At 42.7% G+C, this 62110-nt stretch overlaps 1 protein-coding gene across 1 annotated transcript; it reads right to left on the bottom strand.

Moving 5' to 3' along the window:
- Nucleotides 1-42907: 42907 nt before the first annotated feature.
- On the bottom strand, nucleotides 42908-60351 carry OGFRL1 (opioid growth factor receptor like 1). The gene is made up of 7 exons (XM_040262166.1): nucleotides 60259-60351; nucleotides 58030-58116; nucleotides 57797-57875; nucleotides 54885-54963; nucleotides 54723-54789; nucleotides 54470-54615; nucleotides 42908-49889 (listed from the first exon to the last, which is right to left on the bottom strand). The coding sequence occupies exons 1-7, from the start codon at nucleotides 60349-60351 to the stop codon at nucleotides 49223-49225; spliced, it is 1218 nt and encodes a 405-aa protein (XP_040118100.1). The 3' UTR covers nucleotides 42908-49222.
- Nucleotides 60352-62110: the final 1759 nt, after the last annotated feature.

Consider the following 62110-nt stretch of genomic DNA (forward strand, 5'->3'; position numbering starts at 1 on the left):
AAGTAGTGTTTCTATCACAGGAAATTAGGGGCTACTGGACTTATATGCATACCAGAGCAAATGATCAAACAAGCCATTATAATACTGTATGTGTAACAGTGAACATAACTTTTTGGAGAACATCACGCTATGATTATGTAGGGATTTTTTTAAGATGGTATAAACAAAGCAGTTTTAATACCAGTAAGGTTTCTGGATCCATCATGTTGAACAGGCAATGTGGAAACATGGTTCTATCACTGTCCCTTGCACAGACTCTCCATGATACCTTGAGAAAGTCACTCACCCTTTTTTTCTCAGTTTCTCCTCCATTAAAATCAGAGAATACTTCCTACTTGTCAATTACGCCAGGAGAGCCCTTGAGAAGCTTAGGATCAGGTTCTAAAACCCCGAGTAAATTAGTATCACTTAAGGATGCTGCCTGGCATATCTGTCTGGCTCACAGGATGCCCAGACTAGCCCCTGAGATGCGGGCAGTTTGTGATGGAAAATGGTCGTGTCTGGCCCACAGGAGGCTAGTGCTTATCCACAGCTGATTGGTACAGGCATCGGCACTTCATTCAAGTTCTTATCCCAGGACATCAGATGGAAAGACAGAAAGGCACACAAAAGTTAGAAACTGTCCATCTAGAGACATTTTTAAAAACTGTGAAATAATAGAATAGATCTTAGGGCAACACTCTCAGCCCTTCCCCACACACATTGGAGGGGATCCCTCACTGAGCCTGTAGTCATTACAGCTGGGGCTGCTGTACACAACAGGGGCCCAGCCCTCCATCCCTTTGGCATGCTCCATTCTACAACACGCCACCCCGCCTAAGGTCGACCAGAGGCCCCCAAGAATCCTGCCTACTGATAACCTAGGAGCCCCATGGTTGGACCCTGTTATGGTAGGTGGCCTGCTGTGGGAATCACCCTTGCCTGCTGGCACAGCATTTCTTCTGTGGAACTGTAGGTGCCTGGACTGCCAGGGCGGGGCTGACACACTGATGTGGGAGCTCTACACACGCCATGTCAGAGTGCATCTCTAGTGGGAAGAAGGAAGTTCATTTTATGAGACTTCTGCTTTATACGTATGTTTATGTAATTTACATATAATTTACATAATATAAATGTTTATATAATATGCAGAGATGTCATGTGAATGTTTGTTATAAGTTTGTATTTATATATAGGTATATAATACATTGGGCTTCCCTTGTAGCTCAGCTGGTAAAGAAACCACCTGCAATGCAGGAGACCTGGGTTCGATCCCTGGGTTGCAAAGATCCCCTGGAGAAGGGAAAGACTACTCACTCCAGTATTCTGGCCCAGAGAATTCCATGGACTGAATAATCCATGGGGTCGCAAAGAGTCGGACACAACTGAGTGACTTTCACTTTCACTTTTCATATAACACACTGGGCTTTTCAGGTGGCACAATGGTACACAATTAGCCTGCCAAAGCAGGAGACACAGGTTCAACCCCTGTGTCAGGAAGTTCCCCTGGAGGAGGAAATGGCAACCCACTCCAGCATTCTCGCCTGGGAAATTCCACGGACAGAGGAGCCTGGCGGTCCATGGGGTTGCAAAGAGTCAGACACGACTGAGCACACAAACACACATGTAATACATTTTTTTCTGTGGGTCAGAGTAAAAGCTATGGCTGTGGCCTTTGCTGAACTACTGCCTTCATCTAAAAATAGATTAATATCTATAAGACCAGTGTTGGTGAGTGACAGTAGCAACCCATGATATAATGTAAACCTTATCTCCATGGAAACAATTTAGAAAAGGTAGAAACAAAGCAAAAACATGTCTAGCAAGATGTTTATTTATAATTCCACTGACATCATTTCATTCACAATCCATTCATCAGGAGTCTAATGAAATAGACACATCCTCTCTTTTGAAACCGGGCAGAGGTGGACACTCTAAGTTCAAAACAGACAAACAGTAAACGCAGGCAGATCACCCAGGTTTCAGCTCACAACTTCATCTCTTACCCAAATTCAGTGTCATCTCAGGCCCCCTTCAGACATCCGAGTCCATCACTGATGCAAAGATCTCAAAGTCTGACCTTCACATGTCACCACCTCTACCACAGCTACCATTTTGCCTGACTTTTTATTATTATTATTCAGCTTTATTTTATTTTTTAATATAAATTTATTTTTTTAATTGGAGGTTAATTACTTTGAAATATTGTATTGGTTTTGCCATACATCAACATGAATCTGACTTTTAAAAATTTCTATCATTTTATTGATCAATGATTCACATGAAAAACTGAATCATTTCTATTAGATCTTTTCACTCCTATGGGAAAAAAATTCATCAAGATGGGTAGAAAACATCAAAATTCAAAATAATTTTACATTTATGTGACTCCTAGAAATACCCAGTCTATTTTTAAGTCTTCCTTAATCCATTGAGTCAGTCGTGTTGAGAGTCAGCTTGTTAGTGCTGTCAGTGCCTGCTCAGGCCTAAAAGAAGCAAACTCTGTGACTCGGGCCTAAGAGGGAAGTTTTCATGCATGAAAGGCTGTCAAGTACCTCGTGATTCCTTTCAGTGTACGGCTGCTCATTATAAGAGCGTCCGTCCCTCTTAAAAATCCACCTACGACTTACTGTCAGATACTCTGCCTTCAATTAAAGGTTATTCTCTCTGATGATGTTTCCAAACGGGTGCTGCTCTTTTTCAAAAGTGCAGACTTATCAACAAGAACGAGGAAACAGACTTGATCATCACATTCTTTGACAAGTCGCACCACTCAGCCCTTTGTTTTTTTCTTTGAGACACCACCACCTTTTGACGCCGGTGCTCTGTTTGTGTTTATGATATCTATCACCATGTACCTGTTAGGGTAAAGACACGGCCCTGCAGGGGGAGCGTCAGCAGTCAGATCCCTGGTAGGTTATGTCAGTATGAGGAATGTCTGGGGAGTCCTGGAGAGCAGTGGAAACTGGGAGACTCTAGGATGCTTTATCAAGGTCAGAATCTGTGCAAAGCTCCAGTGCCGAGTGTTTTCCTGAACATTCTTTATATTCAACCTAAGCCAGAATTTTATCTTTAAGGCTAGAGCATTTCACAAACCAAGTGACTCAATGAAGGGTATTTTTCACTGTTTTGCTCTCAAATCTGATGCATCCACAATGATTCAGTATTTAATTCTGAACTCACTAGGTATGTTTAGGAGAGGATCACAGTCTTACAAAGAAAATGATATAAAGAATGGAAAGATGCAAGGATTGGCTTGTGACTGCCAAGAGCTTTTTTTAAGAGAGGGCAACTATTGGGTTGTCTGTTGACTTTGTTTCAAACTTTTGAGCACAGCCACAAGGTCTTTTCATGATTTGTCTCTTATCTCCCATTGTTGCTTAGTTAAAACATACACAGGAACTTCCCTTGTAGTCCATGGCTAAGAAGCCACCTGCCAAAGCAGGGGACATGGGCTTGATTCCCGGTCTGGGAAGATTCCACATGCCATGGGGCAACTAAGCCCATGCACCACAACTACTGAGCCTGCTCCCTAGAGCCTGTTCTCTGGCACAAGAGTCATTGTTCAGTTGCTCAGTTGTGTCCGACTCTTTGTGACCCCATGGACTGCAGCATGCCAGGCCTCCCTGTCCTTCACCATCTCCCAGAGTTTGCTCAAACTCATGTCCATTGAGTTAGTGATGCCATCCAATCATCTCATCGTCTGTCATCCCCTTCTCCTCCTGCCTTATATCTTTCCCAGCATCAGGGGAGCCACTGCAATAAGAAGCCATGCTCCTCAAGTCAGCACAAATAGTCCCCACTCAGCACAATTAGAAAACGACATTGCGCAACAACAAAGACCCAACACAGCCAATAAATAAATAACATGCTTTGCATCTCATCATCTAGCCAGTCATTTCCAGTCTGCAGCCACCTTCAAGTGCCACGCTCCGGGGGTGAGTGAGTAAGGAGGCATGCCTCGGGGAGTCCCATGAACTGTGGTGGAACATCCATAACCGCATCAAAGCTGGGCTTTGGGAACTATCTCCAAACAACACTACACACAGCGTCACATAAATACACCAACAGCATGCTCATGATTCAACTCGGCCATGCAATTTTAAACTTGCCCCACTGCTGGCCCATTGTGCCTGGGTGGCTCTTAAAAATCAGTCCTGTGATCTCTTGGGAATAGCACCTTCTGTGTAAGTTATTGGTCTTCATTTGTTAAACGTCAACATTCAAAATAGATCAGAATTTTCACAAATTCGTTTTGGTATTTCTTCAGTTTTCAATGATCCAGGACCTCCGATAGCTGGACTCGGCCACAAGCTCTCCACTCTCCTTTCATTACACCCCTAACCCTAACCCTGGTATGGTTCTCAACATTCCCTTCTTCCTTTGCTGTTCCTAAAATGCAGGTTCTCTGACCTCTGGCTCTGAGGCAGAAATAGCTACCCCCTCCTCTTTGTTCTTCATTAAGATGCTGTTACACACAGCCTATGTTCCATGTTTCATATGCTCATGTCTCTCCCTCCATTCACTGTGGGGACCCAGAGGCAGTGTGATGTGACCTTTGTTAAGCTCAGCAGTGTTTAATCCTGCTCCTCAGACCTGCTGGTGCCCAGGGCTTGCCGAGCAAGGTGGTTGGTTGCTGTCATTCAGTGTTTACGCACTTTTCGCCCCTTTTAAGGTGTGTACTAACCAAGAGCCAGGTTCATTTATGCCCACCAGTTTTACAGTTCTGGTAAGTATGCAATTTCATTAAATACTGAGCAAATATAAAATGAGTGCCACAGAAATGAAATTTTTATTCTTGTGAAATATATCCTGAAAGTTTTGGGGAAAACAGATAAAGGCGAATCACACACACACACAGACACACACACACACACACAGACACACACACACAGATCTGTCAAATAAATAATGAGAAATACCACTGTTCACAGCTGAGGGGATTCAAACATTTGGAGGGATGCTGCACTCTGACTGTAACTATCTCTGAGTCTTTGTTCCATCTTAAAGAAATCACAGTTGGAAAGGATAATGCATGAAGATCTGATTGTTTTCAAGAACAGGATGGATATCCAAACAATATTTCCAGACTGGGAAAAAAAAAAAGTCTTGGCTTTACATTGAAAGATTGGCAACTTAACTCAAGTTAGTATGAAATGTTTAAGAAATATACACTAAAGTTTTCTGTTCTTTAACCTGTTTTTAAACATGGACTAATAGATTCTTGATAAAAAGTCTTCCACTGAAGTTTTCCCTGCCGTTATGAGTTTGGGTAAAATCTGAGGCAGGAGGTAAAATCTAAGGAGGTGCTCCCTCCCTGACAGTAAACCTGAAACATGATTCAAGGTGTTGCCTGCGGCCCTGAGTCACTCGTGGAGCACGTTGAACAAACCAGGGCTGAGAGGTGGACACAGAAAGCCTGTTGATTTGGGTCCTTGAGAGTTTATCCCAAGACTGGGCCCCACCCTCCATCTGGGACAGCATCTTTTCTTCTGATTAAGTTCACTCAAGGCAAGTTTTTTTTTTTTTTTTCCCACATGTAAACAAAGAGTTTGATACACCATCACTTTATACAAGCTGGAATCAAGATTGCCGGGAGAAATATCAATAACCTCAGATATGCAGATGACACCACCCTTATGGCAGAAAGTGAAGAGGAGCTAAAAAGCCTCTTGATGAAAGTAAAAGAGGAGAGTGAAAAAGTTGGCCTAAAGCTCAACATTCAGAAAACTAAGATCATGGCATTTGGTCCCATCACTTCATGGGAAATAGATGGGGAAACAGTGGAAACAGTGTCAGACTTTATTTTGGGGGGGCTCCAAAATCACTGCAGATGGTGACTGCAGCCATGAAACTAAAAGACGCTTACTCCTTGGAAGAAAAGTTATGACCAACCTAGATAGTGTATTCAAAAGCAGAGACATTACTTTGCCAACTAAGGTCCGTCTAGTCAAGGCTATGGTTTTTCCAGTAGTCATGCATGGATGTGAGAGTTGGACTGTGAAGAAGGCTGAGTGCCAAAGAATTGATGCTTTTGAACTGTGGTGTTGGAGAAGACTCTTGAGAGTCCGTTGGACTGCAAGGAGATCCAACCAGTCCATTCTGAAGGAGATCAACCCTAGGATTTCTTTGGAAGGAATGATGCTAAAGCTGAAGTTCCAGTACTTTGGCCACCTCATGGGAAGAGTTGACTCATTGGAAAAGACTCTGATGCTGGGAGAGATTGGGGGCAGGAGAAAAGGGGATGACCCAGGATGAGATGGCTGGATGGCATCATGGACTTGCTGGACGTGAGTCTGAGTGAACTCCGGGAGATGGTGATGGACAGGGAGGCCTGGCGTGCTGTGATTCATGGGGTCACAAAGAGTCGGACATGACTGCGTGACTGAACTGAACTGAACTGAACTGACTGATTACTGTAGTAGTTGCTAGCTGACTCAACACATACTACTGGACTTCCCCTCTGAGCCAGGCCATAAGGGTGTGAACAAAGGCCAGGCTCTCGTGGAACTCGTAGGCTAGTGCCTGGACAGCTGGCATGCACTGTAACTGTACCTTTTTATCTAAGCCATGCTAATGTTTACATCATAACACAGTTGTGTTCATTACGTATTAACAACTGGTAGAATCAACATGGACACTACGGAAAACTAGAACATTTTCAAGGGAACAGGCATACCCCTAGAGTTGATTACCAGACAGAATAACTACAGGCTCTACATCAGATTTCAGGGCCACTGTCAAATTCAAAGTCTGGTATGGGAGGAACTTCGGAGACTTAATAAGTGTGGTGACTCCTTATGTCAGCCTGATATAAATACAGAGGCCTCGTTTGGCTTGCTAGACCACCATTGTTGGCTCAGTGGACATGAGTTTGAGCAAACTCCGAGAGACAGTGAAGGACAGGGAAGCCTGGAGTGCCGCGCTCCATGGTGTCACGAAGAGTCAGACATCACTTAGCAACTGAACAACAGGCCACCCAGAGGAGCAGACCCCTGCCGGGTGAAGGCACCGGGTGGATTTCCGTCAGTTGGAGCTGTGTCACCTCGTGTGTCAGCACTAAAGAGTAGTAAGGTTTGGTTCCCGGGAGGTGAGCCAGGAATGGCCCCATCCTAGGCACCCCCTGGGGTAGGAGTGCACACGTCAAGGTCACATGCCAGATGTTTCTGTTGCTGGGGACGCAAGGCTGACAGTCACCTGAGCTGGTGGAAAACCAGGATTAACACCAATGTCCTGAGTCTTTTCAGAGAGTTTCATCTTTTAATCAACTAATAAAAAAAAGATAAGTCAGACTCTTGATCTTTGAACATCAATAAAAGGAGAAAATTGAATTCCTAGTTATGAATGGCCCTAGGGCGATACACCCATATCAAACCTAGCTCAGTCTGTGGTATCAGCAGACCCTGTTCTGCCTCTGTTCCTCAAAGAGTAATCACTCTGGTCTGGAGGGAATTTTATTTTTCTTCTTCCTAACTTAATTTCTGCTGTTGCTAAGGAGGTTAGTTGTTGTTCAGTCGCTCAGTCGTGTCCAACTCTTTGTAACCCCATGAACTACAGCACACCAGGCTTTCCTGTCCTTCACTATCTCCCAGAGCTCGCTCAAACTCATGGCCATTGAGTCAATGATGCCATCCAACCATCCCATCCTCTGTTGCCTCCTTCTCTTGCCTTCAATCTTTCCCAGCATCAGGGTCCTTTCCAATGAGTCAGCTCTTTGCATCAAAGAGGCAGCCAAAGTATTGGAGCTTCAGCTTCAACATCAGTCCTTCCAATGAATATTCAGGGTTGATTCCCTTTTGGATTAACTGGTTTGATCTCCTTGTAGTCCAAGGGACTCTCAAGAGTCTTCTCCAGCACCACAATTTGAAAGCATCAATTCTTCAGTTCTCAACCTTCTTTAAGGCCCAACTCTCACATCTGTACATGACTACTGGAAAAACCATAGCTTTGACCAGATGGACTTTTGCTGGCAAAGTATATGTCTCTGCTTTTTAATACACTGTCTAGGTATGTTATAGCTTTCCTTCCAAGGAGTGAATGCCTTTTAATTTCATGGCTGCAGTCACTGTCTGCAGTGATTTTGGAGCCCATGAAAATAAAATCTGTCACTGTTTCCACTGTTTCCCCACCTATTGCCATGAAGTGACGGGACCAGTTGCCATGATCTTAGTTTTTTGAATGTTGAGTTTAGTATCTTAGCTAAACCTGTGCTTTATAACATGATACTAGAACATGTCTTATTCAAAAACCTCAGATGAAACAAACATCACCAACTTGTGTCTGCTCCTGTAAACTTCAATTTTCAAAAGCTTTCAGAGTCAATTACCTCCAACAACAAGGCCTCCACCAGCCTCCTGATAATGCTCAGAGAGTCGGATCATCAGTCGTGGGCCTGTTTATGCTTCATAGCAAAATCTAATTTCTTGTAGTTACCACTGAGAGTTAGGCTGCTGTGATCAATTGAATTCCAAAAGAAAATGAGCTTCTCAGAAGTAAACATGGACTTATTAAAACAAACTTCCAATCAAAATTCCAACAGCAAAGGGACTCCCTAATTCAGTTCATGCAAGACATGCTAGTCAGCAGTTTTAAAGATATGTTTTCCAGGATATAGTGAGATCTCTCGATTAGAGAAAAAAATGGAATAGAATACAAATCATACAATATTAATAACTTGCTCTACTTTACAGCTTAGTAATAAAGTTATTTATCCTGCCAGAGGCACTTTGTGGCATTAGCAGTGGAAAGAGAGTGGGAGACAGGCGGCCAGGTGTGTGCTGTTTTTACAAATGGCCAGCCTGTGGCCACCCCTGCAAGGCTCAGAAGAGGCTGTGGCCCAGGCAGAGACCTGGGCTGACACCTGTACCCAGCACACAGGAGAAGAGGCAATCATACACCAATCTCTTCCCTAGCTTCTGGAAAAAAATCCATAGCAAAAATTACACTTTAGATTAATTAATCTGGACATAGATCATCTAGTTGCCACACTACAAATTTCTCTCTCTCCCAGATCAAATATACTCTTTCAAGATTAGTTTATTTTTTATTGAATTATAGTTAATTTTCCATCTTCTGTTAGCTTCAAGCATACAGCAAAATGATTTAGCTTATATTTATATCTATATGTATATGTGTGTGTGTGTGTATATATATATATATATATATATATATATAAGCCCAACCAGGGCTTCCGTAGTGGCTCACTGGTAAAGAAGACTGATCCCTGCATTGGGAAGATCCCTGGAGATGGAAATGGCAACCCTCTCTATTATTCTTGCCTGGAAAATCCCATGGACAGAGGAGCCTAGCAACCTACAGTCCATGGGGTCGCAAAAGAGTTGGATACAACTTAGCAACTAAACAACAACATAATATATATATATTTAAAATCAGGTTCTTTTCCATTATAGAGTATTACAAGATAATGAGTGTAGTTCCCTGTAATGTACAGTTGGACCTTGTTGCCTATCTATTTTAACTGTATTTTATATACAGTTGTGTTAAATATATTCTTCAAGAGTTACATTACACATTACATCTCACTCCTCTTACATTAATACAAATTATGCTCTCAACCCTGCTACCGCCATAGACATATACTTTTTTCTTTCATTATGCACTGTTTTATATTATATACTTATTTGTATTATGTTTCCCATACCCTGTTCTAAGTTCAAAGATCAACACTGATGAGGTGTTTGTAAACAAAGAAATCCAGTGCCAAAGAGTCATCTGATATCAGTGGTCATAACACAGTCACTTTCCATGACCAGATCTAGGATGTGCAAACTGAAGGAAGTGGTGGCATAAATAATTCAAAATAGCAGATAATCGAGTCATTTACATTTTACTCTGAAACATACTCTGAGGCTGGCCACAACTTTACACCACCACCCACTGCAGACCACCCAGCAGATGAGGAGCGTGTGCTGCAATGAGAGAAAGGGTGAGCCGGGCATGGGAAACCCTTATCATACTTTGTCTACCTGACTTTCACCCCCTGCTTCCTTTACAGCATCCTAACACCCTCCTGGGAAATCACCGTTGGTCATCATCTGCAATCCTGTGGGGAGCGCAAATCCAGGAATCACCAGAAGCTCCTTCAACTAACTTCCTGGTAAAACTTCCTGGCACAGCTGAGGGCTGGTACATCAAGAACACTTGGCCAACCAGATCCTCTTTGTGAGAACTTTGAATTTCAGGCCACGCCATACCAAGGCAGAAAAGAAAAAGAATATTCCAAAGATGCCACATACAAGGAGTGTCCTTCAGAGCTGCCTTCTGAGACCCTCTAGAGATTCGTAGGTCCCATAAATTCCAAACAGCACTGTTGTGATCTACTTGTGAAGTGAAGTAAAAGTGTTAGTAGCTCAGTCACGTCTGACTCTTTGCTACCCAAGGACTGTAGCCTGCCAGGCGCCTCTGGACATGGGATTCTCTAGCCAAGAGACACTGGAGTGGGTAGCCATACTCTTCTCCAGGGATCTTTCTGACCCAAGGGTAGAACCTGGGTCTCCCATATTGCGGGCAGATTCTTTACCATCCGAGCCACCAGGGAAGTTTCTGAAGAATTCACTTAAAAGAGAACTTAATAATCTGTTGCTTACAGCCAACACACTCTAACAACTATGTCAGGCCAATGCTTCCTGGAGAAACACAGAAATGGAAAACCAAGACACAGAAACAGTATACCCCAAGGGGAGAGTTTGAGAGGATGCCAGGACTCGGGGCCTGGAGAAGGCTCCGAAGTGAGGGGAAGGTGGCTGTGATGCAAAACTGGAGACAAGGAGGGGCAGAGGAAGATGACTCGAGGAATGAATAAAAGGACAGGAATCATAGACAGGAGCAGGTGTGCCAGAAAGGTCCCTGACTCTGAAACCTCTGAGATGGCCTGGCTCCCAGGGGGGTCCAATTCCCAAGAGCAGTTATTCCCAAGAGCGCCCACTGTCTATTCCCATGGAATATCACTGCTTTAACAGGCCCCTCTGTGCTGTTCCAGAGCTTTCAGAAGGGTAGCACAGTGGTTAAGGTGTGAACTCTCAGGCCCACCTTCCTACGCGAAAAGTCCAGTTCCACCACTTACCCTTACATTTTTCTAACTATAAGTCAAGTGCAAATTACCTCAGAGGGTTTTGATGAGGTTTCAACAGGATCATCCAAACATAGTACTCAGCCCAGCGCTATTCAGACGTGTCAGTCACAAGTCTTGGGTACCATGTCAGAGCCTCCCAACGCCCACCTCCCAACAGCGCACATTGCAGGGTGAGCAGTGCCCACTCCCCAGCTCACCATCCCAGGTGCTGTACCAAACTCCCCACCAGTCACTGCAGGGGCCTCCTGACAACCTGCAAGTGAGAGGGAGTCGAAGCCCCTGGGACAGACTCTTATCAGGGCGAGAGGCTGAGCAGGAGCCAGGCAGGCAAACCCCTCCTTCCTGCATCCTGGACCCTCCAAGGTCCAACTTATCCTTCGGACCTGTCAGTGGGTTGGGGAGGTTCCTGGAAGACCTGTTGTGTCTGTCAGGCTCCCACAGAGCAGAAGCCATGGTACGGTGTATCACAACCCATCATACATCATTTTCTGCAGAGCCTCCTTCTTCCCAAGACTCTGACACCCCTGGACTTGCTCCTCCCAAGTCAACTTCCAGTGTTAAAATTCCTGCTTGCTTCAGTATCTAAGCCACCAGGGAAGCCCGAGAATACTGTAGTCAGTAGCTTATCCCTTCTGCAGCGGATCTTCCTGACCCAGGAATCAAACCGGGTTCTCCTGCATTGCAGGCAGATTTTTACCAGGCGAGCTAATCTACCTGCAAAGCAGGAGAACCTGGTTTGATTCCTGGGTTGGAAAGATCCCCTGGAGAAGGGAACAGCTACCCACTCCAGTATTCTGGCCTGGGGAATTCCAAGGACAGAGGAGCCTGGCAGGCTACAGTCCATAGCATCACAGAGTCAGACATGACTGATCGATTTTCACTTTCAGTCTCTGTAGCTAACTCAATCTAAGGTAACCACCATCTATTGTTACTTGAACTAGCTTGATTGGGTCTCCACTACTTGAAACCCCAGGAGCCAGAATCAAGCAATGAGGCAGAGTACATGCTGTCATTTCAAACTGGATACCAAGAAATAAGCGAATTACTCTGGCTCAGAGCTCAGACCTAAAGATTTATTTTGAAGTTTGAAGATGATTTTTAAGAATAAAAGAAAATAATTTTTAATCAGTTTACTAATACATAATGTACAGTAAGATGCTTTATATAATGCAATGATTTTTCAAATGTATGTTTATATATTGGGTTTCCCAAGTGGTTCAGTGGTTAAAAAAAAAAAAATCCGCCTGCCAATACAGGAGATGCAAGTTCGATCCCTGAGTCAGGAAGATCCCCTGGAGGAGAAAATGGCAACCCAGTCCAATATTCTTGCCTGGGAAATCTCATGGACAGAGGGGCCTGGTGGGATACAGTCCATGAGGTGGTGAAAGAAACAGACACAACTTAGCAAGTAAAACGTTTCACATCCAGGTGAGAATCTTAGAGAAACATACCTTTAATAAGGAAAACATTTATTTGTTCTTCGCTCCCCATCTCCTGCCCTTGAGGAAACTTTCTTAGGACATTTACCTGTTTTTTTTTCCCCCAAAACTGTTGCTCAGAGTCTTATTCTATTGAAAAGAAACATTTGAAAGATGCTAGTTTCATGGAAGATGTTATAAAGTGTGTTTACTAATGCTCTAATATTATAATGGTTTATGGGATAGTTTATAAGGTTATATGTCACAGGTCTGTTTTAAAAAACAGAAATACATGTTAAGGCCAAAAGGAAATAAAGATGCTGACAATGGTGGTTTGTGGTTGGTAAGTGAAGAGTAATCTTACAGTGGAGAAAGGTGTGGACGCTGGATCTAGTCAGAACAGGCTCAAACCCTAGCTCACTGCTTCCTAATCGCAGGTCCTGAGCCAAGTTACCTTCCAGCCATTGGGTTTAATCTTCCTGTGTGATATAACAGCTATAGGAATAATTTAGGAGAGATATAGTTTCAGTGTAAAGGTACACGGAGGTTTAGGGTGGGATAAGTATACTGGAGTGGGTTGCCATGCCAGTATTTTTGCCCAGAGAATCCCACGGACAGAGGAGCCTGGCTGACTACAGTCCATGGGGTCGCAAAAAGTTGGACGCAGCTGAGCAACAAACACAGGGATAGGATTAGGAAGCATAATAGAACCCACCTCAGAGGACCGCTGTGAGGAACACATGAGGCTTTTCTCGTCTCGGGAACCCTTCATGTTCTTCACCTAGCTGCTCACCCTGAGTTTCACTGTCCACACCTTTCCCTCACCCCACATCCAGCCCATCACAGTTCCCACGAGCGTGTCCTCCACCATGCATGCCTCTCTCCTCCGCCTCCAGCACCAGGTCTCTTTAAATGCTGCCTCCTCAGGCTTACCGCCTCTCCTCACTAGACCCCACACCATCACTCTTTATTTCTTGTGTGCTAAGTCGCCTCAGTCGGGTCCAACTCTTTGGGATCCTGTGGACTGTAGTCCACCAGGCTCCTCTGTCCATGGGATTCTCCAGGCAACAACCCTGGACTGGTTGCCATTTCTCCTCCAGGGATCTTCCAGACACAGGGATCAAACCCGTGGCCCCTGTGTCTTCTGTATTGACAGGTGGGTTCTTTACCACTAATACCACCTCAGAAGCCCAACCAGTCCATTCTAAAGGAGATCAGCCCTGGGATTTCTTTGGAGGGAATGATGCTAAAGCTGAAAGTCCAGTACTTTGGCCACCTTATGCGAAGAGTTGACTCATTGGAAAAGACTCTGATGCTGGGAGGGATTGGGGGCAGGAGGAGAAGGGGACGACAGAGGATGAGATGGCTGGATGGTATCACCGACTCGATGGACGTGAGTTTGAGTGAACTCCGGGAGTTGGTGATGGACAGGGAGGCCTGGCATGCTGCGATTCAAGGGGTTGCAATGAGTTGGACATGACTGAGTGACTAAACTGAACGGAATGATATATAATTTCGTGAGCTGACTGAACAGTCTACAACCCTCTGTTTCTTTGTTGCCTGTTTACTTCATTGGAATACAAGACCCATGGGAGCAGAGACGTTGTCCATTTGTTTACCACTCTCCTCCCTGTGCTGAATCAAAGAATGAGGGAGTGAGGGAGTGACCATGTGCAGTGCTTAGCACAGTATCTTTCTCCCTCAGCATTTCCTGGAGTCTTCTTCAGAGATCTTGAATCACTTTTATAATGGGAACAAAGGAAGCTATTTTTTCTCTGATGAAGCCATGTTGCACCTTTAAAAATATTCATCTGTCCTAAAACTAAGTCTTTGGAAAATTCCTTTCTCTATTGTTCTCTCATGCAATGTTTGGATTTCAAAATGAGACCTAGTTTCTACAATACAGTAATAGGAGCAGGACACAGTTAAGTGTGCCCAGAGTCTAAGCAGAGTGCACAGAATGTCAGCTGGCTGGGGTGGACAGCATCAGGGCGGGTGGCCAGAGGGGCACAGTCACAGAGACCAGATGTCCACAGACAAGGAGCTGGCTTCCAGACTGAGAGCTGTGGACAAGGGAAAGAGCCTTATGCTGACGACGCAGATAAAGGATTTTGTAAATGAGGGCAGCGCTCTTCAAACTCAATGTAGCAGGAAGGCACCTGAGTCAGCATGGTGGGCTGCACGCCAGCTCTGGGCAGGCAAGTCTTCCCCAACATGAGGCAAGCAAGTCAGCTCCTCCAAAAGCAACAGGGAGTGACCTAGCCCTTCTTCAGAAGGTAGTCTGGCCTTGTCTGGGCTGCAATGTACCATGTTGAAATTGTTCCTATCAATTCTTCAAGTGACACTCAACTAAGGATATTAGGCGATGCTATGGCTGGTGAGTCCAGACTTTCTCAGGGTCATTACTCAGATCCTCGTTGGCTCACTGGGGGAGCCCTGGACAGGCTTCTGGTTTCCCTTCATTAGTGCTGCCTTTGCCAGCCACCAGGGCCCCTTGACTTGGATTTAGGGTCAGGATTGGGAGAAAAGACTAAACTGGAGATTTCCATGAGGCCCAGCTTCAGCACTCACGGTCAGGGAACCGTGCCTCTTGGCTAGGACTCCACCAGAGAATGAGGCCAATGGGGGCCTGCAGCCAGGCTCTCAGTCACTGATATAACTCCCCACCCAAGCCTGAGTGATCTATAAAAGCCCACAGGAGCCCCAGAAGCAAAGAGAGAGCTGGTTGTCTGCCAGGGAACACTAAGCTTCACTCCCAGGCACCATGCACACCATCTCCTGCCAGCCCCCAGTGGAGTGAGTGCTGGTCCCAGTTGTGCAAACCCCAGCAGGACCCAAATCCTGCCAAAGCAATTAACTTACATCAAAGAAGCAGACTCGAAATGAAAACAAAGGGATTTAAAAAGTTCAACTGTGAGTTAAAAAGTGCACAGCTGCTGGTACAAGTGGGTAAGCTGCTTTGAAATTGGTGTTGGGTTCATAATGGGACTTGATTACTTCCACACGGTACTTAACAGGCTCATGAAATTCGACTAATAGGAAAGAAATGCATTTTAAGTATTGCTTGACAGAAAAAAATAATACTTTACTAAGAAATGCAAAAAGAAATTTTTGGCAACTTAAGTGTATTATCTCAGAATATTGATTTAAAACTGTTCTAATAATATAGAAGAGCTTAAATGACCATTTACTATTAATATGTATCCAGTTGATTATGTTGGAGCCTTTTCTTGTTTGTAAGAAACTATTTTAGACTTTTAAATAAATTTCGATTATGTTTGAAACTTGCATGTATGGATGTGTGTGCAGTCAGTAGTGTCTGACTCTTTTGCGACCCTATGGACCATAGCCCGCCAGGCTCCTCTGTCCATGGAATTTTCCCAGCTAGAATACTGGAGTAGGTTGCCATTTCCTTCTCCAGGGGAGGAAACTCTTGACCTGAAACAAATAGACTGCCAGGTATTTCTCCAGTGAACACGGGTTTAATCGGGATCAGCCGAGAATTGCAATTCAAGGTCTGAAACTATGATGAGCAGCATGAAGGCCCCTCCTCTAATTCCCAGTAAGGGAAGATGAAACCTTTAATAGAATCGAAAGGAAGGTATGAGAGCTTAAGCAATGAGTCCTCTCTAGGAAAGAGGAGTCTTTCTCCTACCTGTTGTGCTGTGATCCTCACAGGGTGTGAGAGCTCCCCCTGCTGGTCTCCCCACTCTGTTTAATTGAGGTTCCTCTTTATTAATTTGTTACAAAACCTTCCAGCAAAATATTTAAGAGATTACCAAGACTCCTCCAGCTAGACATCGCCTACTGTCTGGATTAATCTCTAACATCTGGACCCTTCTATCTTTGAATTGTGGCTGAGCCATTCTGTTCTGTCTGGAGTCGGTGACATAAACATGAACCATTACTCAACAGCCTTGGTTCAGATCCTGATCACCCTTGTGACAACAAGCAAATTACTTAACCTTTCTATGACTTTTCCTCCTCTGTGAAATACAATACTACCTAAGGTTGGGAACCCAAACAAACAAAGACCCCATCAACAGGGTCATCCAACTTAAAATATGTATCTAAGACTTGCATTTATAACATCTGCACGCCCTAGGCCATCTTTCCAGACCACTAGCTCCTAGTGATTTGTACCACTTCCCCTCCTTCCAATCAGCTCTGCTCTGAGCAACAGCTGGCACAAAACACTCCATAAGTGTGAACCAACACTAGGTGCTCATCTAGAGTCCTTAAGAAAAAACTCTTTGCAACAGACCACACTGGGGCCCCAAGTCACACTGAAATTAGAGACAGGTCCAAGGTGGGCAACATCAGTAGCCTCCCTGGGAGGCGTTATCTTGATCAATGTGTGCCTCACTGCTTGGACCACACAGCTAAAGCCCTTAGAAACAGAGATGGCTCTGCTTTCTCAGTGCTACTGTATGCAACCCTGGAGGAGGAAATGGCAACCCACTTCAGTACTCTTGCCTGCAGAATCCCACAGACAGAGGAGCCTGGAGGGCTACAGTCCATGGGGTCACAAAGAGTCGAACATAACTGAAGCGACTTAGCATGCACACTGCATGTGAGGCTTTGTTTGTCATCTACAACATGATATCATTTAAATTTTGTCTTTATCTTTGCATTGCTGTGGGAGAAACAAAAATGTCAGCCAATTTCTGATGCTGACTCTCTTTGAGAATAGATAATCCCACTCCGCAATTCCTCCACTAATGATATTTTCCAGTTCTTTGTATCTCCACTGATGATATTTTCCAGTTCTTTGTATGAGGGGCTGGTGGATACAAAATGATTTCATATTCAATTCTATTCCTATTCAATATTTTTATCAGAACTACAGTCTTGATAAAAAGTCAGTATCTAAAATGCAGCCAAGTTTAAATTCATTTTTTTGGTTTTACCTTTTTATTGAAGTATGAGAAACATAAGGAAAAATACACACATAATAACTATACAGATTGCTATATTTTCACAAACTGCAAATAGCACCCAGATAAAGAAATAGAAAATGGGTAACATTTTGCACTTCCTTCCTGTCACCATCCGCTCCACAATGATAATAGCCACCCCAACTTGCAACCCCACTGACATGGTTTTGCCTGTATTTGTCTCTATAGGATAGAGTCACAGAGGATATAATCTATCATATCTGACTTATGTCATTTAATATTCTGCTTGTGAGAATCAGCTCTATTGCTATGTGTAGTTATAAATGGTTCCTGATCATTGCTACATAGAAGCCCATTTTATAAACATACTACCACTTACTTATGACTTTTAGTAGCACTTTGATGGGCAATTTGATGCTGTTATGAATAGTCTATGTCCTTTGGTGCACATGTGTGCACTTCTATTGGGCATCCATGTAAGAATTCAAGTGCTGGGCCACAGGATATACATGTGTTCTCTTTAACAGCTACTGACAACTGGCTTTCCAAAGTGTTTACACCAACTTACATCCTGTTGTTAGTGAAGAGGCATTCCAGTTCCTCCACAACTCAACCAACATTTGGTACTTTACATTTTTTAATTGCAGCCATTCTCACAGGGGATTTTAGCTCATCTCTGACTTACTCTCTAACCTAGAATTTCCTGTGGCAGTGAGGTATAGCACACTGTTTGGCAACAGTACAGAATCACCCTGGAGGACAGTCTCAGCACAGTGATATGACCTCAGTTCAGTTCGGTTCAGTCGCTCAGTCGTGTCTGACTCTTTGTGACCCCATGAATCACAGCACACCAGGCCTCCCTGTCCATCACCAATTCCCAGAGTTCACTCAGACTCACATCCATTGAGTCAGTGATGCCATCCAGCCATCTCATCCTCTGTCGTCCTCTTCTCCTCCTGCCCTCTATCCCTCCCAGCATCAGAGTCTTTTCCAATGAGTCAACTCTTCGCATGAGGTGGCCAAAGTACTGGAGCTTCAGCTTTAGCATAATTCCTTCCAAAAATATCCCAGGGCTGATCTCCTTCAGAATGGACTGGTTGGATCCCTTGCAGTCCAAGGGACTCTCAAGAGTCTTCTCCAACACCACAGTTCAAAAGCATCAATTCTTCGGTGCTCAGAACTGAGAATTGGTGGATGGACAGAGAGGCCTGGCGTGCTGCGATTTATGGGGTCGCAAAGAGTCAGACACGACTGAGCGACTGAACTGAACTGAACAGCCTTATTCACACACCAACTCTCACATCCATACGTGACCACAGGAAAAACCATAGGCTTGACTAGATGGACATTAGTCGACAAAGTAATGTCTCTGCTTTTGAATATGCTATCTAGGTTGGTCATAACTTTTCTTCCAAGGAGTAAGCGTCTTTTAAGTTCATGGCTGCAAAAACCATAGGCTTGACTAGATGGACCTTAGTCAGCAAAGTAATGATTCTGCTTTTGAATATGCTATCTAGGTTGGTCATAACTTTTCTTCCAAGGAGTAAGCGCCTTTTAAGTTCATGGCTGCAATCACCATCTGCAGTGATTTTGGAGCCCAAAAAGATAAAGTCTGACACTGTTTCCACTGTTTCCCCATCTATTTCCCATGAAGTGATGGGTACAAATAATAAATCTCACCCCCAAAGCCTGGAAAATCTCTTGAGGAGGAGATAAAGAATTAGGACACACACTGCACAGCAGGACGTCCTGCAGGACACTCGGGGCAGCCTCTCCCAACCCCATCATCAGGCCAGCCTCCCCTTCTTCCTCAGGGCTCCCCTTCTTCTGTCCTCGTCACTGGACTCTTCCTGCCTTTCTTCTAGCCTTTATGACTTTGGTGCTCTCTCCCCATCCTTCAGAGAAGGCAGTGGCATCCCACTCCAGTACTCTTGCCTGGAAAATCCCATGAATGGAGGAGCCTGGTGGGCTGCAGCCCATGGGGTCGCTAAGGGTCGGGCACGACTGAGCAACTTCACTTTCACTTTTCACTTTCATGCACTGGAGAAGGAAATGGTAGCCCACTCCAGTGTTCTTGCCTGGAGAATCCCAGGAACGAGGGAGCCTGGTGGGCTGACATCTATGCGGTTGCACAGAGTCAGACATGACTGAAGTGACTTAGCAGCAGCAGCAGCAGCCCCATCCTTCTTACCCTGGATAGCACCTCATGTTCAAGACGAAAAACCTGGTGTGACAAAAACCCAGGTCCTCCTCCTTTAAAGTGAGAGGAACAGCAGATCATGAACATTATCCCTGGGCACTGCCCCATGATACCTGTGTGGTGGGAATTTGACATGGCACCTGTCCCACGCTGGCAGTCAGGCCTGGCAACCCCTTTCCATGAGGGCTTCCATGCTTAGACGGGCAGAGAGCCAAAGCCAGTATCCAAAGGCCTTCTCACTCTTTTGCAAAGTCCTAGATCCTCAAAATAGATTGTGCTGGGGGTCCCTGAGGAGAATGAGAGGAACGCTGCTTGTGAAAAGTGGCCGCTTAGAGAAGAGACTGCCTTCCTGGGTGTGGGAAGAGGACCTGACCGAGGGCTGTGAAGGGCAGCCCCTGGGTCTGGGCTCCCTGGCCATGAGGGAAGGAGGAAGGCAGGGAGGAGGAAGTGCCAGGAGAGGCAGTGCATAGGAGGAAGCGCTGGAGGGTAAGTGTGGGGAGGAGGAAGGGCTGAAGGGAAGTGCTGGGGGAGGAACTGTGGGGAGGAGGAAGGGCCAAAGGAGGAAGTGTGGGAAAGAGGAAGTTCACAGGAGGAAGTGCTGGACAGGAAGTGTGGGAGAGGAAGTGCTGGACAGGAAGTAGGGGGTAGAGGAAGGGCTGAAGGGAGAAGTGCTGGGGGGAGGAACTGTGGGGAGGAGGAAGGGCCAAAGGAGGAAGTGTAGGGAAGAGGAAGTGCATAGGAGGAAGTGCTGGACAGAAAGTGTGGGGTGGAGGAAGGGCTGAAGGAAGAAGTGCTGGGGGGAGCAATTGTGGGGAGGAAGAAGGGCCAAAGGAAGAAGTGTGGAAGAGGAAGTGCTGGCGAGGAAGCTTGAGAGAGGAAGTGTGGAAGAGGAAGTGCTGAAGGAGGAAGTGCTGGAGAGGAAGAGGAAAGGCCAAAATGAAGACATGCAGGAGAGGAAGTGCAAGAGAAAGAAATGTGGGAAGGGGGAAGCACCAGAGGAGGAAGTTCAGGAGGAGGACGTACAGGAAGGAAGAAGTGTAGGGAGGTGGAAGTGCTGGAGAAAGAAGGCCTGCTAGTCCACAGGAGAAGCTTTTGTTCAGGCAGGAAGAGGCATGTCCCCCTCCACCAGATACAGGCAAGAAGCAACAGGCTTCCATGTAGATGGGGCCTCTGCCCAGCCTGTGCCAATCAGGGCCCATGAGCATGCAGGCCTTCAATCCCTTGTGGCCCATCCAGCCCTCTGTGCAGATGGACATGGAGCACACCATGACCTGGAGACCCTGGAGGACGCGATGAGGCTCAGGATGATGTGTGGCCACTGGCCACCAGGAGCCCGAGGTGCTGGCTGCCGGCTCACCTGCTGTGGAGCAGGGCCCAGAAAGCTCTTCAGAAGGACCCAAAGGGAGTCTGGGGCCTCCGCACTGTTCCTGGAAATCTGAAAATATTGGAGTCAGTCTTTCCTATTTGATTTAAATGCCATAAGAACTGAGAAGTTTCCTGTATGCTTGAGTTTATTTCCACACCTGTCACACCTGAATTATATATAGTTCATTTTCAAAATAAATCTATTTTTGATTAATGAAACTATAAAATTGAAACTGCAAAATAAAAGTGAGATTACTCCCATGTGGGTCTAAACAAGTAGATTTTTATTTAACCCATGTGAACTTTAGAATAAAATATAAAGTTTGGATATAATCCTGTATAATTTTATATGACTTTTCATGTAAGCTATAATGCCTCTCACATAAAACATGGGGAATTCAAGATTATAATGAGTAAATATCTGACATTTCCAAGTATTCATGTGCACATTTAAGATTACTTTTCTCTTTGTTACCCTGCTTTTTAGATGCTATTTTTTTCACAAGGTAAGCAGAAATACCTGAAATATTACTACTGTTGTATTAACGCATACCCTGAACTATTGGCAAGTGTCTGCAACTGAAATGTTTATTTTTGAACACACAGCAGTGCTCTGTTTTCATGACACTGAAAAATGGTACTTGAATAATACACAGCCTGATTTTGAGAGAGCCAAATTAAGCATGATTAAAATAGAAAATTAACTGTAAATGTTATTCTGAGACACTACAATCAAAGTCAGAAACACCCAGAAAAAAAAATTGTAATATTATTCTCATTTAACCTAGAGTAGGTATGGTTTTCTAATAGATTTTCCTTATGAATAAAAGCCTGGATAATAAAACAAGTATTTATTAAAAACTTGCAATACTCTTTTATTGCAATAATAATAATAGTAAGAATCATAAAAATCTGATACCTCAACTATGCTGTAGATTTTTAGATGCCTTTCCTTTGAAGTGTTTGAAGTACTTGAAAATGGATTATCTTAACACATTCCATTTTCTAGGATGATAAAAAGGCAAATATGACTATCCCCAATGCATAAACAAACTGGAGCACAAAATTTAATAGATTTCTCAAGACCACGGTTGGCCATTAAATTATTCATATGCGTGTATACTTTAATGCTTCTATGCTTTCTTCTTTTATCATAGGATTTTTTCCCTATTCTCTCTTCTTCATAATGCTTTCTAAAATCTAAGACCAAACTGAAATGTTACCCCTTCCATCAACCCCTCAGGTAGAAATATCTGACATGGCTGTGTGTTATTCACCAATTCCAATTTCTTTAATAATTGACTCTCATCCCTTTTGATTTTGAATAGTTTTCTTAAATTATGCTTAAAAACAAACCCAAAGGGCTTCTCTGGTGGCTGAGCAGTAAAGAATCCACCTGCAGTGTCGGAGATGCAGTTTCAATCTCTGAGTCAGGAAGATCCTCTGGAGAAGGAATGGCAACCCACTCAAGTATTCCTGCCTGGGAAATTCCACGGACAGAGGAGCCTGGCAGGCTATAGTTCATTGGGTTACCAAAGAGTCAGACTCGACTTAGCCACTGAAAACACAGAATGAAACAAACCAAAAACAAATAGAAAATACACCAGAATTGTTAACCATGATTATGTGTGGGAGTTCACCATGCATTTTCAACTTTTTATTTTCCAGATTTTCCCTTAAGTTCATAGAGTTTATGATTGGAAAAAGCAAAACAAAAACAAATCAAATGGGGGAAATGTTTTATGAGCTATCCCGTTAACTTAAAGCTTGGAAAAGGCACTGATCAAAGGCTAGAATATAGAAGAGACATCATAGGAGGGGACAGAGGCCTTTGGATAGAGGAGAGACTGAAAAATTCCACCCCTCTCCCAAGATTTTACCTCCTTGATGTGTTATATCTAGACGTGACTCTGCTCCCCAGGAAGCTGGAGAGACATCAGAGCAGCCACTGGAAACCGTGTCTTAGTTTCAAGACAGTATAAGACAAAAGGCCAGATGGACAGGTGGCATTTGAGAACACTAGTCTCTTCCTTAAATGAAATAGAGAGGAAGGAGTCACTTGGAACCTCCTTGGGAGAAGTAAGAATCTCCTTGGGAGAACCTCCTTGGGCTTCTCTTGTGGCTCAGCTGGTTCTGCCTGCAATGTGGGAGACCTGAGTTCGATCCCTGGGCAGGGAAGATCCCCTGGGTTCAATCCCTGGGTTGGGAGAAGGGAAAGGCTACCCACTCCAGTATTCTGGCCTGGAGAACTCCATGGACTGTATGAGGTTGCAAAGAGTCAGACACGACTGAGTGACTTTTCAGTTTCACTTTGGGAGAAGTAAGAGGTGGTGATGAGTCAGTCCATCTCCGGAGGCTAGAGCCCAGCTGAAGTCTCCTTGTGAACTGAACACAGCCTCAGGCCTCATCCGGGCACCTCTTTCTATCCACAGTCTCCACTGTGGGGCAGGAGTTGGAAAACCAGGCCTGTCTGTGAGCCTGATCCGGCCTGCCACCTGCTTTTGTAAAGAACTTTTTATTTGAATCCAGTCATGCCTATCTGTTTATGTATCTTCTTCGGGTGCTTTCACAACATGAGCCAAAGACTGTCTGGTGGCAAAGCTGGAAATATTTACCAGTCAGCCCTTTCTAGCAAAAGTTTGCCACCTCTGCTCTGAGGTGTGGACCTCACTGTGTGCTGGAAGCAGGGTGGTGAGCCTTTGGAAGTTCCAGCTCAGGAAAGGCAGAGAGCACAGACTCAAGGGCACAAGGCCGCATTCCTTGCCTCTAACCCTGCTAGACTCATGGGGTGGTAAGGCATCTGGGACTTGAGACTGACTGAACCATGGGTCCAGCTACAGCTTCCTGCCAGGGAACAAGGGAGAATACATTCCAGAGGACAGGCAACAGCCTTCATCACCCGCAGTGCTTGTTTGGTCCCCTTGTCTTAACTTTAATCTTTTAAAAGTAGCATCTATCCTCATGTGTGTCACGTCATAGGCAAATGATCACATTTTTATCCACCCAAGAAATGTATTTTTGGGGCCTCCAAGCCAACTTTCTAGTAAAACTTTTCAGATATAACGTTGACCAGGTACAATCTGGTGTGAGGTTGAGGAGCTCCAGAGAAAGTCGTGCCAAATCTGAGACAGACCAAATTCATACCAGAACATGCAAGGGCATGAGCAGGCTGATCAAGATGAACACACTTCTTCCCAAACAGCATCATGATGTTGGAGGGTGACGTCAGGAGTGTGCCAGTGAGTCCACAGGTGGGAAAAGTGTCATCCAAAATTCTGTTTTGTGAAAGCATTCCTTAAACACAAAAGAGTTTGAGACCCATTTTAAAAATACTGATCATATGCAAAATATTCTGTAAGGCTCCAGACGAGCTCCATTTAGAAAGGAAAAATAAGTGTATATAAAAAGATCTAGCGAAGAGTCACAGGATCCATAGGGGACTTTACAGTCCATTTGCTCTACCACCTTATGAGATTAGAAGTAGAAAACACATCTAAGCTCATCTTTTGCCAGGATGGCTCCCCTATCAAGTTCCACTACCTTCTTGGACTCAATTCTGAGTGTCTGGGGCTGTGTGCTCTCCTTGTCTTTTTCTTGAAGACAGTAAAAAGTCCTGTGGGAGAATTGCCCAGCACCTTGGTGGAAAAGGTAATGGAGCAAGGAGTGGGGGAGAGAAGACTGGTCCTCACTCTGCTATTTCTCAACCATCAGAACTCACATGATTCCACAGATTCATTCAATTGGTGTATTCTTCCTACTAGACACAAAGCCAGTGCTGTGGGAAAAATAAAGATGCTGGAGACAGAGCCTGAGCCTCTAGGAGTTTATGGGCAAACAGAGGAGCAGCTACAGGAGGAAGGAGCATGCTCTGGGAGGTGGAGTCACATCCCACATATGCAATGGTGGAGGAGGGACCTCCAAGCTGGTGTGGAAGGCCAGGTCAGAGGGGAAGTGTCCCAAGTGTAAAGGACAGAGGCAACGAAGGAGATGAAAAGGAACGACTCAGGGTCAGATTCAGCTAGAATATGCCATCACAGGGGAGTCGTGCATGGTCAGTTAGGCAAGATAGCCAGGACCCAGACTAGAAAACAAATGAGTGTGGTGTTACACAGGGAGCAAATTAAAGGCCTCTGAGAAGTGAGGCAGTGGTGATCTGATCAAGGAAAGACTTCATAAGGATTACTCACATGGTGGTTTGTAGACTGGAGTTGGGGTAGGTTTCAGTTCAGTTCAGTTCAGTCTCTCAGTTTGTCTTTTTGCAAACCCCTGGACTACAGCATGTCAGGCTTCCCTGTCCATCACCAACACTCGGAACTTCCACAAACTCATGTCCACTGAGTCAATGATGTCATGCAACCATCTCGTCCTCTGTCATCCCCTTCTCCCGTCTTCAATCTTTCCCAACATCAGGGTCTTTTCCAATAAGTCAGTTCCCTGCATCAGGTGGCCAAAATACTGAAGCTTCAGTTTCAGCATCAATCCTTCCAATGAATATTCAGGACTGATTTCCTTTAGGATTGACTGGTTGGATCTCCTTGCAGTCCAAGGGACTCTCCAGGATCTTCTCCATACCACAGCTCAAAAGCATCAATTCTTTGGTGTTCAACTTTCTTTATGGACCAACTCTCACATCCATACATGACTACTGGAAAAAAACATAGCTTTGACTAGATGGACCTTTGTCAGCAAAGTAATGTCTCTGCTTTTTAATAAGCTGTCTAGGTTGGTCATAGCTTTTATTTCAAGGAGCAAGTATCTTTTAATTTCACGCTACATTCACCATCTGCAGTGATTTTGGAGACCAAGAAAATAAAGTCTATCACCTTTTCCATTGTTTCCCCATCTACTTGCATGAAGAGATGGGACAAGATGCCATGATTTTAGCTTTTAGAATGTTGAGTTTTAAGCCAGTTTTTTCACTCTCCTGTTTCACTTTCATCAAGAGTTTCTTTTGTTCCTTTTCACTTTCTGCCATTAGGATTGTGTCATCTGCATATCTGAGCAATCTTCATTCCAGTTTGTGCTTGATTCTGCTTGTGTTTGATTCCACCTTGTGTTTCATCCAGTCCAGGATTTTGCATGATGTACTTTGCATATAAGTTAAATAAACAGGGTGACAATTTACAGCCTTGACATATTCTTTTCCCAATTTGGAACCAGTCTCTTGTTGCTTGTCTGGTTCTAACTGTTGCTTCTTTACCTGCATAGAGATTTCTCAGGAGGCAGGTCAGGTGGTCTGGTATTTCCATCACTTAAAGAATTTTCCAAAGTTTGTTGAGATACACACAGTCAAAGGCTTTAGCATAGTTAATGAAGTAGAAGAATATGTTTTCCTGGAATTCTCTTGCATTTTCTATGATCCAATGCCTTTTGGCAATTTGATCTCCTAGTTTCTCTGTCTTTTCTAAATCCAGCTTGAACATCTGGAAGTTCTTCGCTCACATACTGTTGAAACCTGGTTTGGAGAATTTTGAGCATTACTTTGCTAGCGTGTGAGATGAGTGCAATTGTGTGGTAGTCTGAGCATTCTTTGGCATTGCCTTTCTTTGGGATTGGAATGAAAACTGACCTTTTCCAGTCCTGTGGCCATTGCTGAGTTTTTTAAATTTGCTGGCATATTAAGTGTAGCACTCTAAAAGCATCATCTTCTAGAATTTGAAATAGCTCAACTGAAATTCCATCACCTCCTCTCACTTTGTTCATAGTGATGCTTCCTAAGACCCACTTGACTTTGCACTCCAAGATGTCTGGCTCTAGGTGAGCAATCAGACCATCGTGGTTATCTGGGTTATGAAGATCTTTTTGTATAGTTCTGCTGTGTATTCTTGCCACCTTTTCTTCTGCTTCTGTTAGGTCCATACCATTCCTGTCCTTTATTGAGCCCATCTTTGCATGACATGTTCCCTTTGTATCTCGAATTTTCTTGAAGAGATCTCTAGTCTTTCCCATTCTATTGTTTTCCTCTATTTCTTTGTATTGATCACTGAGGAAGGCTTTCTTATCTCTCCTTGCTACTCTTTGGAACTCTGCATTCAGATGGGTATATCTTTCCTTTTCTCCTTTGCCTTTAGCTTCTCTTCTTTTCTCAGCTATTTGTAAGGCCTCCTCAGACAACCATTTTGCCTTTTGCATCTCTTTTTCTTGGGAATGGTTTTAATCACTGCCTACTGTACAATGTTATGAACCTCCATCCACAGTTCTTCAGCACTCTATCAGATCTAATCCCTTGAATCTATTTTTCACTTCCACTGTACAATCATCAGGGATATGATTCAGGTTATACCTGAATGGTCTCATGGTTTTCCCTATTTTCCTCAATTTAAGTCTGAATTTGGCAATAAGGAGTTCATGATCTGAGCCACAGTCAGCTCTGGGTCTTGTTTTTGCTGACTGTGTAGAGCTTCTCCATCTTTGGCTGCAAGGAACATAATCAACCTGATTTTGGTATTGACTGTCTAGTGATGTCCATGTGTAGGGTCTTCTTTTGTCTTGTTGGAAGAGGGTGTTTTCTATGACCAGTGTAGTCTCCTGGCAAAACTCTGTTAGCCTTTGCCCTACTTCATTTTGTACTCCAAGGCCTAATTTGCTTGTTGCTCCAGGTATCTCTTGACTTCCTTCCTACTTTTGCATTCCAGGTCCTATGATGGAAAGAGCATCTTTTTTTGTGCTAGTTCTAGAAGGCCTTGTAGGTCTTCATAAAACTGTTCAACTTCAGCTTCTTCAGCATTACTGGTTGGGGCATAGACTTGGATCACCATGATATTGAATGGTTTGCCTTGGAAACGAACAGAGATCATTCTGTCATTTTTGACCTTGCATCCAAGTACTTCATTTAGATTCTTTTGTTGACTGCAAATGGGTTATTCCATTTCTTTTGAGGGATTCTTGCCCACAAGAGTAGATATAATGGTCATCTGAATTAAATTCACCCATTCCAGTCCGTTTCAGTTCACTGATTCCTAAAATGTCGATGTTCACTCTTGCCATCCCCTGTTTGATCATTTCTAACTTATCTTGATTCATGGACCTAACATTCCAAGTTCCTATACAATATTTCTCTATATAGCATTGGACTTTACTTCCATCACCAGTCACATCCACAACTGGGTGTTTTCCCTTTGGCTCTGTCCCTTCATTCTTTCTGGAGTTATTTCTCCACTCTCCTCCAGTAGCATATTGGGCACCTACTGATGGGCAGTTCATCTTTCAGTGTCATATCTTTTTGCCTTTTCATACTGTTCATAGGATTCTCAAGGAAAGAAGAGTGAAGTGGTTTGCCATTCCCTTCTCCAGTGGACCACATTTTGTCAGAACTTTCCACCATGGCCTGTCCATCTTGGGTGGTCCTACACAGCATGGCTCATAGTTTCATTGAGTCAGACAAGGCTGTGGTCCACATGATCAGTTTGATTAGTTTTCTGTGTTTGTGGTTTTCATTCTGTCAGCCCTCTGACAGATAAGGATAAGAGGCTGATGGAAGCTTCTTGACAGACTGACTATGCGGGAAACTGGGTCTTATTTTGATGGACAGGGCTGTGATCAGCAAATCTTTAATCCAATTTCCTGTTGATGGGTGGGGCTGTGTTCCCTTCCTGTTGTTTGACCTGAGACCAAACTATGGTGAGGGTAATGAAGATAATGGGGACCTCCGTCAAAAGGTCCTGTGGACGCACTGCAGCACTCAGTACCCCCGACCCTGCAGCAGGCCAGTGTAGACCCACTCCTTCACAGAGACTCCTGGACAGTCACAGGCACGTCTGGCTCAGTCTCTTGAGGGGTCACTGCTCCTTTCTCCTGGGTCCTGGTGTACACACAAGGTTTTGTTTTGCCCCTCAAGAATCTGTTTCCCTAGTCCTGTGTAAGTTAGTTCTGTAATCAAATCCCACTGGCCTCCAAAGTCAAATTCCCTGAGGGTTCTCAGTCCCTTTACCATATCCCCAGATTGGAAAATCTGTTGTGGGGCCTGGAACTTTCTTAACAGTGCAAGAATTTCTTTGGTATAATTGTTCTGCAGTTTGTGGGCCATCTGCTCGGTGGCTATATGGTGGGCTTAATGGCAACCTCCTCCAAGAGCGCATATGCCACAGACTCTATGACTCAGGTAACTGCACCCAGAGCCCCTGTCCCTGTAGCTGGCCACTGCTGACCCATGCCTCCACAGGGGACTCAAATAGGTCTGGCTTGGTAGTGGAGTCTCTGGGTCCTGGTGTGCACAGGTTTTTGTTTGAGCCCTCCAAGCATCTCTGGCAGGTATGGGGTTTAATTCTAAATGCAATTTTGCCCTTCCTACCATATTGCTGGGGCTTCTACTTTGCCCTTGAATGTGGGGTATCTTTTTTTGGTGGGCTCCAACATTCTCCTGTTGATAGTTGTTCAGTAGCAAGCTGTAATTTTGGAGTTTTCGCAGGAGAAGATTAAATCCCACTGACCTTCAAAGTCAAATTCCCTGGTGGCTCTCAGTCCCTTTGCCAGATTCCCAGGTTGGGAAATCTGTTATGGGCCCTAGAACTTTTGCAAAAGTGCAAGAACTTCTTTGGTATATTTTTTCTCCAGTTTGTAGGGGTAGGAATACTAGTTAGAAACTAGTTAGGAAGCTAGGACAAGACAGACATGAAAGAAATTATCAAAGAGCAAATTCAAGAAATTCTTTGCCTTATGTTGAACATGATCTAATCATTTATATTGAAAATGCCATTAATCAAAAAATGATGAAGCCAAAAATATAACACTTTTGAAGACAGAACAAAAAAATTTTGAAATTGAGAATAACAAGAAATACACTTGAATTTTAGCCATTTGATTTGATGTTTGTAAAGATGTTTAACCATTTTGTAAGCTATGACAGGCAGTAAATCTGAAATCCTGAGAAGGGTGCAGCAGTGTCCCGGATATGAAGAGGATGCTGATGGAGAGAAAATTACTATCCCCTTCACTTCCCTGATGGATCAGATGGCAAAGAATCTGTCTGCAGTGCAGGAGCCATAGGAGACTCGATTCGATCCTTGGGTTGGAAGATCCCCTGGAGGAAGGTATGACAACTCACTTCAATATTCTTGCCTGGAGAATACCTGGGAAAGAGGAGCCTGGAGGGCTGCAGTCCATGGGATGGCTAAGAGTTGGACTTGACTGAAGTGACTTAGCATGCACTCACCACTCCTTAAGTGAAGGATGATTGCTTTACAATATTGTGTTGGTTTCTGCCATACATCAGCAAGAACCAGCCATAGATATACATATGATCCCTCCCTCTCAAACCTCCCTCCCACCTCCCACCCTTTCCCACCCCTCTAGGTTGTCACAGAGCACCAGGTTTGACTCCCTGAGTCAGACAGCGAATTTCCACTGGCCACCTATTTTACATATGGTAGTGTATATAGCCCCATGCTACTCTCTCCACTCATCCTACCCTCTCCTTCCCTCACTGTGTTCACAAGTCTGTGCTCTATGTCAACGTCTCCATTGCTACCCTGCAAATAGGTTCATCAGGACCATCTTTCTAGATTCCATATCTGTACATTAATATATGATGTTTGTTTTTCTCTTTCTGACTTACTTCAGTCTCTATAATAGGCTCCAGGTTCATCCACCCTACTAGAACTGACTCAAATGAATTCGTTCTTATGGCTGAGTAGTACTCCACTGTATATATGTGCCACAGCTTCTTCATCGGTTCATCTGTCAGTGGACATCTAGGTTGTGTCCACGTCTTGCATGTGTGCATGCTAAGTGGTTCCAGTCATGTCTGACTCTCTGCAGCCCTATGAACTGTAGCACCCCATGCTTTTCTGTCCACGAAATTCTCAAGGAAAGAATACTGGAGTGAGTTGCTATGTCCTCCTCCAGGGGATCCTCCTGACCCAAGGATCAAATCTGTGTCTCCTGTGGCTATTGCATTGCAGGCAGATTCTTAAACACTGAAACACCAGAGGAGCGCCTTCCATGTCCTAGTTATTGTAAACAGTGTTGCAATGAACATTGGGGTACATATGTCTCTTTCAATTACTGTTTTCTCAGGCACAGTATGTGATTGTTGGGTCATATGGTGGTCTTATTCCTAGTTTTTTAAGGAATCTCCACACCATCTTCCCTAGTGGCTGTAGCAATTTACATTCCCACCAACAGTGCAAGAGAGTTCCCTTTTCTCCACACCCTCTCCATCATTTATTATTTGTAGGTATTTTGATGATCACCCTTCTGACCAGTGTGAGGTGACACCTCCTTGTAGTTTTGATTTGTATTTCTCTAATAATGAGTGATGTTAAGCATCTTTTCATGTGTTAGCCATCTGTATGTCTTCTTTGGAGAAATTTCTATTTTGGTCTTCAGCCAACTTTTTGATTGGGTTGTTTGTTTTTCTGGTATTGAGTGCATGAGCTGCTTGTATATTTTGTAGACTAACTGTAGGATTCTTGCCTGGAGAATTCCAATGGAGTCTGACAGGCTACAGTCCATGGGGTCACAAAGAATTGGACACGACTGAGTGACTAACACTTCCACTTCTGACTTTTTTTTAGTCCTTCAAACTTGAAATAGGTTAGAGGGGCTTCTAGGCTCACTTTTCCTGATTTTAACTGAAAAGGTAGTCTATTTCATTTATTTATTTTACCTTATCAAACTGCTTTTTGCATATAATAAGATGAACCAATTTTAAGTTTGGTAAATTTGGCAAATTATACATCCGTACAGTCATCACCAAAATTAAGATACAGACTATTCTTGTCACCATCCTGCCCCCAAAGTCCCTCCTAACTCTGCAGTCAACTCCAATCTCTACCCAAGCAGCTGCTGACTGGACCCCTGACACTATGGATTTAGTTTCACCTGTTGTAAAACTTCATGGAAATGCAATCATACTTATATATCCTTTTCTGCCTGGCTTCTTTTGCTCAGAATGTTTTTGAGATTCATCATTGTTGTTGCATATATAGTTTTTTTCTTTTTAAATTACTGAATATGATCTCTGAATATTCCACATGTTGTTTATCCATTCATCTGTACATAAGTGGATGCTTGGTTTTTTCCACCTTGGTGCTATTACAAATAAAGCTGTTATGAATATAGTTTACAGACTCTTTGTGGGCATAGATTTTCACTTCTCTTGAGTAAACACCTAAGCCTGACTTATATGGAAATTTATGTTTAAGTTTACAGGAAACTGAAAAACTGTTTTCCAAAGATGTTATAGTATTTAACACTCCAACAGCAGTGTGGGAGAGTTCCAGTTGCTCCGCACCGTTTCCAACACTTGATATTTTTAGTCTTTTCCAGTCTTAACATTCTGGTGGACCTGGGTTCACTTCCTGGGTCAGGATGATCCCCTGGAGAAAGGAATGGCAACCCACTCCAGTATTCTTGCCTGGACAACTCCATGGACAGAGAAGCCTGGCAGCCTCCAATCTAGGGGGTCACAAAGAGTCAGACATGACTGAGTGACTAACACACACACAGGTTGGTAGTAATGTTTCATTGCAGCTTTAATTTGCATTTTACTAATAATTAATGATGTGTTCACGTCTTTATCTTCCTGTCCTCACTATATATATGTGTGTGTGTATATACATATATATATATATTCCAGTGGTCATGTATGGATGTGAGAGTTGGACTGTGAAGAAAGCTGAGCAGCAAAGAATTGATGCTTTTGAACTGTGGTGTTGGAGAAGACTCTTGAGAGTCCCTTGGACTGCAAGGAGATCCAACCAGCCCATTCTGAAGGAGATCAGCCCTGGGATTTCTTTGGAAGGAATGATGCTAAAGTTGAAACTTCAGTACTTTGGCCACCTCATATGAAGAGTTGACTCATTGGAAAAGACTCTGATGCTGGGAGGGATTGGGGGCAGGAGGAGAAGGGGACGACAGAGGATGAGATGGCTGGATGGCATCACTGACTCAATGGACATGAGTCTGAGTGAACTCTGGGAGTTGGTGATGGACAGGGAGGCCTGGACCCCCCCTGTCAGGGGTCCAGTCAGTCTGTATCTTAATTTTGGTGATGACTGTACAGATGTATAATTTGCCAAATTTACCAAACTTAAAATTGGAGGCTGCGATTCGTGGGGTCACAAAGAGTCAGACACGACTGAGCGACTGAACTGAACTGATATACATATACATATATAGTGTATATTCAAAAAACTATGTATAGTGTACATTCAAAAAACTAAGATCATGGCATCTGGTCCCATCACTTCATGGCAAAAAGATGGGGAAAAAATGGACATGGTCATAGACTTTATTTTCTTGGGCTCCAGAATCACTGTGGACAGTGACTGCAGCCATGAAATTAAAAGACACTTGCTCCTTGGAAGAAAAATTATGACAAACCTAGATAGCATATTAAAAAGCAGAGACATTACTTTGCCATCAAAGGTCCATATAGTCAAAGTAAAAACCAAAAGACTATGGTTTTTCCAGTAGTCATGTATGGATCTGAGAGTTGGACCATCAAGAACGCTGAACACTGAAGAACTGATGCTTTCAAACTATGATGTTGGAGACTCTTGAGAGTCCCTTGGACTGCAAGGAGATCCAACCAGTCAATCCTAAAGGAAATCCTGCATATTCATTGGAAGGAATAATGCTGAAGCTGAAACTCCAATACTTTGCCCACCTGATCTGAAGAGTCAGCTCATTGGAAAAGACCCTGATGCTGGGAAAGATTCAGGGTAGGAGGAGAAGGGGATGACAGAGGATGAGATGCTTGGATGGCATCACTGACTCAATGGACATGAGTTTGAACAAACTCCAGAAGATAGTGAAGGACAGGGAAGCCTGGAGTGCTGCAGTCCATGGGCTTGCAAAGATTTGGACACAACTGAGTGACTGAATAGCAACATAGTGTGTGTGTGTGTGTGTGTGTGAAGTGTATGTTCAAATCTTGCCCACTTTTTATTGCCATTTGTCTTATTTTTAAGTTTTGAGAGTTCTTCAGCTCTCTACGAATTCAGGATATGTCCTTTTCTGGGTGTATGTATTGGAAATATTTTCTTCTGATATGTGTCTTGTGTTTTCATTTTCTTAGTGGTTCCTTTGTAAGTTCAGAAAGTTTTGATTTTAACAAATTCCAATTTATAAGTTTTTATGGAGGGGGTTTTGGTCTGTCTACAAAATTTTGGCCTGACCTCAAATCTCAAAAAATCCCTACATTTTCTTCTAGAAGTTTTATAAGTTTAGATTTTACTCTAGGCCACTGACCCACTTTGAGTTTATTTTTGTGTACAGTCTGAGTAGTGTCCAAGATTCTTTTTTTTTTCTCTATTTCAATATCCAGGTGTCCCAGCACTACGTAATGACAGTTCTGTTATTTCCTCATCAAATTACCTTGACACTTTTGTCAAAGATCAATGGATTCTGTAAATGTTGGCTTATTTCCTAACTCCCTTTTTCATTCTACCAACCTATTTGTTTATCCTTATACCAAGGTCACAGTCTTGATTATTTAGCTCTGATGTAATGCTTTAAAATCAGGAAATGGAGGCCCTCCAAATTTATTTTTGTTTTTAAGCATTATTTTGTCAATTCTAGGACAAATGTATTTCCATATATCCATTAGAATCATTTTCAGTTTCTACAAAGAAGTCCTGGGGCTTCCATTGTATCTAGAGATCAGTTTGGGGAGAAATGACATCTTAACAATATGAGTTTTCTAGTTACAGAATATCCTTTTTTTTTAATTTTGGTCAAATAGTGTGTGCATTTATTCAATAGATACTTATCAAGATCCCTCCACAGATCACACCCGGGGAACACAAAGATGAATAAGGCACAGCCCCTGTCCTTGGGGAGTTGATAGGGCCATAGGGACTATGTACAGTTTTTTATCCTTTTTTTTTTAATTCTCTAAATTTTTTAGTTTTCAATGTATGTATTGTACACATGTTTTATTAAATTTATCCCCCAGTATTTCAAACAGCCTGTCTTAGAAGTTGTCTACTGGAGAAGGCAATCTTCCATTACTTATTAATTTTATTAGCTTAATTCCCAGAATAACAATTTCTTCAAATTGATGGCAGTGGAGGAGGGGTGGTACTGGGGGAAAGGTCATTCCCATGGGAAACATTTTTCTGTTACAAGATAATTCCCTGCCTGTATGAGAAAAAGAGATCTCTGGATGAAAGCTCACTCCACCCCACTTATCAGAAGGTCAATACACACACATCAAGGGAGACTGCAGATGTGAGCAAATGTAGATGTCAATAATGAAGCTACTTACTAAGGTAATTAGGTCTTTAAAGCTGAAAGCAGCTCTTTTATGGATTACCCAGTCTACAGATCTAATGGGAGTTACCACTAAAAAATTATCTCATTTGGACACTTTGAACTTTTTTTCCTAGGGCTAGATATTTCTTTTCACAAAATTTCCATATTTCAGTTTGAACTGGTGATAGCATTTGTGCAATTAAAGAACACTTGTAGAAGACTAAAGATTAAGAGAAATGTTTATCAGCAGAACTTTATCTAAATGCACAAAATTCTCTTGAAAACATTTTCAGGAAATGTAACCACCTCACTCATCTTTTTGCTTTCCACAGAAAAATATTGATGATAAAGATGAAACTATGATAAAGAGGAGCCATCAGATATTGTATTATTCCTCTCACCAAATTCCCTGATGGGCAATTTATAGATTTTCCTTCATTTAAAAAGTAGATTATTCAAGATTCTTGAAAGAATTATATTACAAATATAACAATACCACATTAACTTACACAGTGCTTCTTCTTTAAGATCAATGATTTCCTCTTAACTATCAAATTTGATAAAGAAGGATTAGGTGTTATTATCAAATCATGAAAACAACCCTAGAGACAATGCAGAGAGCAATCTGAAATGTTACACGGAGACCTGGTTATGTGTTGTTGTTTTCCTTCCCTTTCTTCTTTCCTTCCCTCTTTCTCTCTTTTAAATTTTGGGCTTTCAAAGAAAAACCCAGAAGCCACAAATATTTAAGAAATACCAACAACAATTATATTAACTGCTCTGTTTCAGGAATAAACATTGCAACTCTATAACTTCATACTCCTCCAAGGTCGAATTACTGTCCCCATCTTACAAAGAAATGAGCTCATGGAGCCTAGTGGCATGCCCAAGGTCACATGGCCAACTGTGGAAACAGGACTCAAATCACAGAACCAGCTCTCACACAGCTGCCTCTAAAAGCAAAATATTTCATTAATTCAACAAGTGAAAAAGTTGGTTTAAAACTCAACATTAAAAAAATGAAGATCATGGCATCCAGTCCCATCACTTCATGGCAAATAGATGGGAAACAGTGGAAACAGTGAGAGACTTTATTCTGGGGGGCTCCAAAATCACTGCAGATGGTGAGTGCAGCCATGAAATTAAAAGACGCTTACTCCTTGGAAGGAAAGTTATGACCAACCTAGACAGCATATTAAAAAGCAGAGACATTACTTTGCTGACAACAGTCCATCCAGTCAAAGCTATAGTTTTTCCAGTAGTCATGTATGGATGTGAGAGTTAGACTATAAAGAAAGCTGAGCACTGAAGAATTGATGCTTTTGAACTGTGGTGTTGGAGAATCCTCATGAGAGTCCCTTGGGCTGCAAAAGGCTTAAACCAGTCCATCCTGAAGGAAATCAGTCCTGAATATTCATTGGAAGGACTGATGCTGAAGCTGAAACTCCAATACTTTGGCCACCTGATGGGAGCAACTGACTCATTTGAAAAGACCTTGATGCTGGGAAAGATTGAAGGCAAGACGAGATGGGGATAACAGGATGAGATGGTTGGATGGCATCACTGACTTGATGGATTTGAGCAAGCTCCAGGAGTTGGTGATGGACAGGGAAGCCTGGCGCTCTGCAGTTCATGGGGTAGCAAAGAGTTGGACATGACTGAGCGACTGAACTGAATTCAACCATAGGGTGAATAAAAAGGGAGACTCTAGCATGGATTTTCACAAGTCTTCCAACCTGCATGTATTTAGGAACCCACACATACAGAAAAGGCAGCCGTGCATCACGAAAGTGCACAGAGCTGAGGCTGGGAGTTACCAAACCAGATTGTCACAAAATCAAAGGAAAATCTTTAAACCTGTTCCTTTCTTTCTTTTCTTTTTTAAAAAATCTGTTTCTTTATAAGTAAATGCAGATATTGGACTTCATGCTTCTAAAGTCTATTGCAACTCTAGATTTTACCCCCCAAAAATGTGCCTATTATTACAGGGGTAATATTCTTTCCTCTTTTGAGTCTTACATGAGTAATCTTTTCAACTCATATCAGAGTCTTTGGAAACATCAAAGATGTATAAAGAAGCTGGAGTCCAGGCAGTTCCCCTCTTTCCTGGGTGACCTCTGTGGACTGAGCCTCCAGGAGACACTCCCAGCAGCTGCTTCCACTGAGGCTGAGATGACCACAGAAGGTGGGCATGAAAGTGGCCCCCATCAATACTTCTGGTTTCCTGTTGACCAGGAGAGCCCAGGGAAGGTGGCATGTCTATAGCCCGAGGAGGTTTGGAACCCAAATGGTGTATCTGCTGCTCCACACTGCAGCCTGTCACCTCCATCACCAGCACCCCTGGCCTAAGTTCAAATCCCCAGCTGAGACCATGAACGTCAGCGGTTACCAACTCAGTAGCAGCCTAGCCTGCCACTCCACAGGGGCACCCAGAGGATACCCCAGGCATCTTTTCACCTGTTCTCTGCTGTTAAAAATGTCCAGTGAGACCACCTCAACACCCCCCATAGCCTTCTTGAGCAAGAAAAGAGAGGGGGGCATAAAAAACGAATGACTAGTGCTTAACCAAACAAACAGGGTCATTCCAAAGAGGCTGTCACTCCATCTATGATCCAGATTTTGAAGAGTTGGAATGTTTAAACCAGAAGTACAATCCATAGGGTTGCAAAGAGTCGGACACCACTGAAGTGACTTGGCAGAACACACAGAAATGTGAACAAGAGTGACAAAGATAGCTCCAGTTGGCAAGCCTATGATACCCCCATCAATCAGCGAGGTGGGACTCATGAAGAAGTACAGATAAGCTAGGAAGAAATCGATGCTCCATCTTCTCTACACATCTGATTGTACTGCGAATGATTTTGTGACTTCATAACAATTTCAGAAGTTGAGTTTCATTATAAAAAGCTGCTGCTGCTAAGTCACTTCAGTCGTGTCCAACTCTGTGCAACCCGAGAGATGGCAGCCCACCAGGCTCCCCCGTCCCTGGGATTCTCCAGGCAAGTACACTGGAGTGGGTTGCCATTTCCTTCTCCAATGCATGAAAGTGAAAAGTGAAAGTGAAGTCATTCAGTCACGTCTGACTCTTAGCGACCCCATGGACTGCAGCCTACCAGTCTCCTCCGTGTATGGGATTTTCAAGGCAAGAGTACTGGAGTGGGGTGCCATTGCCTTCCCCATAATAAGCTAAAAAAGGACAAACAAAACAAGGAACCACCCTCTTCGCAAAGTCAAGTTCAGCTCAGACGCTTTTCTGAGTATATAACATACTCAAGCCTTTCTTAGGCTTGTAAACACATGTTCTGAAAGTTAATGGAATTTGGGTGACAACTTATCCACCCCTGAAGAGTTCCATAACATTTCCATTTAATGAAATCTTTAGATAAGTGAGTTCTCAGTTTCAATTTGGTTGTTAGCATGGAGGAAAAAGAAAAACTCACATCACAGAAGCACTACAATCAGAAAATTAAACATTAAGGGGAAAAGCCATTTATTAAAGTGTAGCCTTTTATGTCAATTAGAATTTTGGTCTGAAATGTAAAATAGAAAAAGTGAGCTGTGCTGTGAACTGCCAAGGAATTGCCTTTATTCTGCCAAATGCTCCAGATGCTTTTCTTACAGGAATACTTCCATGTCTCACTCGCACTTATTTCCATGCATCCAACTCAGCCAGGCCCGGAAACAGGTAGTCTGCTAATCCACCAAATGTGATTTTTAAATGACTCCATCTTATCTCAAAGTGCAAACCAAGCAGGACAAGTAGGGCCACGTACTTCTCTTTCTTTTTTTAAACCTCAGATTTGGAACTTCTGTTAAATCAGTTTAAAACAGTTAATGACATTTGTTACTAAGTGACCCAAGAAACCAGGAAGAAAAAAAATATGGTCTAGGCTTGTCAAACAAAGCATTAAATACTTAGGAAATGTTTCAATGTTAATCTTTGTACTGTCATGCAAGTGATTTATCTTGAAAGCTGTTTGTCTTGTGGAAGACATCTTATTTCAGAAACGGGTCCAGTAATAGCTATACCATAGTTTATACATCTTGTTCCAAGGTGTCACTGCTAAATGTCTTTTTATTCAGTGGCCATTCATTGAGTGTTTATACGCTGTGGCATCTTGGGAAGCCTGCATTCTCTCAGGATAAAAGCCTATAGAGGCAACAAGGGTGCAAACAAAGGGGTGGGTGGGAGACAAATTCCAGGAGAATCAACAGAATTTTTTGTCAAACCACCGTGTGTGTGTGTGTGCTGTGACTCAGTTGTGTCCGACTATTTGCAGCCCCTAGAGACTGTAGCCCACCAAGCTCCTCTGCCTATGGGATTTGCCAGCAGGAATACTGGAGTGAGTTGCCATTTCCTCCTCCAGGAGATCTTTCTGACCCAGGGATCGAACCCACATCTCCTCTGTCTCCGGTATTGCAGATTCTTTACCCCTGAGCTACCAGGGAAGCCCACTGTCAAACCAGGTAATGTGATGAATTAATATTCTGACACAGCTCCTGGTTTCCAGTTTGTTGAGGGGGGTCAGGTGATGCCATTCAATGGGATGAGGAATATCAGGGAGCATAAAGGCTACCCAGCTCCACGTCACCCCAGCATGAGTTCCAAGGAGCAGCTTGTACAGAGAGGCACATGTGGGAGGCAACCACAGTCAGACTGCACTGTGGGTCTTCCCAAATGGAAACCTTTGACCCAGCTTCAGAGCCAGTCAGCGTGAACGCTGGCTGGCAGCAAGTGCCCGGGGTGGTGAGAAAGCCTCCTTCTCAGACAGGCCCCTAGCCTTGGATGACAGCACTGCACACACTGGCCCTGCTGTCCAGGCTGACGCTTTTGCGTCCCTCTGACTCTCAAAGGGCACTCACAGGTTCAAGGGCAAACACGTGGAACTGAGAGCCTGGGGCTTGGGCGCCCCCTTAACTCTTGCATCTGAAGGAATCAGTCTTGTGCCTTCTACACCATCTATGACATTGGCAGCCACACTCGCTGTTGATTACAAGAGTCTGAAATACCCCCTATCGTTTCTGGATGTGGAAACAGATAACATGTGGGGTAATTGGTTGGAGTGAATGCTAGAGGATAAAAAGAAATGTCCAACTTCTACTGATGTCAATGAGAACTCATTTCCTATCTTATTTATAGTGGGTGTCTGTGGGGTGCATTCTGAAAGGATTAATGGTTGAACAAGACTGCAGCCCTGTAACTCCAGTGACCCCATTTTAACTTCACAGTGTAAAGGTACCGACAGGTTAGAATTTTGAAAGATGAGTATTTATTTAGCAGAAGATTCATCCTCCTGGTTCTGGTTGTCAGAAAACAATGGCAAGAAGGCCACCAAGTTCATAGAATTGATTACAGACACATTTTTAAATAGTGTTAACTGTTAAACAGCCTTCTACTGAGATATGAAGCAAATGTCTATTTGGAGAATTTTAAGGTAAAATTTCCTGCCTTCAGTAACAATCAGTGCTGATAGTGTCCTAAAGTAAATTCAGATCATCTCCTAATCCTGACCAAAAGGCTTCAGCTCTGCCCCAAAATGCCAGCTCTTTCTTGGCAGAGAAGGGAAACCAGTTGAAAGTTATTCAGTAAGAAAGGGCTATTTTGTACATTTGTTATATTCACAATAAGGGAATTTTTCTATCCTGTCAACATCAGTATGTCTACTTGGTAACTTTTATAGTTAGAATTATAATAAAATAATAAGTAAAGTTTACCATGTTTATTTTGATCTAGGAACTTGGGGAATGTAGATAAGGTCAGATGATCTTCCTTGAGAGAAATGCTGCACAATGTCGGCAGTGACCACGCATTTAGATTTTTTCTAGAATGCTAGCAGTTACTATACAAAGGTGTCTTGAATACGTCCCTGGCATTTCAGCTACACTCCAATCCTCCCAAGAAACTCACAAAGTAGACATTGTTACCGACAGAGACCAGAGACCCCAAGGACTCACATGACCGATGCAAAGCCACACAGCCGGCTTTGAACAATGTTGCCATTGGGACCCTAGTCCATCTGGCCTCCAAGCCAGTTCTCCCCAGTAAGCAAAATGCCTCCTTGCCTTTACATTTTCCTCCTTTGGGGCTTTTCCTTGAATTTCCCTTCCCGACAACAGTGAAACCATCCGCCCAGGGATCTCAGACCCTCAGGGTCCTGAGCTGAGCTGCCAGGCCTTATTTGGTTCACATTATCCACCACTTCGCTGTTTATTCCTTCTCCCTCTAACCTCTTCCTTTTCTCAAGCTGAGAGTAGAACAAGCAAGCTATTTGAATCCCAATAAAATATGTTTTACACCATTTGAGGAGAAGATATTTGTATATTCCTTGGTAGTGCTGAATATACACTCAGATTATTAAAATAGTGGGATGCTAACTATTAGAGCAAAATTAATAAACGCAGCCTTCCTGTGTGAAGTCAGGTCCACACTGGCTCTCTAATCTCTCCCATGGGTAACCTATTTTAAAAATGCTCTTCCGATTAATCCCACATATCCATGGGGATAATCCCAAGGAGAGGATCATCCTTCTCTGCTCAGCGTAATCAGCCTGACTCTTCAGTGAGTCACAATCCAAGGGCCTAAACTCAACCGAGAGAGGCCACCCTGCCTGCCATCACTTTCCCCCTGGCTGAGGTTTCCTTCTGTCCCCGGACACAAAGTTCGCCTGCTCTGTGAGCATGTGAGGCTTAAAATAAGGAATGTGTTTTATTATAAATATCTTCTGTGAACTCTCTCTCATACTAGATTTTGCATCTTGAGTAAATGCAGACTCCATCCTGATGCTTTCACTCTACTAAGAATCTCTATCCTCGTAAGACTGTCTGCCTTCTGACCTTCGGGGAAAAGCAAACCTATTTCCTGTCACCAGAACATGTCCCTTCCTCCCTTAGGATGGTAATTGCTTGTGCGCCTTGCTCTCTCGCTAAACAATTCATCCCAAGATCAGGCAGTTACAATCCTGCTCATTCACCATCACAGCTGTGATCTATTTCTTTCCTTTCACCGAGTTTCTCGTTTATGCACAATATGATTTCATTCCAATTTCATTCTTGAAAGTGTTAGTCGCTCAATCGTGTCTGACTCTGAGATCCTATAGACTGTAGCTCACCAGTATCCTCTGTCCATGGAGTCCTCCAGGCAAGAATACTGGAGTGGGTTGCCATTCCCTTCTCCAGGGGATCTTCCCGACCCAGGGATTGAACCTGGGTCTCCTGCATTGCAGGCAGATTCTTTACTGTCTGAGCCACCCCGGAAGCCCTAATTTCCATCTTAACCACAGTTTATTCTTTGCTCTGTCATCCACTCGTCACCTGCCTCTGCAGATACGCACAGCCACGCTGCAAGGTAATGCTTTTCCTCACCTTCAACCCCACTGTCCTGTGGCATCTTGAGCAGCCTCCTCACTTGCACCTCACAGCTGCATTTTTCTTAATAAAAAAAAAAAATTGTTAAGAGTAGCCCTACTAAAGTGAGAAACATCTGTTCCATCCATTATTCATATTGCACTTATTTATATTAAAAGTACTTTTAAATCTTTGCATTAGAGAAAAGTGAAAGAGAGCCATAAACAGCCAGCTCACATATAACACATGTGAGCTACCCTCCAATCATCCCTGACAAAAATAACTGCCTGTGTAAATAAGATTTCACCCTGCAAAACACAACATTTATTTTGGAGGATAAAAAGGGAATAATGTTGATCTCATACAATAACCATAAGAAAGTCTAATCATAGAAAAACAGCAAAGTCATTTGTTCCAGCTCTTTAAAAATAGTTTAATCATGCAAAATCAACATAATGTACTCTAACATAAGGCCAGAATGTTAACCAAGATGAAGTGGCTTTTAGTCATTTTACAGGACGTATATTTGGCACTAGTTATTAAAAATAATTGAAGGGACTCTAAACATATAGTTTCAGAAACGATCTTTTTAAACACGGCAGTAACCAAGAGAAACTATTGCTCTTTATACATTTTTGGCATAACACTGCCATACAGTTACGGGATTATAAAATGTTTCATAGTCCCAGACATATCCAGAAACTGGTTACAGCTTCTACCACAGACACACGGTATTGGTGCGCACAGACACGCGCAGCCTTCTGTAATTCACCCTGCCGACGACGGCGCGTGGCGGAAGGCCCGCCGCTGCTGGAGAGACAGCGCTCACACCGGAAGGAAAGCACCCATCTTTCTGAGAATCGTACCCATCCTCCTGAAATACTCACAATACAAAGGGCACTAAGGTCTCCCAGTTGAAATGGTGACTGGACCCGGATGGCCATCTGTCTTATCAGTTTGCACAAAAGAAGAGTGGCGAGCTCACCGAGGAGACAAGCAAACCAACTTTTTGCAAAGAGGAAAACAAAAGGCTTGGAAAAGGACCTAACGTTTGGTCCAGTTTGTTGCTCTTCATTGTGATGGTTCGGGAGACACGATTACTGTGCCACAGGCAACCTAGCACTGCCTCTCCTCCTTGGGTCTACAGCCAGCCCCTCCACTTAACCCAGGAAAAGCACCGCCAGAGGAATTAAACCTGGTTCCGGATCACGTGATTATTTCTCTCAGCCTGTACAAGGTCTGAGTCTACCGTGGAGTAAGCGGAATTCAGGCTTCAAAGGAGAGCAGGGATGGGACTGTTTCCAGACAGCTACTGACCCCCTTGGCACGTGTAACTCAGGGCACGTCCCCGGCGGAAAGCTCTGCAGACCCTGCCGCGTCTCGTCCTCACTGCACAGACCTACAGTCGGTTACATCTTCGTTTCCGCAGGGACTGTCTGTCTTCTGATTTTGTGTTTCAATCGTGTTTTCCTCTCCTCCACATAACACTGAACCCCGCAGCACCAAGTGTTCATCTGAGCAGTGAGTGCAGGACTCGGATGCTACTTAGGGCCAGAGCTTATCACACAACTAATTTCTCTAGTTAATGTTAACTCTTCCACAAACTCCATTATAATTTAAAACTGAAAATAGGATAGACTTTATAACTTCCATATATTTTACATATTAAAATATATAAGGTTTCTGATTTATATATATATATAAAGGTCTTTCAGCATAACAGGACAGCACTGGTGCCTTTTCCCTTTCATTTCATCTTTACACTGAACCATTTTATGAAGACTTTTATGCACAGGCCTCTGAAAGAACAACCCAAGCAATACTTGATTGGAGATCAGAAGTTTTTGAATGGGGGGGGGAGGGGTAGGCAGAACTGGTATTTCAATGTTTCCTGAGATACATTTAGTTGTAATCTACACAGTAGGTGTCCAGTTGCTCACAATTTTCTAAACAACTACAAAATGGTGGCAAATGAACTACAGCAGGTATTTTTATGAAAACTGACACCCACTGAAACAGTGTATGGAGCCATGGAGTCTCAGGTGGCCCCCACTCCTCAGAAGTCAGCAATCGCAGAGCGAGACCCTGGTCACTCAGAGGAGGTTCTGGGGACCCTTCCTCCACTGAAGGGGCTGCACCCAGGGTCGGCTCCCCTTCACCCAGATGGTTCTCAGCCAACTCCCCTTCTCTGAACTCAACCTCCAGGCAGAGTTTGGACCATAAAACAAAGCAGTTAATTGTATCCTCCACACAAAGATGTTAATTCAAGGAAACAAACATATTAAGAAGCCATTTCCCACAAATAACTAAAACAATAAACTTCTCAACATAAGAAGAAAAAAAGCAGATGACAAAAAAATATTTTCTCCAACCTAAGGTAAAAAGCAAGAACAGTACTGTTTAAATGTTTCTAATAAAACTACAGCATAAAAGTCCAAATTAATTTCAGATTCCTCCAAACATCTATTGGAATTAAACTTTTAAATCATTTCTCTAATTCCATTTTCTACATCCATCTGCATCTAAAAACAAAAGACAGATAAATATTACTTGTAGAAACTGAGAGATGTTTATAGTGAAAATTACAGCAAGTAACAAAATTAAGGAGAAGCATAAATAAATGTAACCATGTAGCTCTAATCTTTCTTACTGTAAAGGCCTTTTGTCAAATATAACACATGTTTGAACACTGTGGCTAAATATACTCACTTTTGAACTGATGTTACTGATACAAATAGAAATGTCTCCAAAATGAAAAAGCACCAGCCAAAGTAAATTTCACTAAAATAACTGATCTTTGTGGTTTGGAATGTTCCTTATGGCAAGATTTTATAATGGAGTAAAAATTTAAACTTCTGAATGAAAGCCTGATCACATTAGTTAAGGCACATCTAGACACCCCCAGGCATTCATTTGTTTATAACTATATTATTATCAACTTCAGTAATTAGGGATTTCTAAAATACAGTCTGTCCCCCAGCACAGTCTGCTGGGTGGGCTGGAACATGGGAGGAGGCAGGGTGTACTCACTGTCACCCTAGAGATACCCACACAGATCTGCTCGTGGAACAAACAGAATTCAGAGGTAAAAGACATCAACACGTGTATCCCTAACTTTCTATATTCTATTAATCCATGCCATCTTTCTCTACAATTACACCTACATTTGAAATGATTTCCAGTGTGTCTAACTCCAGCTTACCTTACATTTAACAGAAATACCCCAGAAGAAAACAAAATGGATATCTTTAAAGTGGGAAACAAAATAGAAATCTTCAAAATTATTTCTATAACAAAGAATCCCCGCTCACCCCAAATAAACTTGAGAGGCCACAGATGCAATTAGAACCAAACAAGATCAAGACTGTCCTTTCCTCAGGTTAGAAAACAAAGCTTTTATAAGAGTCTCAATGATGGAAAGACAAAATAAAAGGGTGATTTAGTTGCTCAGTAGATTAAAAATCAACCATAACTATACTATAAACTAGAGAAATTTAACTTTAAGCAGTTAACCAAATAGTCTCTCTCCACTGGGTCAATCAATTTTTGACCGCTTTGATATGGATGTTTACTTACGAAAATGATTTTTTAAAGAGTGACTCGGATGTAACACTGTATTGTATTGTTTTCCTTTTTTACCAGATCATTCCTTCTGTCAGATTAAAGTATAAAAACTAGAAACAAAGTAGATAATTATAGAAACATAACATTTATATTTTTAAGACTTGGCAAAAAAAAAAAAAAAATCTTGGAACTTCTCTGCTAACTCCTGAGGTACAAGTTCTGTTTTCTCCTTGAAGCTGAAAAAAAGCTTTTTATCACAACTAAAATTCAAAATAAAGCTATATCATATAATTTTGAACTGAGAACTGGACCTGACTTAGAGAAAGCAGACATATTTTCAGTTGTCATTATTCTTTTCTGTTTCTTGTAAGATTGAGCACAAGAATGTATAATGGTATAATATTCTTAATGTTATAAACTTTTTCTCTACTGTACAGAAATATATCTTATCATTATATATCACTTTATAGTATTTCAAAATATTTTCACGTATATTATCTCCTTTGGGATATGAATGCACAAAATATTAGAAATATACTAGACTAACCAAGCAGTATAACATCTGTTTGTCATGAAATGCAAATTAGTATTTTATCAATAGCCAATACTGAGTATCCTCACAGTCCATGGTACAATGATAAACTCTATAGAATTGCAAAAATTCGATAGTTTCTAGCTATTTGGCCATGCTCCACTGCATTTTCATAATAGCTTCTCAATAAGTTTCTGCAAGCACATAGTAGTTTTTTAAAATACAACACATCAGAGTCAAACCCAGAGGGCTGTTTCATGTCTAGCACACACATAAAGACACACCTATAGATCTTATTTTAAAACTACTGAATGTACAAAATATTCTTAATAGAAAAAAAATTTAGGTGTAATTTTTATCTGCAAAAGGAATGGCACACTCTCACTTCTTTCCACTGAAGAATTCTCTCAAAAGTTATTTACAGACTAAATGGAGAACTGATACTGTTTCATGTGAATATACCTTTCAAAACCAGCATGGTAGAAAAAGGCCCCTATTTTAAATGAAAGCCAGGCAGTTTTTCCCTTGAGACTAAATATTCTCAAATTAAATGGTACAATCTAATCAAATCCCTAATTAGGAATATTCTAAAAGTTAAATTATCAAATGAAACATTTTTACATCTAAGGGCTCTGATATACTACTAGCTTCTAAGTAATTCAGATTATACCCATTTTAGTATCAGTCTGCTGCTTATTCATATTTTAATATCTGGTCACAAAATTTTAACATTATGTAGTCAGAAAGTGGTGTGAACACTTTATCATGTATGCAAAATTGGTAAGATATTTCTAATGTATTATATTTCTACAATTCAGCCCAATGTGGCAACCTACTCTCATGCCCTAATCCTGCAAAATTGCTTATTGAGCTCAATGAAGCCATTAAAGAAAGAATGGGGCCATGAAAGAAATCTTTTTTTAGATTAAAGTAAAAAAAGAAACTGAAATCCAAAAGCAGAATTGTTTCCCAAATCCTAATGCTCACTTCAAAAAACAGAAGAAACATAAAACTGGTGTATTATGAGAAATTATAATGAGAAAATATTCTATATTTATTGGAATACATATATAATACACATTACTAACATTCTGACTAAATAAGTCAGATTTGAGAAACAGTTATGTTTTATGTAAATTTCAAGGCAATAAAATCCTCTAAAAGCATACTGTTGGTGTGTTTATTTTCTAGAAATCCTTTGCTAAAAATCCTCTGATCAATAAAGGTAACAGAAGATGATATGATATGATTAAAAAACAGGACATAGTAAAAATAGTAAAAATTCTTTGGGGGTTAAAGTGAATAGATCTTCCCTTAAAAGCCTAAGAAACACACAAAGACAATTTCTTTCTAAATGAAATTAAGTTTTAAAAAAAAAGGTCTATTAATTACTTTCATTATATTTGTAGGTATGCTGAAGTTTTCACCACAGTGTTTAATTGTTTTCTAATATGTAATAATTAGTAACAATATTATAGGAAATAAAGCTATTTGCTCTTACCCAATTTTGACACATTCTGTGCTTACTAAAGCTGAACATGGGATATCAAATCTACTCTCAATTTCAAGGTCTGACAACTGAGATATAGCAAATTGTATTTTTTTTAAAGATACCCTGTGGGCTAAGCAATATGAACTTCATAGTCCACATAACACTGAGATATTCATGGTTTCAGGGACCACTGCCTTGTTGCCGGTACAAAATGCATGCGTTTTAAAAATGAATAATTTCTTCTCTTATTTTTTAATTCTTTAGTCATTTGCATTCAGACACAAGCACCAAATTTATATGGAACAGCCATAAAAGGCAAGATTTTCTTCTTGTACTTTTGCATCAAAATTTGTTTTTAAGCATGTTAATACAGAAAAACATGTTTATTATTTTAAACAAAGCAAATTCTTGAAATCGTACAGTTGACAGTCTCTTCGTCCCGTGTAAATGTCACTGTAGGAGACCATCTGAATGTCTAGATGTCAGCACTAGAAACGCAGGTGCCGGCCGACACAGGTGGCTGATGAGAATGAGGCTAAGGGTGGAGAGAGAGGACCGGGAAAGACGGCGGGACTGACAAGCAGGGGAAGGTGATTCCAAGTCCCCAAGAACATCCATCCTCCTTACCAGAACCTGAAAGTAAACACGCTGAGGTGCTGTTAAAAAAATCCAAATTCCTTTCTGAATACCTCAAAGAAGACCACATTTTTTTCTTGCAGCTTAAACACAGGAACCTTTAAATCTGGCAAAGGTGTGGCCACATAATGAAATTATCCTCTCAATTTCCTCCAGGTATAGTACAGTCTGCTCCAAGAACTGATTTCTATCTCAGCTATATCAAACACTGCATGATTACTTCCAGATACACTGAAATTAATTTAAAAGGAATTGTGTAAAGGATGCAAAAACTCACATCCCCAAAGTGTTACAGGATACACTCATTCACTGAGTCTCATCTTCAGACTTCTTTTTAAATATTAAATTCACAGCCATCCAGACTAAAAACCAGGTGACAACTAAATGCTGACCACAGAAAATCATCAACCTCCGGCTGCGCTGGGAAACGTGGCCACTGCTCCTTAGGACACGCCCCAGCCTCCCCTCCCGGGGGTGCACAGGCACGGGGGCCTTCTGATAATTCACGGCAACGCGGCGTCATCTTGGGAACCCGTATCGCCTGGACTTCCACCGTCTTGGTTCTGCTTGTCACCCGCCTCATCCTTCTCCGAGGGAGACGCACTCTCCTTTTGCTCCTCGGGGTCAGTGACTGTCTTTTCTGCCTGAGGACTGGAATTGTCCGCAACCCCGTCCTGCCCTGGGTCTCCGGGCTGGGCAGCCTCGCTGCCTGGCTCCGCACTGGGCTTGTCCGTCTCTTCTCCTGACTCCTTAGAGGCCACTTTTTTGTCTTCAGCTGCTTTACTGATCCCATGCGCGGCTGAGGAGGCGTTTTTGGAGTCTTTGGGTTTTTTGTGCATAGACGTCTGGCCTTGCTGGCCCGCGGTGGGCAGGCCGGGGGGCTTCTGGGCTTTGCTGCCCTCGGGCTGTGCCTTCCTCGGGGGTCCCCAGATAAAATTCTCTGAGGGCGTGTAATGTTTCTGGGCAAACCGTAGGAGCTTTCTCCTCTCCCTTCTGTCTCTGATTGTGTACACGAAATACTCCAGTGCACTCTGTTTAATATTGGGAATAGTATTTTCCACCAGAGCCTCATGAAGGATAAATTTTACCAGAGGAGATTTAAAACTTTCATATCCAAGCTCGCCAAGGCTTTTCAGAATACGAGTGATCCTCAAATAGTTGTGCTGAGACCTGGAAGCAGGTTGAATAAAATGAAGGAAGAATATTAGGCGGGGGAAGAAGCCTGGGAATGAAAGCCACTGGGAAAGTACTTTTGATGGAGTGTAAACCATGAAAACATGCCTTGTAATGACTTTGCTAAAAGGTGCATTAGACTCCATGAAGAAGCATAAAACAGAAGGTATTAAACCTCTGTGCCTCAGTGTCATGCCAATCTATATAAAACTCAAGTATAGAAAATAAATCCTCCCTGGTTTGTTAGTTCTTCACATTTGAAAACCATTTAGATTCAAAATGTAGCTCCACGGATGCTGAATTATTATTTATAAAATACAGTGAGGATGAATATCGACTACACAAAGGTATCATTCTTGCCACAGGTAAACAGTGCTGGCCATTAGCTACCAGCTGAATGTATGATTTCCAGGGTCAGCTGGTCAACAGAATCCACCATAAGAACCAACTCAGAAGGAAAGCAGCAAAAGCCACTCTACCTGGCCGGAACAATTCTGACGAAGGATGCAAAACTGACTTCCTTAGCACAGCAGAGAGCGTGGGCTTTGGAGTCAGAACTGAACTCACATCCTGGCTCTGCACCTGCAGCTGCGTGAAATAATGGCATCTCGAAGGCTCAGCATCCCAGTCTGCAGATGGGGAAAAGGGCCCACACCTACCTGAGTTTGTAAGAATCAAATGAGCTGACCCATAAGCTTAGAATGTGAAACTTAAATATTAGACGCTATTTAACCATATAAATGTTGGTACTGGTATACTAAGGACCACCATGCTTGTACCTATCATAACATAATCACCCCAACTCTTTTCCATCTGTGACCTCTCTCACCTCATCTTTCCCTATCACAGAATTGACAATTTTGCCTTTACTGCCATTGATTCCAAAGATGCTTCTTTCCCCAGATTGCACAAATATCTTCTTTGTCTGAAAACTAAGGCCATTATCAGATGAAAGCCTTCCAAACCTATTCTGTCACAATTCATAATCTCACCTCCCTGACCTCACTCGGCCCAAGAGTTGCTTTATTACAAATACCTGGCTGTGTCCAAAAGGAATCATTAATACATGATTAATTTTCATGTATTAATCACATGTGTCATCAACAGCCCAGGTGAGTTATTCACCCAATACTGCCCCACAACCACCACTTATTCCTAACCTCCTTAAACCTCTTTACACCTCAGGCATCGAACTTTCTACAAGCGTCACATATACCTGCCTTGGCTTCCACAAATGCTTGCTATTTACTTAGGAATAACTAGCAACTTATTTGGGAAAAGTGGAGGATGCTGAATTATTTGAGGAGTGGATGGACCTGGTTCCAGGACCTTGAGAGTTAGTTTGGACCAAACTAAACAAATCCTGAATGATTCAGGCTCACCAAACATTGGAAAAGACAAGTACAACAGTTTTCAAGTTTCCATCTTTCTGGGTGTTTACCAAAGTAGTGTTCTCTTAATAGTCAACTCTTTGAAGGCCAAAGGATAAAACATAGCACAGATAATGCTCCAGTTTTATGAATCAAGTACCAGTCTTTTGTGACAAAACCAATTTGAGTGAAGTTAAGACAAAGTGCCATCATCAGCAGGACCAACCTAGTAGTTAGATTAGGGTAGCGTCTACATAGTCTGGCATCCCTGGTGGCTCAGACGGTAAAGAATCTGCCTACAATGAGGGAGACCAAGGTTTGATCCCTGGGTCTGGAAGATCCTCTGTAGAAGGGCATGACTGCACATTGCAGTATTCTTGCCTGGAGAATTCCATGGACAGAAGAGCCTGGCAGGCTACAGTCCATGGGGTTGCAAAGAGTCAGACACAACTAAGCCACTAACACTTTCACTTTCGCTACATAGTCTAATAACTTGGTAGTGAAATCCCAACGTCTGCTTCCTAAGTCTATGAGAAAGAGAGGTATGGTAAAATGGAATAATATTTTCCTTTAAAAAAACAAAGAAGTGTTATATGACACAACAAAATTTACTATATTGGCAAGTAGCTCAATTTCACATATCCAATCCAAGATGAATGACCAAGATAAAATTTTCTGTATCAACACATTCTCCAATTTAAAAGTTTACATAACAGTGGAAAAGAACAAACACTTGGGTTAAAGTGAATAAAGAGCAGGATTATGGAACAGAATCATACAAGAAAGAAACTGGATGTTTCAGTATGATTTGAAACAAATGTCACCAAGAAATACAAAACAGCCCCACTCTCCTAATGTTGTGAGTAGACTCTGGGGTGGCTTAGCAGATCAAAGAGAGAAGCTGGGCTTGCAGCCAGAGGTGAGGGCAATGGGAAAGGCTGAAATATTTTACCCGTTTTAGCCATGGCCCTTGTTCACTATACTTTATTTCACTTGACTTTAATATTTTCCTCTGCTGGACTACTATAAACACACTGAATTCCCTGCTTACTCTAAAAGACTTAAGATACTATGCAGATTAAAACACACAAAAAAGCTGTACCCATGGAAAGGAAAACTGGTGGTGGAAAGAAGGAAAGAGGACAGGGCGGGAAGGGTCAGGTAACAGTCAGGCTCCCCTCCGAGTCTCAAGCCAGAAAGTCATTTAACGAAAGCCTTCTGCTTCCAACCACCAGTTAAGAGTGGCAGAGACAATTAAACCCCAGGGAGGATTTAGGCAGACAAACCTGGTTTGTCCGCCACTTATTCATTCAACAAATATTTACTAAACAAGAGTGCTATCCCAACCAAGAAAAAAAAAACAAAAAAAAACAACCAAGTTGGAAATGGAGGTTCTCTCAAATGACATTCGTGAGCACACAGAAGATGAGACATCATCAGATCCTCTTCTGAGGCTGACTCTTACCATCCTTCATGTCAACAGACTACTGCACAGAGCTGTCTTTGAGGGTATGACGCAAGTGCTTGGAAACTGTGCACAGAGAGCTCGGGGAGAGCTCTCTGCATCGTTCCAGTACAAGTGCTCTATCGTCAGTCGCTAAATCGTGCCCAACTCTTTGCGACTCCATGGACTGTAGCCCACCAGGCTCCTGCATCCATGGAATTCTCCAGGCAAGAATACTGGAGTGGGTTGCCATGTCCTTCTAAGTGCTCTGTATAAATCAAATTTAACTTGAGTTATGAGTTAACAGGTCTTCTAGTCAAGACCATAAAGTTTTATGCCCACATCTTGAGTGTTTTACTACAAGTCACCATTTTAATAGTGTTGATTATAAATAATAAATAGAAGGCTCAAACAGTAATGCTTCTACTCATTTTACCAAAACAAGATCAAAGTTATAGAAAAATACACACAAAAAATTAGTTTATAAATGCTGTTTGGTGTAAAGGCATATTTCTAGGTTAGTTTTTCTCTTGGTATTTGCCCCATTCAGCTAATTATAATGTGCTAAAAATGTTCTAAAGTTGTTGGTTTTATAGTCCAGTGCTCATAAGTCACCCTATAATTAAGGGGGGGGGGGGCCAGTTTGCATGCAAAGAAAATAATTTTTTTAAACTGGGATATAAGTATTACTGAAAGTTATAAATATCCAAGCAAAAGAACACAGAAAATCAGTTCCAGATAAACTGCTAAAATTTTCTTCACAGGTGTTTCAATTTATTAACAAAAACTGGGCTTCTGATTATGACCTATAAGGTGACGATTCTAATTTTCTCTCTTTCTAAAATGTATGAGAACCTCTCAGTCTTATAAAGTCCCCTACATACAAATGAGTTCGCTCCAAGAGCATATTCTAGGTCCATTTTGTTCGGAAGTCCAACAAAATTAGCCTAGATATCCAACTAACATAATTGGATTTTAGTACTATACTGTAATAGGTTTATAATACTTTTCACACAAGTAATACATAAAAATACACAAAAAAATAAAGAAAACATTTTTAATCTTACAGTATAGTACCTTGAAAAATACCACCTATACCACTGCTGCTTTTATGCTTGCTTCCAGATATCCTGGGCTTGAAATAAAGATACTGAACTGCTGTACTCTATACAGTATTGTTCAGTAAAGTACACAAAAGCACCGCCACTTGTAGATGATGCACACAGGTGACAATGTACACCAGACCCATGAACCAGCTAGCAACATGGGACACGTGAACGCACATTTGCACCTTTGAAAGTTCACAGCTTGAAGGTTCATATGTAGGGGACTTACAGTATATGTCATAGGCTTCATTATGGATTTGATCTAAGAAGGCACAGTGCCTGAGAAGCAGCCCGAGCTACCAGAAGCATACAGCCTAGGAGAGGGGTCTAGAAAAGCCTATACAAACAACCACAAATGCTGAAAAACACGGTATAAACAGGGAGTGAGGCTACACTTGACTGTGGACAGTAGAGTGGCTGCAGGAATAAACAGTTGCGAAACCAAGCAGTCATATTTCTACCTGGAATATCATTCTTTTTTTTTGCTGTTGTTATTTTGTTTTGCTTTAGAATATAGAACAGGGAATAAAGTGCATTTCAGATGAGCTTTTGAATTCAAATCCATGGGTCCATCTGCTTGTGGCTCTATGTGCCATAGAGAATTCCAACCCAGAGAAAATCCATGCCTTGGGGACTCATTGCAGGGCCTCTACTTACTCATTCAGATGCTGAAATCTTTCCTGCCAGTTAACAGCCCGGGTAACGTTTCCAGTTTTATCTATCAGCTTTATTCCAAAAAACTCTAACATCATTTTATAAGCCAGGAGGAATCTTCTTATTGCTTCCTTTGTTTTCTTGAATTCCTAATGAAAAAAAGAAAAATTTGGCGGAGTGACTCAGAGTTACCAGGGCCATCAAATGGCAACATTAATTTGGTTAACTCGCATGAAATGAAATCAGTTTGCCTCACCTCAATTTCATAGGTAGTTAGTTCTTTAGCATAAAAGTTCAAGCCTTGTTCTCTCAGAGGGAAAAGCCTATGTTTTAGAGAAATAATATTTGTATATTAGTGATCTCCGGGAAGCACACGTGATTAAACAGGTTACGGTTCGAGAGAGAGCAGGTGACTGACCATTGGATGTAGGTGTGGTTGTGTTCCAGCTTCTCGTAGTCCCCTTTCCACTTATTGAGAACTTCTTCAATGTAAACACCTGCAGAGGAAAGATTCAGAACATGAACCAGGTGTTAGAACACTGTTGAAGGCATTTTGAGACTGAATCACTCAAGCTTTGTGTTAAAACTTTTTAAAACGTTAATAACAGCACGCAAGAGCAATGCCTTTATAAGATGAAAACACTATGCCACAGACTCAGTGGTGAAATAAGCCTAACTGAAAAGAAAAATCATGGCACCTCAAATCGCAGAAAACTCTATTGGACAGTTACGCCAAAGTAGAAGCTGGCAAACTATGGCCTGCCATCTGTTTTATAAATAAAGCTTTTTTGGAACACAGCCATGCATATCCATTCATGTATTATGTATTTAAACTGAGTAGTTGCAACAGATATGGTATGGCCTGCAGAGCTGAGTATATTTACTCAATGGCCCTGTACAAAGAAAGTTGGCCAGCCCCTGCCCTTGAGAGCCATTGAGTTCTTTAAATACTAAACCAAATAAAAATGAAATGTATCCCAGGCAAAAAGGAAGGCAGGGGACAAAGGTGGGAGGGAGAGGATGCAGAGAAAAGTCGGAAAAGGGGAAGGAGAGGGACGAAAGAGAAAGCAAAGGCAAAGGTGTTGAGTGCTTTCTAGCGGCAGGACTGGTCCACAGTGCAGCCAGCCTGCTGAATCTGCCCAGCACCGTCTCAACCCAGCATTTCTGGAGCATTGCTCCTCCTGCTTGACTACTGACAAAGCAGTAAGATCTGCTCAGTCACACACCAGCAAAACTAGGAGCGGAACACCGGTCTTTATGGTCCTGAAACATAAGCCCTCTTCTTCACCACGTCCTGTCCTTCTCCTAGAAGAACTTATTCCGGCAAAATTCTGCTTCCCAAATCTGTCTAGGTCCTCACAATTAACTGTAGCCACTTAGTCAATTTTACAGACAAAGACACAACATAACACCATTCTAAGCATAGCTCATCTCACTACTGTTTCCTCCAGAGGTCACCGGTTTGTATCAGAGAACCTCACGCTCAAGGTTTTTGGTAAAACGTTGTTAGTTAATCCTCAGCCTATTGAAAACATTTACCCCTATAATTTCCCATTTGTTTCCCCTTCCATTTACCCTTCCTCCTACTTAACAAGTAAAATATTGGGTTGGCCAAAAAGTTCGTTCAGTTGGGGAATATGTTTTTCAATAAAGTTCTTCGTGAAAATGAAAAATAGTCCTTTTATTTGTACTTAAAACCTAATAAACTTTTGGTCAACCCAATACACGTCATTGCAGACTTATGCTTACTAACAAGTGTGGTGTGTGTGTGTTCACACATACTGGGGAGGAAAGTGTGAATTGATGGAATTTATATAATAAACTAGAACAACATTTTATGTGACCATACCTAAAACTTCTGACCCCCACTAGTCTTATAAGATTTCCAAATAAATTTTGTGATAAAGATTACCAAAAAAAAGATTCATTGCTTTAAGTTATTGCTCTAAATTACTACCTCAAAAATAAATTCACTGTTAGAAATACAAAAAAAAAAAAAAAAGAAGAAGTTAAACATTGTCATTATCTCTATCTTCAATGTGTTCAGTATTTGAAGGCATCCCTTTGGGTAGATTTTTATCAAAGTCACATCAGAGTCAAATTGACAATCTACCACTGCATTTCTTCAAAAATTTTTCTTACCCCAGGTCCTAAAAAGACAATTAATTAATCTTATTTCAATTAGTATATAAAGCAGTTTCCACCATTAGAAAATACAACAGAGCATTTTCACCTAGAGGGTTCCTTCCAAATTGAGGCAGACTTCTGGGACACCAGAAAATAACTAAAGTCAAGTGGATCGGGCCATGTCAGCAATACACCCAACTTCCCAACTGGTTTGTCTGCCAGTGCCCAATGTAGGGAACTCCTTAAGCATTTCCAAGAACTAACTTGGTTCTGCTTTGCAACCCATGACCCTCATTCCCTGATTCACCCTGCTGTGAATTTGGCTCAGTTTCCACTGAGAGCAAAGAGCCGCAGCCAGGGCCATCTGGTCACCTCACAGAGACAAGGGCTGTATGGAGAGCAGCCGTCTTTCCGGCTTGACCTGGATAAAGTGAGATTGCCCACCATGAACCACAGTCTGGTGCCAGGGGGAGCCAGGCATAGGTACCGTGGGGACTGCACCGTCTCATTATAGATTTAGAAAAGACCCTAGGAAGGCACCTGCAGAGCTGCGGAGGGTGGGCTTATCTGACAGAGTTGTGTGGAGACCTGCACTGTGCGTAGTTCCCTCCCTAAGATACCGAGACGCTGAAGTGAAGCTCCTCTAGCTTCCTGACCTTGAACCTGAAAACCAACAGGAAAGATGATCCCAACAGAAACATCACGTTCAATCATTTTCTATAGACTTTGCGGTTATGGCACAATGAAAGGAACACTAAATTCTGGAACCGAGACCCAAGTCTACGATGGAGTGAACCAACCAACCGGTCATTCCAGCATCAAGATCCAGCGACTTCATCTTTAAACCGAGGAAACTGAATTTGTTCCCCCCTAATGTTTCTCAATAATCTGATACCCTAGGGTTCTAGAAATCTCCTTTTTTCCTCTCACAGAAATGGCCCCCACTACCTTCCAGATAGGAGTCACCACTGTAACTGGGAAGGAATTGATAATCCTCAGGTTACTCCTCCAGAATCTGCCGAGTGGATGCTCACAGCTCAAGGGTCTAGACTCTGGGGACATGAGGGACTGCAGGGCAGAGTCAAGCCAGGCAACAAACCAACACGCTGAGAATGGACCGAGCAGGGAGTAAACAAAGAATAGCTAGTGCTACTACTACTACTATTTAAAGTCTGCTTTTTACCAAGGTAGCAGATTACTCACCATCGGGCTTAAATGGAATTTTATTCTTATAAAAACGAAGATTGCTCAAGTCATTTTGATATCGGATATCTTTGAAGTTCTGCTAAAGGAAAAAATAAATCAATCTCCAGCACATGGACATATAAAAAAGGCACAAGGACCTTCCTTGTACATTTGCTCATTGGCACCATAAAATAACAGAAACAGAAGGGAAATATTTTACAGTGTAGAAAAAAATCATTCTATAGTCTTACTGGGTACTGGTGTCGGTATTTGTACAAATCCCTCGCAGCATAAAAACTTCTCTTTGGCTTGGCAGGTGCTTCAGTGGAATCAGTCCCCTAAAATAAAAGGGGAAATTCTGTTTACATTTTGAAGCAAGACATTTTCACCGAGGAATTTTCAGAACAAACTTGAAATAACAAGCACACATAAAGAAAGGCTGAACAGTGTCCAGCTATCCATTGAGGGAAGATATTTTAAATGTCCCTTTAATAATGCTTACTAGCAACATTTGTTGGCTCTCTCGTTTCCTGACTGGAAGCCAGTAACATTTGTTCTGAGGTGTTTTACTAAATAAAAAACTTCATTATTTACCAAAAGCCTATAGAGGCCAAATATTATGGATCAGTATCTATTAGAAACAGAACTTACAATAAATTAAAGACCAGAGGTTAGCAAGTGATTTTATGACAAAACATATTTTAAAATATTTTACATAACATGAAAAGTATTAAGATAATAAGTCAATCCCACAAAGAAGATTGTCATCAATTTTGCAATGTGTAGCTGTACTTGGAAGTCAAGTAATATTTGTGAAGGGAAAGGGGGCTTTTAAAACAAACTAATAGCTTTCTAAACTCCATCCTTCACAGTATACACACAAAGGCATGAATAACCTTTGGTTAATTCAGTGATAATACAATGTGATATAAGGTGCGTGTGTGTTAGTCACTCAGTAGTGTCCGACTCTTTGTGATCCCTCGGACTGTAGCTTGTTCGACTCCTCTGTCCATGGAATTTTCCAGGCAAGAATACTGGGGTGGGTAGCCATTCTCTTTTCGAAGGTAGCAGATTTCAAACATATACACAAAGTAGTATAATTCTCAGCTGGAATGAACTTCACATTGTAGTAACCTGTATGTGGTAGTTTACTTACACTTTTAAAATTCTAAACAAAATTCCCAGCCCCACAGCAATTTTTAAAGGATAAGACAGAAGTCAGTATAATCAGTTCTCATGGTCTTAACTCCAGGTGCTGTCATAATGTACAAGAACGTGCTTTGGGTCCAGAGTCAGGCAGAAGGACAGAGACTGCTGAGGAAGATGAAACAGATGACAAAGCTGGAGTCTGAATATTCATTAAGAGGTTCGCCCACCTTTCCTCACTGGCCCCCGCCCCAGTCGGTGCTGACAGACCTGCATCCTCCAAGCAGTTCCTGAAGCAGCATGAGTCTCACTATTACTACAAGTACAGAGCGACTTCCTTTAACTCCAAACTAGCTGATGTTTAACAATAGCTGCTCCTTACATAAGCAAGGAAAAGCTTATATTCTGGTCCTCACCACAGGTTTCGAAATAGCTCTGCCTAGCAGGTTTCTGGATCTCTTTAGCCTATGCTACAACCCCATGACTCATCATCCCAGAAGCATAAAGAAAGCACTTTTCCACTTACCAGGCACATATATTATTTCATTTGATTCTTATAACCCACCTGGGAGGCCATCAGGAGTGCTTCCATCTTAGAAACAAGGGAACCCAGGCTTGGAATAAAGTTCAATAACTATTGCCCAGAGCCCAGCGATAGGGCCAGACGGAGAACCCCGGGCTGGAGGCTCCAAGTCTGACTAATTGGGTCTGAATCAATTTCAGCTCCACCCAACGCGAAGGACTGTCATAGAAACCATGGTGGAATATCAACAGTTCAAAACTAGGAGTCGGGACACTTGGACTGAGTCTTTAACTCAGCTGCTGACATGTGAGGCTTTTAACTGCATCTTCATTTGATCATCTGCGAAATGAGGAGAATGACTCACGCCCTACCTATATTTCCCAGGGTTATGCTGAGAACGCCTGCCTCCTCCAGGCTCTAAATGCGCCAGCCTGCCAGCATCACCATGCTCCCTCCCCTTCCTGCTCCTACAGGCTCTCCTCCTCGGTCCCTTGCACCACAGATTTTGTTCTTTAATATTTTATCACTAATTCTCGTGTCCCCCAAATTTCCCTGTCTTCTGGGTCATTGCCTTCAGCAAACATGCTGTAGTATCTCTAATCTTAAACACGCATCAACTAGGCCTGACCCAAACTCCCCTCAATGACAGATCCATAGCTTTGCTCCGGTTTATAGCAAAACATTCCCAGACAGTTGCCCATAGGCCCTGCCTGTCTCCCCTTCTCTCACAACCCACCTCAACCAGGCTATCATCCTCTGCACGCCATCAAAATGGCTTTTATGAGCATCACCTAACACATTTCCATCTCACCGAGCAGCTTTCCCAGTGCTCCACCCAGGTGACGTCCCAGCAGCACTGGGCCAACTGACGTCTGTCCTTCTGAAACACAGTCACACGCCACATCTGCCCCGGTTTGCTTCTGCTCCATCTCACTGGTCCCCCCTGGGCAGCCTCATCTTTGACTTCTCTTCCTCACATGGTCTCCGTGGAGCAGTGCCCAGGGCCCAGTGTCTACATTTCCCATGCTCCTTGATGACCCCAGATCTTCCCATGACTTTAAATACCTCCATTCTTACATGCTGACGATTCCAGTCCTGGACTGAGGCTTTACTCATAATGAACTACTCATCAACTCCCCTTGGATGTCTTATAGGATATTATACTCAAGGGGATTCTTGATTTAACCTCTGATGCTGCTTGCTACCTTAGACTTTCCCCATCTCAGTTAATGGCACAGTCATTTGTCAAATATTCACTTGGACTAGGAATACAGCAACAGAGCTGGTGAAAAGTAGTTTTTCTACTTTTTAGCAGTCTAAAAAGTAGACTGGGTTAGACTTTAAAGGTAGCTCCATCAGTTCTTGCAAATGACCATGGGGAGTAGGAAGCAGGTAAGGTGGACATTCAAAAGCAGCATTAAAGAGTAGACATTACATGGTGATCCTGACAAGAAAAATTAACCATTAAAGGGGAAAAGAAAAGATTGGAGCCATCTACCATTTACTGGGGTTGTGATTAACTGATTGAAACATGAATTATAAACCTGTTTCATATAGATGGACCAGGTTAGTTGGACGGAATCTGACCAGGTGTTTTTTTTTTTTTACATCCCAAACTTCTTCATTGAGATACAAATGGAAGGGAAAAACAATGAATTTGCAAGGCAAGACAACCAGCAGTAGGGGCAAAGAGACAATGAGGTCTCGGGTCCTGCCGCAGGTGACAGGCAGACTTGGGTCTGCACCTCTCTTTCCCTGGATGATCCTGGGCAAACTTCTCTTTCTAGGCCTCAGTTTTCTCCAAAACGGGAGTTCAAAAGAGCAACTGCCACCACACTCCACTCCAAAAATTGCAGTTGGAAAGAACATGTGTATAGCACAGAGCCTGCACAGTTTGCTGCTGACCCAAACAGAAGATTGTCAAGATGGATGAGGCAGCCTTTCTGTAAAATATACCTTCTGATTCCTCTGCTAGAGCCAAGAGACCTTGGTCTCCACTTCCCAGCCTCTTCCCCTGACGGCTGAGGAGAAGGGCCTGACCCAGTAACCCTGCCTGTTAGAGCTGAGCCAGGCGCCCTTCAGAAGCTTGGCCATGCAAGTCCTCCCTTCTAAAGTTTCCTGATTTTTCAGTCCATCAGAGGTTAGAAGGGTTACTAACCTCTCCTCCGAACTGAAGCAGGCAGATGACTTCAGCATATCTGGATCAACAAGTCTTCTGGGTGAAAAAAAGATGTTTGGAGCATGCCCTGAACTCCTGGGTCAGAAGGCCTGACTTGGAAGTCTGGCATTTTCACGTCGGATGGGGACCTTCCAGAGATTCCTAAAGGCTGGAGCCCCCGCTGCAGGGAGAGGGCTCGCTGGCCCCACCACATTCTGGGTGATTTTTTTTTTAAACCAATAACGCACTAGATGGGTTTTCACCATCCTCTATTCTCAGGCAGGTTGCCCCCACCCTGCCTTCCATCACCCGGCTGCGCTGAGGAGGCTGAGAAGACACTCCGCCAAGTTGGGTTCTGCCCCGGGGAGCGGGGGGCCGAGGGAGGGACCCTCCGGCCGGTGCCCGCGCTCAGGCCCCAGGCCGTCCGCGGGCGGCCCGGGACGACCCCAGCGCGCAGGGCCTGGGTCCCGGGGCGGCCGCAGGAGGACGAACCGCCGCGCCCGCG

This window comes from Oryx dammah, unplaced genomic scaffold (assembly GCF_014754425.2).
Source record: "Oryx dammah isolate SB20612 unplaced genomic scaffold, SCBI_Odam_1.1 HiC_scaffold_19, whole genome shotgun sequence".
Lineage (NCBI taxonomy): Eukaryota > Metazoa > Chordata > Mammalia > Artiodactyla > Bovidae > Oryx > Oryx dammah.

Coding starts and splice junctions, on each gene's coding strand:
- OGFRL1 (XM_040262166.1), bottom strand. CDS start 60,351: ATGTGGCGTGTGACTGTGTTTCAGAAGGACAGACGTCAGTTGGCCCAG. Junction 58,117..60,258: donor AGCACTGGGAAAGCTGCTCG/GTGAGATGGAAA, acceptor CTTTTATTTTAG/GGGACTGATTCCACTGAAGC. Junction 54,616..54,722: donor TAACTACCTATGAAATTGAG/GTGAGGCAAACT, acceptor TTTTTTCATTAG/GAATTCAAGAAAACAAAGGA.